At 39.2% G+C, this 60,278-nt stretch overlaps 8 protein-coding genes, 1 long non-coding RNA gene and 2 pseudogenes across 9 annotated transcripts; 7 read left to right on the top strand and 4 right to left on the bottom strand.

Moving 5' to 3' along the window:
- Positions 1-823: 823 nt before the first annotated feature.
- LOC139190792 (uncharacterized) lies at positions 824-1,423 on the top strand. The gene has a single exon (XM_070811270.1). It carries the CDS (start codon positions 824-826, stop codon positions 1,421-1,423), a length of 600 nt encoding a protein of 199 aa, XP_070667371.1.
- Positions 1,424-9,432: 8,009 nt separating this feature from the next.
- LOC103452843 (major strawberry allergen Fra a 1-3-like) lies at positions 9,433-10,295 on the top strand. Its single transcript, XM_008392378.4, has 2 exons — positions 9,433-9,708; positions 9,823-10,295. The coding sequence occupies exons 1-2, from the start codon at positions 9,525-9,527 to the stop codon at positions 10,116-10,118; spliced, it is 480 nt and encodes a 159-aa protein (XP_008390600.2). The 5' UTR covers positions 9,433-9,524; the 3' UTR covers positions 10,119-10,295.
- Positions 10,296-13,113: 2,818 nt separating this feature from the next.
- On the bottom strand, positions 13,114-13,907 carry LOC103452842 (major strawberry allergen Fra a 1-3). Its single transcript, XM_008392377.4, has one exon. The coding sequence runs from the start codon at positions 13,786-13,788 to the stop codon at positions 13,309-13,311; it is 480 nt and encodes a 159-aa protein (XP_008390599.2). The 5' UTR covers positions 13,789-13,907; the 3' UTR covers positions 13,114-13,308.
- A 3,581-nt stretch (positions 13,908-17,488) lies between these two features.
- LOC139190369 (major strawberry allergen Fra a 1-3-like) lies at positions 17,489-18,270 on the top strand. The gene has a single exon (XM_070810523.1). The coding sequence runs from the start codon at positions 17,575-17,577 to the stop codon at positions 18,052-18,054; it is 480 nt and encodes a 159-aa protein (XP_070666624.1). The 5' UTR covers positions 17,489-17,574; the 3' UTR covers positions 18,055-18,270.
- Positions 18,271-20,813: 2,543 nt separating this feature from the next.
- On the bottom strand, positions 20,814-21,589 carry LOC103452840 (major strawberry allergen Fra a 1-3-like). The gene has a single exon (XM_008392374.4). It carries the CDS (start codon positions 21,489-21,491, stop codon positions 21,012-21,014), a length of 480 nt encoding a protein of 159 aa, XP_008390596.2. The 5' UTR covers positions 21,492-21,589; the 3' UTR covers positions 20,814-21,011.
- Positions 21,590-24,150: 2,561 nt separating this feature from the next.
- Positions 24,151-26,724, top strand: LOC139190368 (uncharacterized). The gene is made up of 4 exons (XR_011574549.1): positions 24,151-24,452; positions 24,629-24,766; positions 25,374-25,431; positions 26,330-26,724. It is a non-coding gene; the product is annotated as an uncharacterized lncRNA (long non-coding RNA).
- A 1,307-nt stretch (positions 26,725-28,031) lies between these two features.
- On the top strand, positions 28,032-28,814 carry LOC103452844 (major strawberry allergen Fra a 1-3-like). The gene has a single exon (XM_008392379.4). It carries the CDS (start codon positions 28,120-28,122, stop codon positions 28,597-28,599), a length of 480 nt encoding a protein of 159 aa, XP_008390601.2. The 5' UTR covers positions 28,032-28,119; the 3' UTR covers positions 28,600-28,814.
- Positions 28,815-43,557: 14,743 nt separating this feature from the next.
- Positions 43,558-44,388, bottom strand: LOC103452839 (major strawberry allergen Fra a 1-3-like; annotated as a pseudogene).
- Positions 44,389-46,964: 2,576 nt separating this feature from the next.
- On the top strand, positions 46,965-47,770 carry LOC103452838 (major strawberry allergen Fra a 1-3-like). The gene has a single exon (XM_008392373.4). The coding sequence runs from the start codon at positions 47,061-47,063 to the stop codon at positions 47,538-47,540; it is 480 nt and encodes a 159-aa protein (XP_008390595.2). The 5' UTR covers positions 46,965-47,060; the 3' UTR covers positions 47,541-47,770.
- Positions 47,771-49,524: 1,754 nt separating this feature from the next.
- Positions 49,525-50,364, bottom strand: LOC103414590 (major strawberry allergen Fra a 1-3-like; annotated as a pseudogene).
- A 3,173-nt stretch (positions 50,365-53,537) lies between these two features.
- On the top strand, positions 53,538-54,377 carry LOC103430768 (major strawberry allergen Fra a 1-3). The gene has a single exon (XM_008368912.4). The coding sequence runs from the start codon at positions 53,714-53,716 to the stop codon at positions 54,191-54,193; it is 480 nt and encodes a 159-aa protein (XP_008367134.3). The 5' UTR covers positions 53,538-53,713; the 3' UTR covers positions 54,194-54,377.
- The last annotated feature ends 5,901 nt before the right edge of the window (positions 54,378-60,278 follow it).

The following is a 60,278-nucleotide window of genomic DNA, read 5'->3' as shown; positions in this document are numbered from 1 at the left end:
CGAATGGGTTGTCATGCCATTCGGCCTCAAGAACGCAGGCGCCACATACCAACGAGCAATGAACACCATATTTCATGATTTAATTGGAACCATCGTCGAAGTCTACATCGACGATGTTATAATTAAATCTAAATATCGGCAGACACATCTGGATGATCTCCGATAGGCTTTCCTCTGTATGCGTCAACACAACCTCAAAATGAATCCTGCCAAATGTGCCTTCGGTGTGTCGGCCGGTAATTTTCTCGGCTTCCTCGTGCATCACCGTGGGATTGACGTGGATGAAAATAAAGCACGTGCAATCATTAATGCTCCACCCCCGACGATGAAGAAACAACTACAGTCCTTACTCGGTAAGATAAATTTTCTCCGCCGATTTATAGCTAACTCGGCGGGTAAAATGAAAGCGTTCTCTACGCTTTTGAAACTTAAGGACTCAGATAAATTTGAGTGGAAAGATGAGCATTAGGCGGCGTTTATGCAAATCAAAGTCTTCCTCACGACACCATCTGTCTTTGTCTCATCCCGGCGCGGTAAGCCTCTCAAGCTATATATCTCGGCGGCTGAAGAATCCATCGGCTGCCTCCTCGCACAAGACAACGATGCCGGACTAGAACAGGCTATTTTCTACCTCAATCGAGATCTCAATCAACCGGAGATCAATTATTCCACCGTCGAGAAACTTTGTCTCGCCGTATTTTTCGTCGCCTCCAAGCTTCGGCATTACATGCTCCCATCGATCACATAAGTCATTACCCAGACCGACGTCATCCGCTACATGCTCACCCGACCAATTGTCAAAGGTCGAATTGGGAAGTGGACAATGGCGTTGTCCGAGTTTAGCTTGCAATACGTGCCCCAGAAAGCTGTCAAAGGCCAATCATTAGCTGATTTCCTCGCTCAACACAATTCCCCCTATGGTTTTGGGGGCACCGATATCGAAATCGACATGGTTCAAACACGCGATAACTACTGGACGATGTACTTTGACGGCTCAAGTACTTCATCCTTGGCTGGTGTCGAAATTGTCATTCAATCCTCAAACCACGATCGTTGGTATTTTTTGCTCAAGCTGGATTTTGAATGCACAAACAATCAAGCCGAATATGAAGCCCTCATCATCGGCCTTGGCATCCTTCATGACTTGCGGGCAACCCGTGCCCTCATCCTCGGCGACTTCGAACTTGTGATTAACCAACTTAATGGGTCTTTTCGATGCATGAGTTATACCCTGGCACCCTACCACATGGTTGCCAGCTATTTGACTGAATCTTTCGACGGTATTACATTTGAACATATTTCTCAGGTCCATAATACCGACGCAGACGAATTGGCTCAAATCGCCTCTGATGCACAACTTCTGAGGGGGCAAGCTAGGCCGAGAAATACCTGTGTTACGGCAACTATACCTGGCCTTGGTTAACTAGCAAGTCCTCCGACGTGACAACGTGATACGCACCAGAGTCATGTCCTTACCTTCATTGTTAGACCGACAAGACCTTATAGATGTTTGTGGGGTCGAGGCAATACCAAATGATTGGAGAAAGCCCATTATGCAGTATCTTGACAATCCCAATGGCAAACACAGTCGCAAGACAAGAGTTCACGCCAAAAACTATGTCACAAACCAAAACGAGTTATACCGAAAGGGTGAGGATGGTCTATTACTGCTATGCCTCGGCCCTCAAGAGAGCGCTCAAGCAATCACAGAAGTCCATGAAAGGGTTTACGGAGCTCATCAGTCCGGACGTAAAATGCGGTGGTTGCTTCGACGACACAGTTATTTTTGGCCAAGAATATTAAATGATTGTATAGAGTTCGCACGAGGGTGCATACAGTGTCAGATTCATGGTCCTATACAACGGGTCCCGGCCGAGTCATTACATTCGGTCACTAAACCATGGCCGTTTAGAGGATGGGCCATGGACGTAATCAGCAAAATCACCCCATCTTCCGGGGCTGCCAAGCACGCATGGATACTGGTAGCAACCAATTACTTCACTAAGTGGGTCGAAGCAAAATCGTATGCCGAGCTAACATCTAAAAAAGTTTACGACTTTGTGGAAGAACACATTGTGACCAGATTCGACGTACCAGAAACGATTATAACTGATAATGGCACAATCTTTACAGCCGAGAGGTTTAAAGAATATACGGCAAGTTTGAAAATTCAGCTTGAACAGTCTACACCATATTATCCACAAGCAAATGGGCAGGTCGAGGCAAGTAACAAAGTGTTGACCGGCATTCTCGAGAAAATAATAAAAGAGAGGCTTGGCATGTGGCATTTGAAGTTAAATGAGGCTTTATGGGCATATCGAACATCGCTCCGATCGGGGACTGGGACAACCCCGTATGCACTAACCTACAGACACGACGCAGTTACCAGTCGAGCTAAGCATAAATTCGTTACGAACAATTAAACAGAGTAGTCTGTTCAGCATCAAATATAATCAGTCGATAAGACAGGAGTTAGAAGACTTAGAAGAAGCACGGCTCGACGTTTATAACTTGCTGGTGGCACAAAAACAGATTGCTGAGCGAGCATACAATCAAAAGGTCCGATAGAAAACATTTGGCGAAGGAGAATTAGTTTGGCAAACGGTGTTGCCTGTAGGAATTAAAGACCCTAGGTTCGACAAATGGTCGTTGACTTGGGAAGGGCCTTTCATCATACATAAGGTTCTCGGCAAATGCGCATATCATCTTAGAGACCTGACTGGTTTAGTTCATAAATTGCCAATCAATGGGAAGTTTTTAAAGAAGTACTATCCGGTCACATGGGAAATGCGGGAATAGAAATTCATTTCATTAAGATCGGTAGAAGAATACACAAATTGAGTTGGTCGATCAGTTTACATTTAAATGAATTCAGGGCGAAGAAGGAAGAAGAGTGCCGAGAAAAGCCTTAAGCTCCAGCCACCGCACCTCGCCTATTATGACCTTAGCCTGCCGGTTCTTCTTGTCCATCTTCAACTGCTCGATTCGTTTTGCGCTCGCCGCATACTCAGTTAGACAATCTCTACCGCCCGACTCGAAGTCCTTCGCAATCTCGGAAGCAATAGCCGACCTTTGTTCTACCAATTCAGCTATTTGACGGTCGAGGTCGGCCAAAGCTTCCTCTTTCACCTTTAAAGCATCAATCTTCGGACGAAGAGCGTCTTGGACGGCCATGGCAGCTTTCAGATCTTGTTCAGCCCGAAGAGCGTTCTCAAGGACACTAAAAGTCTTCCGAACTCGCTCTAACGCAGACGACGCCTGAACGATGGCTTCGGCGCTCATTTGACCATCTGCGTCGAGGTCGTTTAGGAAAGCACCCAATAAATCGAGGCCTTTACGTTCAAGGACTTGCGACGCAGAGAGAGACAAAATTTCTTGCACCCGAACCAGAGCAGTTGAATCGGCGGGGTCAGTTGTAGGGGTCGAAGGGCCAGCCGCTCCAGAGGTACTTGACATGAGGGCTTTGAACTCGACTTCCCATGAAGCCTGCACATAAAAATCAGTTTAAGCTCAAGGAAATCACGAAAAATGTAGCAAGAAGGTTTTGTTTTTAAACCTGTCGGGAGGAGACTTCGGCCATGTCTTCAGGATCGCTGCTCGAACTTAAAAAACTTAATGGCCGAGCCTAGTATCTTAGATTGCATGTCAGTTCACACAGTCAATGGAGGTTATCTACGTTCGAGGGCCACGGAGGCGGCCAAGAAATATAGATAACACCCTTCGGCGCATAAATTTTTTGATGAAAATAGTGTACAGGCACTTGACATTTAGTATTTTCCTGGTTTAGAGTTCTATGGCAGAGAAATAACCAAGGAAAGGCAGTAGGGGGTACTTACAAAGGCCGAAGTGGCTTCCTGCGGAGGGATACTAAGGTCCTGGTCCTGCGGATGAACGGGCATTTCCGCCGTCGCTTCTGGCTCTCCTACATGTCATTTACCACGGTCGGCCGTAAAGGGGTCGACTTGGACAGCAGCCTCGGACATAGGAAGAGGCACCTGACATTTAGTATTTTCCTGGTTTAGAGTTCTATGGCAGAGAAATAACCAAGGAAAGGCGGTTGGGGGTACTTACGAAGGTCAAAGTGGCTTCCTGCGGAGAAATATTGAGGTCCTGATCCTGCGGATGAATGGGCGTTTCCACCGCCACTTCTAGCTCTCCGGCAGGTCGTTTGCCACGGTCGACTGTAGAAGGGTCGACTTGGACAGCCGCCTCGGACACAAGAGGAGGTTGACGGGGGGGTCGAAAGCGACTCGCCAGTGGAACCTCGTCGCTCCCGTCGCTCTCTTCCAGAACGAATGCCAAGGGTTTTGGATTTTCAAGATAAGTTCCTTCGGTCACAAGGACTGCCTCTTTCGAGACGGGTGCAGCCTCGACCGATGGAACAACAACTAGTTTACCGACTTTAGAAACAGGCCTTACTTGGACTATTTCTTCGGCCGGAACGGACCGCTTCTCAACCAAAGCTTGGGTGATGGGGGAGAAGGGGAAACACTGGGAGTCGTCGCCCCCGTAGTTTGACTGGAGATAATGTGAATCTCTTGTTCCCCTTTCTTCGCCAGCTTTTTGACTCGTTTGGTGGGTCGAGGAGCTTCGATGGCCGGCTCAACCTCTTGACGAGGCCGCTTGCTCAGTACGGCCTGCACATCGGTCTTAGCTCTCTTGGAAACAACCGATTTTTTCTCAGCCGCAGCCGCAGCGACAGCGACCACTTCCACCTTTTTCAATGGCCGACTGGCTGGAAAAGTAAAAGCAAATCAGCAAAGCCGATCAGTAGTTCAAAATTGAAGGAAAAAGGTAGAAATAAATTGTTACCTTGGGGTTGGGGGGCAGGAGCCTTCTTAGGTCGATCACCGAAGATTTTGTTCAAGACGGTTTCGATCGGAACACCAAAAAACTGTTGGGTATACTCTTCCCACCAATTGCCGAATGTGTCAGTGCAAAGGGGTTCTGGAGTGATCGGTCGAAGATGAAATTTTTGGAACCGCTCTTGGAACTCTCTTTTGGCGTCGTTGCATTCCTTCTCTGAAGAGCCAGGTTCGCGTCCGCGGCTTAAGACGGACCGTGAGGAGAGAAGGGGGACTGGGCAACCTTGAAGGTAGCCAAGCTGATGAGCGAGGAAGTTAGGATGATACACTTCCCAACTCGCTCGGCAACCCTCATAGTCGAGAGGCAGGTCGCGGGTAAGCACGAAAGACCCCTTAGGATTGATGAAGGTCGGCATCTTTGTCCGCGCCCCACGCTGATGTAGGAAGTCTGATCGACAAAGGGTATTCTCGACGATGGCAGATCAAGAACTTATCATTAGAAAGGTCATCAAGAGCGAAAAAGTATCTAAACACTTCTTCAGCTTAGTGAGGGGGGATTGGCCGAAAAGCCAGCTGAGGGCCGAACGCTTCCTTAGGCGAGAAATCGGCAATCGTTGGCCGAAGATGAGCAAAGTAGACTTGCAGCCAAAGTTGGAAAACCCAGAGGGGACCATTCTGCTGCGGATCGACCTTATTTAGGGTCGTTTCAGCCAAACAGCGTAGAAGATAGGCGAGAATGGCCGGGCTGAGTGCTAGAGTGTGACCGCTAGCTAGGGCTTCGGCCACTGGCATATTCTCGACCAGACACTTGTTAGATTTGGTACAACAGATAAATTTGTTGTACCAATAGAAGAGGAAAGCCTCGTGTTCTCCTTATCGCAGAGCTTCTTCTCCTCGGCCGGCAAAATAGAGATAGAGGGTGTTATAGTTGAAGAAGTTCTTGGAAAGCTTGTGAACCTCTTATTTTGAGGGTATTTGGCCTTCATCGCTTAGCGTCTCAAGGGCCCGTTTGTCGAAAAGTGCCTTCAAGTTAAGGTTCGACGGGTACCCAGAGAGGGCAGCGTCAATTGGGATTCCAGTCGGGGAAATCCCTAAGATGGCAGTGAGATCAAGGATGGTGGGCCCAATGGGGCCGAGAGGGAGGACCATGGTGTTGGTGGCCGAACACCAGAAGCATAAGGCCGCTAGGAGGAGCTCCTTGTCCAGGATGACCTCCATGGACGAGAGGTGAATGGCGTCGTAAATGCCGAGGACTTTCCATTGCTCGCCGAAGAGCTTTTCCATTCGTACAACCCAGGCTGCCCAGGTTGTAGTGGTCGAGGGCCAAGAGCCTTGAGGCCTTGCCACATCCCACTTCGACCATTCAAACCCTTGTAGCAAGGGTGACAGGCAGTGCTTCTAGAGAAGCCCAGTGATGGTTGATGGTACTGCCGCTTTAAAGAGAGGACCCAAGATTTGATGAGGGGTGCTCATGTCACTTTCGAACCGTATGGTTTTGATCGAACTTCGATCGATAATTTTCTGACATGGGTCGCATTCCTTGGAAAACTTGGAGATGAAGGAAGCCATTGCAAAGGGATGCGAGACGAAATGAGCTTTTCTGGGTTGGGAGATTTGAAGATGAAGATCCGAAGGAATGAGTGCACCAGAGAGCGATGGCAAGAATTTCAGAAAATTTGAAAGGGTAAAGTACAAATGAGAGAATTTTGGTATTTATAGAACGGTGGAAGGAAGGGCAATCGTTCAAAATTCAAAATGAAGGGTAAAATCGACTGAGAAATTCGCTAATCATTATGAACATTTAGAAAATCCAGTTGAGAAGACTGAGGGTTTCGTGTTTCGGGGGACGCACGATTACGTGTGGTGGCTAGGTTTATGGTGAAAGACGTTTTGGCGTCTGCACGATGCTGAATGATTCATAGATCGAGGCAGCATGGTTGTGTTCAGCAACGAGGTCATGATGATATGACGATTCAGGGAGCCGCACGCTTTAAACGTCATTATTGGGGATTAGCCGTATAAAAGGATGCCACGTGGTGTATTGGTTAGCAGGATCAAGATCGTGCAATCATGCTCAATAAATATGCCTCGAAAATAAGAGTATGTGGATTTTGAGTTTTAATTTCGCTTCTTCAAGGCCGGAGCTCGACCAGAGGATTCAGGCCGAGAACCTCAGAAGCGAGGGGACAATGTTTGGGCCCAAAATATTAGTTTGGGCTGAGTATAGAATTATTCTCGACCCATCATTTAGTTCTGGACCGGTTAGGTCGTGGGTTTCCAAACCTCGGTCGGTTAAACCATGCCGCAAAACGAGTCGAATCCTGGTGCAATGAGGAGTCTCGACAAGATTAATAAACCGGAAGTGAATCCGGCTTAATAAAGGACTAGGTTCACAATTATGGTGAAAATAGGACTGGTCGAGTTGGTATTTGATCAGGAGAAGAAGTCTTAATCCGGGTAGGGTTTTAACTCGACCTTGAAGGTATCCGGTGCTATAAATAGAGGAGGTTATACATCATTCAAGGCCTCTCCAATTCAACACACAACTGCCCTGCGCAAACTCTCTCAACAACTTTGAGATTTTTATTTTCTCTTTTCGCTGACACATCTTCCGTTGGTATCAACAGTACTGTGTAAGCAACCGGTGATATCTTAAGTCGGCATAGATAGCTCTGTCGCCGTAGAATTAGCCGATCTCGCAGCATCTTTCGTTGGCATCAACAGCACTGCGGCGAGGACGGTTGGTTACCTATCCAAGTCTCGGTCGAGAAGGATTTCTGAATCCTTATTGATTGAGGTCATCTCATTAGCCTTCTCGGCGAAGTGAGGTGTTACAGTTTACTGAGCTCGGCGCATTGCACGCCGAGTTATTTTATGATTGGATACTCTCAAGTGGGATTTAGAGTTCAGCATTCAGACGGCCGAACCACGTTCACTATTAAGACTTATATTCGCTTTAAGTATTTGTACCCTTACACTTTGGTGTTGATTCGGTGTGAGTTTACTCTGATGAATAACATCACTGTGACTGAATCCGACGATGACGATTCGTGAACTTCGTAAAAATAGTAGCCTTGTCTTCAGGTTCGAGAACCCAAGAGGCCGAGACGTGTTCCTTCCTCGGTCGCAATCGCAAGACGCAGAAGTCAGCCGCGCACCCAACGCATCATCAACAAATTTACTCCTCGGTCGAGCTTGGCCGACGAGTTGGCACGCCCCGCATTCATCGAAGGACGTAGTTAGCTTATAGATTACTCGGCCTGCGTGCCACGTAGGCTTGGTAGTTTTTAGGGTCAACACTACATAAGGAGGAAGAAGAATACAGTTATACGCAAGGTCCCAGACTCCAGTGGAGCAGCACGATCATTTTTTTTCTCTATGGAACGATCACATCGTGCGTTTTCGTTCTCTTTTCTCACGCTGAGGATTCATTTTTTTCTGGCACTTTTTGTGTCGCACAATGTGGCTTCAGCTTTTTTGTTTTTCTTTGTTCTTCTTTTTTGAACAAACATATTATCTACACAGGGTTGAGAAGTGAACTAAACCCCACAATGAGTTAACCATATGAATAATGTGGTTCAAGTTTGCTTTTGGTGATAATCGAACTTAATACATCTCACTTACAAATAAAGAAGAATATCATTATACCGTAATACTAAGGAACACATTTTTTTTTCTTATTTAGTTTTTTTTTTCTGTTAGTATCTAAAATATAAAGGAAAAAGATTATCTCCGGATCCCTTCCTCTTAATCTACTAAATCAGGGAATTCGTGCCATTGAAAATTGATCAAAAAATAAAATGTTTATTTTCTTTTTACAGAAATACCCTTAGAATTACGAGGACATAAATCTTATTCTTTCAAGACGGCGTTTTTGTATGCTGCACCGTATATTATACCAACTGATCATGAGATTTGTGTGTAGTCTTTCTCCCTACTTGTACTGCCTTTCTCTCCGCTTATTATTGTATTATCCAAATTATGATTTGTAAACATGTCATGATCAAACAGCCCACCGACATTTAAGGTTGTCTTTTATGTCGAAGTTAAATACTTGCATCTTCTTCCTTTTCTTGTATGATTAACCATGAATTAATTGGTGTTGTTAGTTAATATATAGTTGATATCGATTGTATGATCATCAAGAAAATCCAAGTGTATTCACTATTATTCTACCTGTTGGAAATGACGATAATATTGAGTTTGATTTTGGACAATTATGCATTTATGCATTGATTCTATAAATTATATTTGTGGCTTTCTTTGACTTAATACATTTATGCATTTTTTGTTTTATATTTTATGCATGTAATTAACTTTTTTTTTAACAAACCATATTATCTACACTAAGGGAATGAGGTAGGCTTAGCAATAATGTGGTCGAAATTTGCTTTTGGCGAAAATTGAACCTAAAACCTCTCACTTATAAGTGAAGAAGAATATTACTCGACTGTAAAACTAAATAACATATTTTATGCATGCAATTGAAAATTATATTTCATTTTCATTTCACATGGAAAACCTCCATTGTAAACTTCAAATTTTGTCCGAAATCCTTTACATATAGGGGGTTACTGTACACGTACCCTCCATCCCAAATCTATAAATACTACCCTCTGGTGATAAAATTTTCTCACATCAACATCAATCATCCTCTTTGCTTCCTTCTTTCATTCTTAATTTCCTTGCTCATTTTCTAAGCTCTTAAAAGTCATCATCATGGGTGTTTTCACATACGAAACCGAATACACCTCAGTCATCCCCCCTGCTAGGTTGTTCAATGCCCTTTTTCTTGATATTGACAACCTTATCCCGAAGATTGCTCCACAAGCAATCAAAACTGTTGAAATTCTTGAGGGGGATGGCGGTGTTGGAACCATCAAGAAAGTTAGTTTTGGTGAAGGTTTGTTTAATTTTCATCATCTTCTCCATTGACTTGTTAATTTTATCTATTTAATATATATATCAAAAACACTAGCTAGTATCTTAATTTCTAACTTATTTTTCCATTTGACAGGGAGTGAATACAACTATATAAAGCACAAGGTTGAGGGAATTGACAAAGATAACTTTGTGTATAGCTACAGTTTGATTGAAGGAGATGTCATTTCTGACAAACTTGAGAAAATCTCTTATGAGATTAAGTTGGTGGCATCTGGCACTGGTTCTAGTATCAAGAACATTAGCCATTACCACACTAAGGGAGATGTTGAGATCAAAGAAGAACATGTTAAGGCTGGCAAAGACAAGGCCCTTGGTCTATTCAAGCTTATTGAGAGCCACCTTCTGGCCAATCCTGATGCCTACAACTAAAACCATCTATTTGGCAACAAACTTGTGTCTTGTTTTCTCTGTTTATTCAAGTGTGTGGTTTTCAAATTTTCATCATACCAAAGCAATTCTCTGACTTGCAGTTCGGATATGATTAAAGAGCAATACTGTATTTAATTTTAATCTAAATAAATAATACATATACTACTTATATGTAAATTATTCGATGATATTTAGCCTTTGGAGTAGCTAGACTCTGCGATTAGTCTTTAATCAAGTAAAAGGTGTGCGAGTATTTGAATTTACGTGAATTGACAATTAATAAAATCAAGAAAAATTACAGAAAGCAATAATTAATAGAAAATGAGAAAACAAGTAATTTTTAAAAATATACATAAGTAAAAGAAAAAAGGACAGATAGCCTTCGACATTTCCACCGTTATGCATTTACCAGTACAAATTAGTTTACTAAGACGTTGACTGTGAAGGAAGTTGATACGAGGAGTAGCTAACTCATCCTTCTGCTGGATGAGCATTTGCAATGCGAGAGATGTGTAATCTCGGGGTTTGCGATGGCTAATTGGGAATGAAAAATCGGTAAAATTATGGGAAGACCCCTGAATTTCCCTCCCATCATCCATGTTTCGGATTTTCTCCCCAAGGCCGGCTAATTGTAGTCTGAAATTTGTAGCAGATTGGATTGAGCCCGTGTCCAAAACATGGAGGGTGGATCTTCTCAATTCTTTCCTTTCCCCGGTGGAGGTTGACCTTATTCGCTCTATTCCTCTGAGTCTACGTGATGTGGCTGATCAGTTCATTTGGCACCATGAGAAAAAGGCCATTTTTTCGGTGAAAACGGCGTACCACGTCACGAGGGAATGGGTTCGGCTGAGTGCTCAACATGGTTCATCTTCTTCATCCCCATATCCTTTTTCCGAATTGTGGTCCGAAGTTTGGCACGCAAATGTTACCCCAAAGGTGCGTGTCTCCTTTTGGCGTTTGTGCACTGAATCTCTCCCCACAAGGAGAAATTTGGGCTTGAAACATATTACGACGGATCTATTGTGCGTACTATGCAACTCCTTTGTGGAGTAAGTGTCCCACCTTATTAAGGATTGTCACTATGCTCGATGTGCTTGGTTGTTCTCCCCTCTTGGGCCCTTACCAACCTCCAGGATTCACCGTCCTTCAAAGCTTGGGTGTTGGACCTTCTTTCTAACCTACCCCCTTAAATACGTTGGAAGTCTTCATGATGATTTGTTGGGATATTTGGAACTCCCGCAACTACAAGCTTTGGAATGACCGCTGTGATTCTCCAGATTTAATGGTGACTAAGGTCCTCTCATGGTGGCAACAATTTGTGTCGGAAAACACCCCCTTGCTCAGGCCCCTGGCCAAAATCCTGGTCCTCCCAAATGGACAACGCCACCCTCAAGGCGTTTGAAACTCAATTTTGATGGTGCTTGGCGTGGGGAAACCTTTTGGGGGGTGTGAGTATCATTGTAAGAGACGACACTGGGATTTTTCGTGGCGGCTGCTTGCCTGAATTTTCCAAATGTGTCATCCCCTCTCCATGCGCGCGGAAGCCTTGGCAGCTAGGGAGTGTGTGGTTTGGGCGGTGACAAGGGGTTTTAAAAATCTAGTAATCGAAGGTGATTCTCTTCAGATTCTGAGAGCACTAGCAAATGATTTCCTAACTGTTCATCAATCAGGCATTTAGTGGAAGATACAAAGGCTTTTCTTCCCACAATCACTAAATATTTGTGTTCCCATATTCGTCACCAAGCCAACGGTGTTGCCCATCAACTTGCTCAGTTTAGCTTGTCAATTGGAACCCATTGCGAATGGTTATTACCCCACCAAACTTTATTTTGGATCTTCTGGTCCAGGATTGCTTGTAAATGGTCTTTCTATCTGCTTGTAATCTTTGATGTACTACCTCTGAGCTGTTTGGGCTCCTATCAATGAATGCCATCGTTACTTAAAAATAAAAATAAAATAAAATAAACTTATTCTAAGCCCTTGTAAGGTTTGGTTTTTTACGGTTATAAGATTTTGTCCTACTATTATAGCACACTTCTTCGCATCTGGCGAATTTTAAAGTCTAACACATGGGCAATACAAATTAAGCATGGGGCACATGTTTGGCCGTTAGGCTTTACATGTGAAACAACTTGCTCTGATATCATTAAGAAAGTTTAGATTTTACCATAAAACTAATTGACAATATAAAAAATAGCTCAACTTCTTGTAACCACAACAAAATTTGGTCCAATCACCGATACGAGACTTTACCTTCATATTCTCACCCACCAAATTGTTGAACTAATTATTCAGTCAAAATCTCCTTGCTTCCCTTCTGCCTACAATGCCTTTACAATGAGCTTTTTGCAGTAGTAGCCAACTGTTGATTCCTTATTGCGAGTCTTTTTAGGACTACGGACCTTCCTTTGTTGTCCGGTAAACTTCGCACATGAAAGGTTCATTTTATACTTCATAGTGACTTTATTGAATTAGAGGGAAATGGTCTATAGACTCGTGTAAGTCATGTGCATATATTTGATGAATTGTGAGTTGAACTTGTACGATCCATATTTGATAAAATTAGCGAATTGGTTTGATGAACTTGTACGATCCTAACATATATGGCGTGAGGCACACTAATTTAAAAATCAGAAATCAAATAAGCTAAGAAAATTCGAATGCAAGAAGCAAGAACCGCGGATGGAGGTGAGTCATGCCACATAAGGATGAGGAAAGACAAGCTCTTAAAATCGTCATCATGGGTGTGTTAACTCATGGGGTTATTTATGGTATGAATTACCAAATGGTTTACAAGGAAAACGAAATCAGAGATTTCCTTTCATCACTTTACGCTATATGTGGTAGAGATTCAAATGTTATTCAATTATTATGATTTGCGGGTAATTGAAATGTCGCTTCTCATGTGTTCAGTAAACTAAAGTAGTTAGGAAAGTGGAACATAACATTAGCAAGTACAAACTTGCATTAAGAAAGACTTGCAGGAATAATCAGGTCCATTAATTTTGAGTTTATTGCAAATGAAAGGAAATACAACATTCACTCTTCAATCAAAACCTTCAATTACGTACTAGCCAAACACTGTTTTGGAAGGGAAGAAAATATATAAAACGGATTAAAACCACACTAATATTTGACGGCAAAGATGACACGAGACTGAATAACACATGAATGCAGCACCAGACAATGTTTAGTTGTAGGCATCCTGGTGCTCCAAGAGGTAGTTCTCAATCAGCTTGAAGAGGTGGGAGGCCTTCTCTTTGCCAGCCTTAACATGCTCTTCCTTGATCTCAACATCTCCCTTGGTGTGATAGTGGCTGGTGCTCTTGATGATGCAACCGCTGCCGGAAGCCACCAACTTAGTCTCGTAACAGATTTTCTCAATTGTTTCGGAGATAGCATCTCCCTCAATCACACTGTACTTGTACACAAAGTTGTCCTTGTCAACTCCATCGATTCTGTGCTTGACATAGTTGTATGTGCTACCTTCACCGAAGTTGATCTTCTTAATGGTTCCAACTCCACCATCTCCTTCAAGGATCTCAGTGCTCTTCACTGCCTGAGGTGCAATCTTGGGGATAAGGTTGTCAGCATCAAGAACAAAGGCATTGTACAACCTAGCGGGGGGGATGACGGAGGTGAACTCGGATTCGTATGTGAAAACACCCATGATTCTAAGATGTGTTTGTGAAGTGGGAAAATAATCGACGAAGAGGAAGACTTAGATAAAAAGATGATGTATTGGGAGATTTTGAGTTGTGAAGAAGTGAGGAGGATGTATTGGTATTTATAGGCTGAGGCAGTGGATCAAAAGGTTTACGCAAGCTCCTAATTGTTTAATGGGTTTTATTCATCATGGACGTGGGAACCATTACTTTTGTACAAGGAAATTTTGTAATGTAATCAAGGAAAGGACAATCTGGAAATTGAATAAGAAATGGCCAATTACTCCACGAGGTGGACTAACCTCAATTTTTTCTTGTGCTTACCAATTAGTGCTTTAGAGATCACACACATCATTTTTTTAAAGATATATTTTTTCTATTAAATGTTAGTGGTGTGTAGAAAATATTAAAAAATTAAATGGATGTGGGAGAAGTAATTTGGGATGTGTAAATATAATCTCTCAAAATAAATTGGTGTTGAACTTGCATCCAAATGTTCGAACCTAATATCTCTTATGTACAAGTAAATAAGAATATCATTGCACCATAATACTAAGTAATTAATGTTTTGGAGGTCATATTCCCTCCCAACTTAACACTTTGTGTCTTTCGCTGTTATATTTACTGGACTTTTCAATAATTCAATTTTTGTTGACATATTATTGGAGTATAATCATATTCTCTATTAATACTTTTTGGACATTCACAACGAGCATAGTCACGGGCTGCAGACATAAGGATGGAATTTTTTACTAAATTACCATATTAACCGTATCATACCAAAGTTGTGCAAAAAAAATTGTATCATTGGTATGGTACGGTATTTGTACTGTACCATACATTTTGGTACGGTAATGATATTCAAAACTAATATCAATGGTATACCATACCGTACCACTACTATTAATATTATAATAATTATATCATTTATTTATTCATTTATATATAATTCGGTATTATTATCATTATATGTGCACTTTATATTTTTTTCCTAATCATTTATCCAATCATCTCACCATCTAACCTCTACTTTCCCAATAAAAAAAATCTAAGCTTTCTTGCGCTGCGACTCTTCATCTTTTCACTCATCTAGCCACCGACTTCATCTCTGTTGCTCCAGTTCCGCGACTCTCTCTCCAAAGTCCATCTCATCTCCTCCTTCATCAAATTGAGATGTCTTTCTCCCTGGCCTCATCTATCAAGTTAATTTTATACAATTTTAAAGAATGTAGAGATGGAATTTAGGAATCATTGTACTATTTTTTTAGGGATATTGGGTTCTTTCAGCAATTCTTCCATCTATTTAATGAATCTCTATAAAATTCTCAAAATTAAATAAAAAAGTTCTAGAAACCCAAAGGGAGTGGCCAAAACATGTTTTGGCCTTGAATTAGGTTGGAAAAAAATTCAAATTTTGGCCCAAAAGAACGGCCCAAAACAAATTGGTAATTACCATTACCATACTATGTCAACTAAACTATTTGACATGCCGAAATTCAATATACCAAAAGTTTAGCAAGGTAATGGTAATAGATTTTGTCATACTAAAAATTTGGTATGATAATTAATAAATGAATTTTGATACGGTAATCGTCCCAATACCATCCCTAAACATAAAAGGGCATCTGAAGAAGATAATAGAATAGGACTCTGTATTTGGATAATATTTGTTACAATTGAATATTCCAGTTTGGAGATGTGAAAAGCCAAATGACGGCCAATTAAAAGTCGACGCATTGCAGCCAATGTTGAATTGCAGGTCAAGTCATTCCTAAATTGAACTTCTGGAAGTGCATATACTGGTCGTGAGGCAGCAGGGACAACAATAGAATTGTACAGTACCAACTTGCATAAATTGGTTGATGATCTAGAGGCATTGCTGTTCACATCAGGTCAGACTCTCAATTGTTGTGGTCTATATATAGCACCTACAGCATTCCACTTCACTCCAAGTCAAAACCTGAATATTGTAGAAAAACAATTTTCTTCATATTTCCTTAGAACTCTTTGATCGCTTTCATAATGGCCAACCCCTGATGCCTACAACTAAATTAGAACTTGTTCATATTTGTGGTTTGTGTTCAAGTGTTTTGTTTTTGCTTCGTTTTGATTTATAGGAAAATAGTAATAAGACGTTCCAATTGGAATAAAATTAAAAAATATTAATATTTTTGTAATACTCTTCAAGAAATATTAATGAAAGTCTTGGTTTCAATTTGTAACTTGCAAATGTTGGCATGAATTACGATCAGCACGAACCTTTCAAAATTACTTTGAACAAGTTGGCCTCCTCAAAGTTTTGAGCTTCTTTTGAATAAAAAAGAAGTAAAACATCAATTTGAATTCTCCTCCTCCATCTTTAGTCGGAGGTGTATAGGAAGAAGTATAATATCGGTCAGAAAGTTCTTCAATGAGCAATTTTAATGTGACGTCAAATACCCATTTTAGTCAAAAGATAAGTTTTTTTTTTTTAATTTTTTTTTTACGTCTTGAAAGGAATAATCAAGTGACGGTGGGCCCAAACTTAAATTTGCATCAATTCTTTTGAGCAAACTACTTGTAAATCTTTTGAAAATATAAATAGTGAAAGACTGAAGTTCTGCCAAGAGTAAGAACTTGAAGTTCTTTCACTATTTATGAAAAGGCTCGTGTAGGTTAAGAGATTTAATGTCCTTTCTTTTCTTCTTCTTTAGATTTAAGCTATCTCCAATGCGTAAGAAAATTCATAGCCAAAAGTTATATTTGGCTGTAAATATAGCTAAATCATTTCTAATGCATTGAAAAAGTACTGTTATTTTTTATTGCAATATAAAGTCATGATATAACTTTAGAGTTAAGTGAGACCATTACCTTTAGTAGATGGAAAATACTAGAAATACCACATATTTGAACTACATTAGTGCATCATTTGGTGTGATAAATGAGAACAAACAAGCATGCATGTATATAATGGAACTAAACTTGTGGCATAGAGTCGATTATATAACGTACAAATACTAACTCGATTGGTTGTTTATCAATATTCAGGCTCATTCGAACAAGCCGGCTATAAATATTATGTCAAATTTTCAGAAACATTAATGTGACGATATTTTAAGGGGTGTGATATCCACACACCCCATTTTACTTCTCACACACCTTTTTAATTTTCAACCGTCGGATCAGATGAATTGAAAAAGATCAACGGACAGAAATTATTAAGGGGTGTGTGAGAAGTAAAATGAGATGTATGAATAGCACACCCCTATTTTAAACCAATCATGCGATCCCATTTGAATAAAACACTTGGGAACGAGTAACATTGTAGTTTCATGGCAGTCCTTATGTTGATCAAAGAGTTCAGATATGTAGATATGTAGTGAATCAAAAAGGGAACTTAGGTTTATTCTAGTCCATAAGGATATTATTGAGTCAGTAGTCAACAGACTTAGCACACCAGCTCTGCTGTAATATTCCGATCATCAAGTGTTAGAACATTTTCTATTAAAAAAATTTCCACATTATTAATTAGCACACCAGCTAGTTGTATTAAGTTGGAATTTACAAAATCAACTTCTAGAGGTGCCTTTCTTTGACTAAAATGTTCAAATTGGAAACAACCAATGGGAAACTAAATACTGTCCAAATTTCTCTATCAGTAGGGGTCCACATTACACTACATCCCCTCACCAATAACCTATAAATACCACCTCCATATCTTCCACCATCAAATACCTTCATTATCAATTTCTCTTTTCTTCCTTCACATTTCATTCTTATTTTGATCAGTTTCTAAGCTCTCACTCATCATCATGGGTATCTTCACATATGAAACTGAATTCGCCTCAGTCTGCGCTCCTGCTAGGTTGTACAATGCTCTTGTTCTTGATGCTGACAACCTCATCCCAAAGATTGCTCCACAAGCAATTAAAACTGCTGAAATTCTTGAGGGAGATGGAGGTGTTGGAACCATCAAGAAGATTAGCTTTGGTGAAGGAAGTGAATACAGCTATGTGAAGCACAAGGTTGATGGAATTGACAAAGATAACTTTGTCTACAATTACAGTTTGATTGAAGGAGATGTCATTTCTGACAAGATTGAGAAGATCTCTTATGAGACTAAGTTGGTGGCTTCCGGCAGCGGTTCCATCATCAAGAGCACTAGCCATTACCACACTAAGGGAGATGTTGAGATCAAAGAAGAGCATGTTAAGGCAGGGAAAGAAAGGGCCCATGGTTTGTTCAAGCTCATTGAGAACTACCTTGTGGCCAACCCTGATGCCTATAACTAAAACCATCAATCTAAATATGATTCTGCATGTTAAGAGTAGGGGAAACAAATTTTGTATCCTCTCCTCTCTTTTTTTTCTGTTTATTCAGCGGTGTGGCTTTCCATTTTTTATTTGCTCATACAGAAGCAGTTTTGGTTTGCAATTTGGAGTTATGATTCAAGTAAGATTGTATTTGATTTGAATCTCAATAAATGAAACAACATTCGATTACTTTTATACAGAGAACAATGATCTAATTCTTTTTAGGTAGTTTATGATTGAATATCATAATTCATAGATGTTAGGGTTATATTGGGTTTGAATGGTTGCGGGCCAAACAAGTTAGAAAATGGGCTTAGCAGTGGGCACCCCAACATAGTTGGTTCCAGGCTCGAAGCAGAACATGCCGAAAATTTGGCTTGGCCCGAGAAATGGAACACCCATGCTGTTAGCTTTGCAGTGAAAAAAGGAGGCCCTAAGTTTCCTCCCGTGATATGAGTTACCACTCCTTGATCGCTGATTCTAACCCAAACATCTGACTGCATTACTATTGAAATTGCATTATACATCCAAAATAGCCCTAAGAAGATATGATCACATTGTCTAACCAATTCTTTCTTGATATGTTTCTCAAAAAATCCGATTCATGCGGATTCTTCCCCCAACTAAAGAAGAGATCTTGGCGGAATTGGCGCATATGAAATTGAGCACAATTTTGCATAGCCCACCTTTTTTCTCGAGAAGAGATGGGAAACATGCTCAATTTCATTTTATTGAATAGTTGACCCATCTCCTTGTTGTTTGAAGAAACCGTCCGCTTCAATTGGTATTTTTTTCACAAAAAACAAACATGACATAGCAAATCCAATCTTTCACTAAGATTTTGAAAAGCAGTTGTTATCTACAACAAGGTGGGGCGTGGAGCAAACCCCGCAACATGTAACATGAGATGAGTTTGGTAACTCACTTATAGTATAAGAGACATAGGACTAAAGAGAAAGCCAAAAAATGATCCTTTGTGTATAATTTTGTATAATCTCGAATGTTATCAGTTTGGAGCTTGAGCCGAGATGAAGGCAGCCAAGCAGCAGCAGGAGCCCAGCAAAGCTGGGTGGACCCGAGTGAGGTGTCAACCAGCAGCCCTGGCAGGGAGAAGCCCAAACAAGTGGACTCGAGCTCAGTGTGCGTAGCAAGCACATGGGGCTGCAAGGTGCCGTTTTGCAGCATAGGCCGAAGAGCAGGCTCGATTCGGCGCAGTGGCACGATGCAGCTTCAGGCCGTGGCTCAACTGCGATTTTCTCTTCTTCGTTTTTTGTGATTTAGGTTTGTAAACCCTAGTTCGTGTTTCTATTTTTTTTTTCTTTGACTCACACAATTCAACATAACAATGTAGCATGTTATAACATAACTTGCATATTTAAAATTTGGGCATATCAATTTGTGTGCATGAACATGCTATATATATTGAACAGTATATGCAATATACAATATGTAAAATAGGGTCTTTTAGAGATAAGGATTAAATGAGGTGATTTTGCTACTATTTACAATATGTAAAATATGGGCTTTATTTTAATGCACCAAACATGTCACTTATAACAAAACCACATATTTTACTACTATTTACAACAATGCCATATTCATTGTTTGCAACGTAACCTCCACCATCAAAGTTTTGAAAATGTAACCGTAGATTCACTATCACCCATAAAACATAACATCCATCTTCATTTTCTACAAGATATCATCTTTTTTGTCTATATTTTATAACCAGTTCCATTGCCATACTTTTGAAAGCTCTCATAATGATATTGTGTGGAGAGAATGCACTAATTTACAACCAAAAATTGTCTTGGCAGAAACATGATTACTGTCCAATGCATACCATGTGTTTATTGAAAGGCCTATGTGGGGAATTTCATTGTTTGGTTCTGTTGGTCGATTAGGTACGTTGGTTATGTTTTGTAAATAACAATTAGGTACTAGTTTACGTCTGAAGTTTCCAAAATTTTGATTATGTGATTTCAATTAGGTACGTTATATTGTTTAGGTCCCATATATTCAGTACGATCAATTTAGTACGATTCATATGCTTTATATTTTAGGTCATTAGGCCTGGTATATTCGGTACGATCAATTTGGTATGATTTGTATTTTTTATATTTTAATTCATTAGGTCCGGTAGATTTGGTACGGTTTTTATTTTTCTTGTTTTAGTTCATTAGGTTTGGTAAATTTGAGATGGTCAATTTTGAGTGGTTTGTAATTTTTATGTTTTAGTCCATTAGGTTCGATAATTTTGCATTATTGATTCGTTAGGCATCAAACATTAATTATGATTTGCAAAACCTAATGCTTTTCAATTTTTTTATTTTTATGTTTGAACCCTTAAAATCATGTACCTAAGAGTAATATAGGCAAACTAAAAATACAATAAATGTCACTTAGTATTATGGTCTAGTGTTGTTCATCTTCACTTGTAAGTGAGATGTCTTATGTTCAATTTTCGCTCAAATGCGAATTTGAACCATATTATTTCTAACCCATGAGCGTATTTATGGTATGAATTACAAAATGGTTTACAAGGAAAACGAAATCAGGGTTTTCATTTCATCACTTTAGGCTATTATGAGGGAGAGATTCAAATGTTATTCAATTATTATGAGTTGCTGGTAATTGAAATGTCGCTTCTCATATGTTAAGTAAAGTAGTTAGGAAACTGGAACTTAACATTAGTAACTACAAATTTGCATTAAAAAAATAAAAATAAAATAAAAACCTTGCAGGAATAATCAGATCCATTAATTTTTAGTTTAAATACAACATTCACTCTGCAATCAAAACCTTCAATCACGTACAAGCCACACACTGTTTTAGAAGGGAAAAATATATATAAAAATGGATTAAAACCACACCAATATTTGATGGAAAAGATGACACGAGATTGAATAACACATGAATGCAGCAGCAGACAATGTTTAGTTGTAGGCATCCTGGTGCTCCAAGAGGTAGTTCTCAATCAGCTTGAAGAGGTGGGAGGCCTTCTCTTTGCCAGCCTTAACATGCTCTTCCTTGATCTCAACATCTCCCTTGGTGTGATAGTGGCTAGTGCTCTTGATGACGCAACCGCTACCGGAAGCCACCAACTTAGTCTCGTAACAAATTTTCTCAATTGTTTCGGAGATAGCATCTCCCTCAATCACACTGTATTTATACACAAAGTTGTCCTTGTCAACTCCATCGATTCTGTGCTTGACATAGTTGTATGTGCTACCTTCACCGAAGTTGATCTTCTTAATGGTTCCAACTCCGCCATCTCCTTCAAGGATCTCAGTGCTCTTCACTGCATGTGGTGCAATCTTGGGGATGAGGTTGTCAGCATCAAGAACAAAGGCATTGTACAACCTAGCGGGGGGGATGACGGAGGTGAACTCGGATTTGTATGTGAAAACTCCCATGATTCTGAGATGTGTTTGTGAAGTGGGAAAATAACCGACGAAGAGGAAGACTAAGAAAGAAAGATGATGTATTGGGAGATTTTGAGTTGTGAAGAAGTGAGGAGGATGTATTGGTATTTATAGGCTGAGGCAGAAGGTGGATCAAAAGGTATACGCAAGCTCCTAATTGTTTAATGGGTTTTATTCATCGTGGACGTGGGAACCATTACTTTTGTACAAGGAAAATTTGTAATGTAATCAAGAAAAGACCATCTGGAAATTGAATAAGAAATGGCCAATTACTCCACGAGGTGGACTAACCACAATTTTTTCTTGTGCTTACCAATTAGTTCTCTAGAGATCACACATCATTTTTTTAAAAACAAAGATATATTTTTATATTAAGGGATGTGGAAGATAAATGGATATTAAACTTGTCATCCACACGTGTAAATCTAAAATTTTTTATTTACAAGTAAAAAGAAATATCATTAGATCTTTAGAAGTCATATTCTCTTACAACTTAAAACTTTGTGTGCCTTGCGCTGTTATATTTACGGGAATTTTTAATACTTTTTGTTACGTATTGTTGGAGCATTTCTAATCATCCTCTCTATTAATACTTTATATACTTTCACAACGGGCATAGTCACGGGTTGCAGACATATGGGCATCTGAAGAAGATAATAGAGTAGGACTGTGTATTTGGATAATATTTGTTACAATCAAATAGGAAACTGTTATTAGTACTTCTAAAATCTCATAATACACTCTTATAAGTGTAATTTTCTTAATAATTATAAAAAGTTTGAAGTGAAAAATGAGATTTTTGGAGTGCCAATAATAATTCCTAGAATATTCCAATTTGGATGTGAAAAGCCAATGAAAAATAACGGCCAATCAAAAGCCGACGCATTGCAGCCAATGTTGAATTGCAGGTCAAGTCATTCCTAAATTGAACTTCTGGAAGTGCTTATACTAGTCGCAAGGCAGTACGGACAACAATAGAAATGTACAGTACCAACTTGCATAAACTGGTTGATACAAGCATAGCTATTCACATCAGCATTCCCTTTCACTCCAAGTCAAAACCTGAATATTGTAGATCAACAATTTTCTTCATATTTCCTTAGAACTCTTTGATCGTTTCCATAATGGCTAATCCTGATTCCTACAACTAAATTAAACTTGTTCATATTTGTGGTTTGTGTTCCAAATGTTTTGTTTTGGCTTCGTTTTGATTTATAAAAAAATAGTAATAAGACGTTTCAGTTGGAATAAAATTAAAAGATATTAATATTTTGTTATACTCTTCATGAAATATTATGAAAGTCTTGGTTCTGACCTGTAACTTGCAAATGGCACGAATTATGATCCACATGAACCTTTCAGAAATACTTTGAACAAGTTGTCCTCCTTAAAGTTTTGAGCTTCTTTTGAACAAAAAGAAAAAAAAACGTCAGTAAATTTGAATTCTCCTCCCTTGGGGCATCTTTAGTCGGAGGTGTATACGGAGATGTATAATATTGATCGAAAAATTCTTCAATGAGCAAATTTAAAGCCACGTCAAATACCATTTTAGTTAGAAGATAAGTTTATTTCTTTTTGGGTTTTTATCACAAATGGTCCATGAAATTGACCCACACCATCAAGATGGTTCCAAAAATTGAAAATTGATTAATGTAGCCCTTGTCACAAATCAATATGATCATTCCGCCACAATTCTTTTGTTACGTGCTTATGTGAGTTTAATAATTAATAAAAAAAAATTGTTTGAATACTTGTTTGCACAATAGAATTTTTTTTATATTATTTTTTTATAGTAGGACCTACTCCGAAGAGTGATCTATTCCATAAATTCTCAAAGGCACCTTAACCAAGGCCTAAGAGGGGGTTTGGAAATAGTTTTCAACCAATAATAGATGCACCTTGGTTATAACCTCATTATCTCAAGGCAAACCTCACCATTCTTTGAGTCACCAGACCACCAGGAAAGCGTCGAATAAGCTTTCCAAGATTAAGGTTGTGAGGAAGTTGATCGCCTAAATATTAACAGTGATGTCCCATAAGTCATTGCCAATTAGCCAAGCCATCATCAAAGGTGATCTCAATCCAGGTTTAATTCGGTGAAGGGTGTCGAAGTGCGTAAAGATAAGTGGAGGTAGAGGAATGTGGACTGAGATCGGAGATGATTGCAGGATTGGATTTTTGGGTTCACAACTTTTTATTACTATTAAATTATTAAACCTATATATATATATATTTTTTTTTTAATTTAATTAGACTTGTGTGATTCATTTATGTGTCACATTAGCACATAACAAAATTTTTGACAGAATTGTGATGTAAGGACTACATGGATTTGGTGTGACAGCCCGTCCCTAATTTTAAGAATTTTTAAAGTTTTAATAAAGGATTTTACAAAAATGCCCTTTGAGGCACGCACATCATTCGAGGTTAATCGTTGTGTCGGGCCATCTAAGATTTGTTTTCTTGACATATCCTCGTAGTACTCGTCGTTACGGACGCGTGGGCGCAGACGGTTCGTGATTTGGAGTTATATCGAAGAAGTTATTAACGTTTGAAATTTGGAATTTTAAGGAATTATAATTTTAGTAAAATATAGAAATTCTTTTATTAAAATTTGGATGGCCCAGATTAAAGGATTTTGAAATGGATGGCTGGGATGAGAAAAATGAAAGTTTTGTGTGGGTGTGTGCGTGGGAAGAACCAGAAAACAGAAAAGAGGAAGAGAGATTGGGCAAAAACTGCCCAATCGGAGAAGAAGGAGAGAGAGCGAATCAGAGGCAGAGAGGGGAAGAAACTGACCAATCGGAACAGGGAAAGGAGGAAGGGAGAGAGGGTGAGAAGCGGAGGAAAAGAGGAAATGGGTTGGGGAGAACCCGTGGGTCGTTTCGACCCGGCGGTGCCCACGCCCAAATTCGATGGATTTCGTCCAAATTTCCGACGAATTGAGTCAAGGTACCACTCCTAATCATCATCTAGGCCTTCCCTCTTTACGTTTCACCCCAAGAATCATTGAATTTCGTTGTGATTTCGCGAAGAACACCCCTACGGGTGCCGCGACCCTTTTGTTTAAATTCTCCAAATTTTGAAATGTTTTCTTTCAATTACTAACACCTTTAGCATTCCTTTAGGACCTAGAACAAAGCCCAAGAGGTAATTGAGGCGTTGGAACAAGTTTGAAGGTCGAATTGGAAACACCCAAATTCTAGGGTTCTTCACGGTTTTGGTGAAATTGAAGCACTTCCAGGCCAAATTGGCCTTGGTCTCAGGTATGAAAGTTGTTCTACTCATTGAGATCTTCAAATCTGCAAATTTTGGTAATTTTTTGAAATAGTTGAATTTTCCGGCGAGCCGGGGGCGGCCAACCGCCACCCGCGGCGGCGCGTGGCCAATGGCCCGCCAATGTCATTATTAGCTTGTGATTAAGGTTCTAGGTTCTGTTTTGATAATTGATGGACGTAAATTGAATAATTGAACCTAAGTTGGTTACGATTCGTGGTTAGATGAAAATGTGAATTGACGATCCGACCGTTGGATCATCATCAAACTTTGATACGTTGTAATACGTAATATTTGAGGATTATAGGAACTTACGGATTGGGAATCCGATTTACGGATCTTCTGGAATTGAAGTTGTAAGTTCATAAAATAGAATGTTAACCGTCACTTAGTTTTGGAAATTGACGAAGATCCGACCGTTGGATGGTAATGAAATTTTAGGATGTTGTCCTAGAGGTATATTGTGGACCTCTGGAAGTTACGGATTTGAAATCTGAATTGCAGATCATCCGGATCGAACTACGTAGTGACGTGTCTTATATAAGTTATGTATTCTATCGGCAGAATTTCTGAGGTTGGATTTGATTGTTGTTCTAGGCGCTAATCGTCATGACGCCTTGATGTACGGTGCTAGGGAGTTGTGGGCGAACTCCAGGTGAGTGGGCAGTTTTGTTTTCGTATTACCTATATACTATTGTTTTTCCCAGAAAAAATGCTTTTATGCGAAATTATGTTTTGAAAATGCCATGCATAGAATTATTTGGAAAATGTGAATTTCATATGAGTTATATGATTGATATATGATGCATACATGTTGCATGGTGCTGTGGAGGCACAGGCAAGTCAGGTGAGTTCGTTTATTCATTGAATTGTTGTTGTTGAGATGTTTGAGCTCATAATCTGCACCCTAGGTGTTAGTGCTTATATTATTCACCACACCGCACGCTCGCCTTGGATCCAAGTAGGTGGATGTCGTACAGACCATGTGAGGGTTCCGACATGCCAGTCGTACAGACCATTAGAGGGGTTCCGACTGGTGGGTGACCTTAGATATGCGCGCTGATGATATGATGAGAGAAGCACTAGAGCGTATTTTACACCTTTCATCGTATAGACTACCTTACGTAGTTCCGAGTGATGTGCAGAGTAGGGCCGTATAGGTCACTGTGGTGACTCCGGCTTAGTGAGATATTGAGCTATTGAATTAATCGTATAGGACCAACTGCAGGGTCTCCGATTGATTCCTTATTTCACCTGATTTATATTTTGATTTATGGCATGACATGTTTTTCTTGAAAAATGTTAAAGATTTGGGATTCAAGCTTTGAGATTTCATATGGTTATATATCTATATATATATATATATATATATATTTCTGAAAAGTGTTAAAGGTTTGAGATTTGAGCTTTTTGCTTATATATATGTTATATATATGCTATTTTCTGGGAAAGTATACAGGTTTTACGGTGAGGGGTTATAAATGTTTTAAATGAAAAGTCTTCGAAAAACTTTGTTTTACTGACCCACTCAATTTTGTTTTGCGCCCCTCCAGGTTCAAGTTAGCAGAGCTTTGGTGGCCACGAGGAATCCAACGGTGTTCTGACAGAATTCACAAAAGTAGGACTCACCCTCGGGTGTGTTATCTTAGTAATTGGAATTTTTTTTAAAGCTTCCGAACTGTGTAAATGGTTACGTCACTCTCACGTGACGGCCAGCACGCCCTCCTTCGGGACGGGGTGTGTCATTTGGGACACTTAAGGGACTACATTGATCGATTTTCAATTTCAGAGACCTTTTTGAGGTTGCAGGTCAATTTTAGGGACCATTTTGATGTCGCGGGTCAATTTCAAGGACCATTTATGAGAAGAAAAAAAGACTTATGGGACCCATTTATGTACTACATCAACACTTAACAGAATTTTTAATAGAATTATGATAGAAATACCACATTGATTTGCAATACCTATTTTCATGAACTATATTAATTGATTTTCAATTTCAAAAATAATTTGCCATAAAAACCCTTTCTTTATTATATCTTGAAAAGGGATAATCAAGTGATGGTGAGCCCAAATTTAAATTTGCATCTATTCTTCAGAGTAAAACTACATGTAAATCTTTTCAAAATGTAAATAGTGAAAGAACTTAAAGTTTTGCTATAAAACTAATTACTAATAGTATAATATTTGGATACTAACCGGGGAGTGTCCAATTTACTCGCTCTCTTAAGTGGCCCAACAAGATACAAACATGTGTCAATTTAAAATAATCTGATATACACACTATTTCTATAACCAAACATCTGACTCCATTTCTCTCATAGCTCTGTCATTCTTTCCTCTTCCATGATTGTTCATCTTCGAACCGACGCCGTTGTCGAAGAGAACGATTTTAGGTGGCGTCGCGAGAGAAAAGAGACTTTGGGGGTGGGCTTGTTGGAGAAGAATGAGGTTAGGATTTGGGAGAAGAAATGAGTCGGGTTGGATTCGCCGGGGAAAAGATATGATGTCTTTTTTTCCTCCTCCTTTAGATTTAAGCTATCTCCTATGCATCAGAAAATTCAGTCAAAAGTCATATAATTTCTAATGCATTGAAAGAGTACTGTTACTTTTTACTGCTATATGAAGTCCATATATACCTGTAGAGTTAAAAGTGAGATCATTACCTTTAGTAGATGGAAAATACTAGAGAGAGCACATATTTGACTACATTAAGGTATCATTTGATGTGACAAATAAGAACAAACAAGCATGCATGTGTACAATGGAACTAAATTCGTGGCATAGAGTCGATTAAATAACGTACAAAAATTAACTCGACTGGTTGCTTATCACTATTTAGGCTCATTCAAACAAACCGCTCAAATATTATGTCAAAGCTTAAATACATTAATGTGACGATATTCGCATTAAAACGCTAGGGAACGAGTAACATTGTAGTTTCATAGGAGTCCTTATGCTGATCAAAGAGTTCAGATAAGTAATGAATAAAAAAGGCAACTTAGATTTATTCGAGTCCATAAAGATATTATTGAATTAGTAGACAGCAGACCTAGCACACCAGCTCTGCTGTAATATTAAGTTGGAATATACAAAATAACCTTCTAGAGGTGCCTATCTTTGACTAAAATGTTCACATTGGAAACAACCACCAATGGGAAACTAAATACTGTCCAAATTTCTCTATCCATAGGGGTCCATATTACACAACAGCCCCTCACCAATAACCTATAAATACCACCTCCATATCTTCCACCATCAAATACCTTCCTTATCAATTTCTCTTTTCTTCCTTCACATTTCATTCTTATTTTGATTATTTTCTAAGCTCTCAATCATCACCATGGGTGTCTTCACATATGAAACTGAATTCGCCTCAGTCTGCACTCCTGCTAGGTTGTACAATGCTCTTGTTCTTGATGCTGACAACCTCATCCCAAAGATTGCTCCACAAGCAGTTAAAACTGCTGAAATTCTTGAGGGAGATGGAGGTGTTGGAACCATCAAGAAGATTAGCTTTGGTGAAGGAAGTGAATACAGCTATGTGAAGCACAAGGTTGATGGAATTGACAAAGATAACTTTGTCTACAAGTACAGTTTGATTGAAGGAGATGTCATTTCTGACAAGATTGAGAAGATCTCTTATGAGACTAAGTTGGTGGCTTCCGGCAGCGGTTCTGTCATCAAGAGCACCAGCCATTACCACACTAAGGGAGATGTTGAGATCAAAGAAGAGCATGTTAAGGCTGGGAAAGAAAGGGCCCATGGTTTGTTCAAGCTCATTGAGAACTACCTTGTGGCCAACCCTGATGCCTATAACTAAAACCATCGATCTATATATGATTCTGCATGCTAAGCAGTGGGGAAACAAATGTTGTGTCCTCTCCTTTTTTTTCTATTTATTCAGTGGTGTGGCTTTTGATTTTTTCTTTTGCTCATATAGAAGCAATTTTTATTCGCAATTTGGAGTTATGATTCAAGTGTAATATTGTATTTGATTTTAATCTTAATAAATGAAACAGCATTCGATTACTTTTATACTTAGTTTATGATAAGTTTACTTAGTTTATGATTGAATATCATATCAAATTCTTTTTACTTAGTTTATGATTGAATATCATATCAAATTCATAGATGTTCGGGTTATATTGGGTTTGAATGATTGCGGGCCAAATTAGTGAGAAATAGAGCTCAAAAATGAGCTTAGCCGTGGGCACCCCAACTTAGTCGGTTCCAGGCTGGAAGCAGAACAGGCCAAAAATTTGGCCTGGCCGGAGAAATGGAACACCCATGCTGCTGGCTTTGCAGTTAAAAAAGGGGGCCCTGCGCGGGCCTTGAGCCGAGAAGAAGGCAGCCCAGCAGGAGCTGAAGCCCAGCATAGCTGGGTTGACCCGAGCGAGGTGTCAGCAGCAGGCCTGGCAGGGAGAAGAAGCCCAAAAAAACTGGATTTAGGTTCAGTGAGTTTAGCAAGCCCATGGGGCTGCAGGGTGCCGTTTTGGAGCATAGGCTAGAGTGCAGGCTCGGCTCGACGTTGTGGCACGGATGGTGCATATTCAAGCCACGGCTCAGCTGCGATTTTCTCTTTTTTTTAATGTTTTTTGAGGAAATTATAACAATAGTCTTTCATCTTTAATATAATTGCAGTAGTGATTCATCAACTAAAAATTCATGACCACTAGTCCCTTAACTTATCAAAACATACAACTATGGTCATTTTCATCTTCGTTAGAAGTTCTGTGAAAAATGAGTCAAGTGATATGCATGTAAGGCTGAATCAAGAGACAAATATGTAAAACCAAATGAGAAAAATTGTAGCAATAGTCCCTTAACTTCAACTTAATTGGAGAAATGATACATACTTTAACCTAATTGGAACAGTGATCCCTCAACTTCAATCTAATTATAGCATAGTCCTTATAACTCATTTTAACGGAATTTTGATGGAGTTGATGAAAATGATCATAGCTGTATTTTTTGATGAGTTAAGGGACCAATGGTTATGGATTTTAGTTGAAGAACCATTACTCCAATTGAATTAAAGTTGAGGAACCCTTCCCACAATTTTCTCATTATTTTCTTCGATTTAGGGTTTTAAAACCCTAGTTCGTGTTTCTATTTTTTTTGTTTGTTTTCCTTTGACTCACACAATTCAACATAACAATGTAGCATATTATAACATAACTTGCATATTCGAAATTTGGACATATCAATTGTGTGTGCATGAACATGCTATATATATATATATTGAACAGTATATGCAATATACAATATGTAAAATAAGGCTTTTAGAGATAAAGGCTTTAATGAGATGATATTACTAATATTTACACTATGGATGGAAAATATGGGTTTTATTTTAATGCAACATAACATGTTACTTATAACAAAACCACAGATTTTACTGCTAAGAATGCCATATTCATTGTTTGCAATGTAACCTCCACCATCAAAGTTTTTAAAAATGTTGTAGACATCGAAATTTCGGTGAAATAAATGTTGACCAATAGTTACAATTTCAACGCTCACGTGTCACATAAATTTTACACGTAGCGTGTGACTAAATAAAAAATCAAAATAAATCAAAAAAGTCATCAAATAGGACACATGTCAACACCTGGCAGAAATGATTTATTTCATCTGCATATTATATTCAAAATTAGGCCTTGGAAAATTCTATAAATAGGAAGCCAATGCATTCATTTGGGAGGGGAATTCATAACCAATTCATATTACACCAAAACCTTGAAGCTCTGAAGCTCTGAAGCTCTGAAGCTCTGAAACTCCGAAGCTCTCAAGCATCCAGGTTCTCGAAGAATCAAGAAAGCCCTATTCGTTCTTCCAAGATCAAGCCCTGACGGCCCTTGGATCAACAATCATCTACCTTCAAAATTAAGCCCCGACGGCCCTTTGAAGAACTTCCACCAATTCAAGATCAAGCCCCAAAGGCCCTTGAAGAACTTCCACCAATTCAAGATCAAGCCCCGACGGCCCTTGAAGAAAGTGTTCATCGTTCATCATCCGTTCATCCTAAGATCAAGCCCCAACGGCCCCTTTGGATCAACAAACGTCGACAAATCCACACATCCAACCGTCCTTCAAGATCAAAGCCCAAAAGCCTTTGAAGGTCCGTTCATCACCGTTATTCAAGATCAAGCCCAAAAGCCCTTGAAGATCCGTCAATCATTGTTCTTCAAGATCAAGCCCAAAAGCCCTTGAAGATCCGTTCATCACCGTTATTCAAGATCAAGCCTCAACGGCCCTTGAAGAAACGCTCATCCTTAAGATCAAGCCCCAATGGCTCCTTGAAGATCCGCACAAATCCACCTTCAAGATCAAGCCAACGGCCATTGAAGAACGTTCATCCTTAGATCAAGCCCAACGGCCATTTGGATCAATCGCACATCCACAAATGAACACCTTACGGAGATCGAATCAGAGGATCAAATTAGAGAGAGATTGTAACCCAAAATCATCAAATACAAATATTATTTTGTGCACGTGTTCTTGTTTCTTTCGTTTCAGGAATTTTTCGTGTTCACAAATTTGGCACGCCCAGTGGGACCATATCTACCTCTTATCTCTTTCTTCGTTCAAGGAATCCAAACACGCCTCAAAGTCAATGGCATCAAGTAAGGGACAAGCTGTTCTCGCAACCACTAAGGGAAGGATCTTGAGCACTTCTGCCGCGAACGGACAATCCATTGGCGCCACAACCGCTCCTTAACATGCCACTTCAAAGTTGGTGCTGCTAAAGGAGCAAGGGGAGCATCAAAGGCGCGAGTTTGTCATCAACCTGACCTCGCTAGGGGCATGGAAGCATGCTGCTGAGGCACACAAGATGACATCCCAAAGTAGCCAACGACGCTCTTCGTTAGCATTCTGGATGTTTAAAGGAAAGTCATGTCTATTGGTTGTATAAGTCATGACCATCAGCGTTACCTCAATTGAAGAACAACTGGCTCAAATGAATGAAGCGATCGCAAGGCTAACACGGATTGTGGAAGAAAAAGACTTGCAAATCGCTGCACTCGTCAACCGACTGGAGCCACAGAACAGCGAGAACCTCGACCCAGAGGATGATCCACTAAAGAGAGGAGCTGGCGAAGAAGAGGAGCCTCCGGTGGAGGAGATCGATGTGAAGCCGGAGCCAGACCAAGCAGCGGCACTCATGGGATCTCTTTCTATCCAGCAGCTGCAAGAGATGATCACCAACACCATCAAAGCACAGTACAAAGGGAGCTCACATACATCATTGTTCTACTCGAAGCCCTACTTCAATAAGATTAATGCCCTGAAGATGCCATGACGGTCAACACAACTCCCATCAAAGTCTCTACATGAGGCAAGGCGATTCAAACCGAAGCTTTTCGTGATCAAGAGATGCGTAGACGCACTTTGAAGGAGCTTGAAGAGAAAACTTATCCATTCCCCGACTCTGATGTGGCTGCCATGTTAGAAGACTTGTTGGAAAAGAAGGTGATCAGTTTGCTTGAGTGTAGACGGCCAGAAGAGATGAATCATACCGATAGTCCAAGGTACTGTAAATTCCATCGTTTCATCAGTCATCCAACGGAAAAGTGTTTTGTACTGAAAGATCTCATCCTGAAGCTAGCACAACAAGGGAAAATCGAGCTTGACCTCGAAGACACGGTTGCGGCACACACTACTACTATCGTGTTTGGATCACTCGATCCTGTGCATCTCCGAAGCATGCATGACCATTCCCGTTAATGTTCAAGTCACACGGCACCTCCTACACAACCATCACTAGGGGTAAGCAACCAAGATGCATCTACTGGTGATAAGAAAGGGTGGACATCGACGACCTACAGAAAAATAAGGAAGCCAAGACCACAAGCCACAAGGCCAAAAGTGGAGCCTAAACCTGCCATTCGAACTTCAGTCTTCGAAAGGCTGAATCATTCAAAACCTAGAATTTCGGCACTTGATCGCATCAGTGGTCGAGGCCGAACTTCCGTCTTCAAAAGGCTTAAGACGCCAACACCGTAAAGATCTGTCTTTGAAAAGTTATCAAAACCCAAAAAACAAAGCGGCACAGCTAGATCTCCTCCGCAACGGTCGGCTTTGGACAGACTTGAAGAAACTAAGAAGCCTTCTAGAAACAGAAAGACAACGCCAAAGGGAGAAAAGCTCGACAACCTAGCAGGAAAAGACGATGTTCAAAGCTTGATTCCTTCAAGGATGAAGCGCCAAGCAACTTTGGAAGTCGACATAAAAGAACCACTGAAGGTAAGGAGGCGCACCATTATCTACACCGGCCAATCTTCATACTAACAAACCCAAAATGACATCACTACATAGGAGGCCCAAGAAGACAAAGAAGACGAAATCCTGGAAGAAGACGTCACTTCTGGCTCTGTCAACTTAAAATCTTCATCTCAATCGCTGGGAGCATGCTCCAAAACCATGCCAGTCAAACCGAGTGAAGTTGAAGGATAGACTCATGTCATTCCGAAGAAACTGCACACGAAGCATATGTCTTCTCCATAAGTGCACCAATCGAAAAGGGGGCAAAGCAGCTTTTGCCAATCTTCAAAGCGATGTGAAAGTGTTGAAGATGAGGAAATTTCGACACAAAGATTGACCATGCGCGATCACTTTTTCCTCAGAAAATTATTCAGCTACTCGGTCAAGGCTCCTTGCTATAAAGATTGCGATGAACGCCTCTCCAGGAAGCAACCATCTCTTCCACAAGTTCACCAATGGGAAAGAGGGCAAAACAGCTCTTGTCAAACTTCAGAACAATGTGAAAGTGTTGGAGATAATGAAACTTTGACATGAAGATCATCCATCCCCATCACGATGCATGACATCTTCCCAGAAGACTTCTTCAACTACTCAGTCAAGGCTCATTGCTATGAAGATTGCGAGGAACGACTCTCCCGGATTGCTTAACGAACTAACAAGGCTCATCGCTCGTACGAGCCTAAACTGCATGGCACTAAGCTCCTGGTCTGTAAGAGCATAAAAGGCAACACCAAAAGCTCCTTGCCGGCATGAGCGGAAACTGCAAATGGCACCAAACGCTCTTGGCCGGCAAGAGCATAAACTGCGTACGGCACCAAAAAAAAAAAGCATTTGAACTACGTTTTGACTTGATCTCTTTTTTTGGAAGGGACGTAGGTAGCTCGAGCATTCAATTTCGAGTTCAATCACATCAAAATAAAAAAAAAATGTTTGATTAAAGGTTTGATTGATGAAAGTCAATTTTATTACAATTTCTTTGTAAAAAAAATACAGTTTCTTAAAATATATATATATATATATATATATATATATATATATATATATGTAGCAGTTGCTATCATTTGCATTGCTGCTTGAGCTTCACGTGAAGAAGGCATAGCCTCTACGATGCTGTCTCTGTGAGGTCCAAAAGAATCAATCTTGCTTCTGCTCCTTTCCCATCCTTATTTAAAATCTTCTTCAACGCCTAACCCGAGAATCAGGCCCAGCATGAAGCCCATTCGAACCATAGCAGCTGAGGCACTGAAATGGGCCATAGAGTGCACGTCGAGTTGTCAAGACCTCTCATTCCTCTCTTGGACCCCACATCTGGAGCACAGTACCATTTTCATCCCCAACAGCTCACTTCCTCTTCAGCTTACAAACTCCCAAAAGCCCAAGTCCAATTCTCTCTTGGTTCGCATACACCTCAAGCCACAGGCCCTGTCATCATCTTCAATACCTCAGAGCTTCAAATTTTCTCCCTGCGACCCAAGCTCTATCTATCTCTCCTTCTACCTAACGCCAGCATCTCCACCTTCACCGTACCAAAGGGAAGGATGGATGACTCGGTCGAAGTGGGCCTAGCATTAGAGGTCTCATGCTTCAGCCCGTTCACACGTCACCCTCATGGTCAAATGGAGGAACAAGCTGCTGCTTCATCTTCGTTTTTAGCTCCCCGTCATTGATCGTCGAGTTGGGCTTGATGCTCGAATCAACCACGCTTATCTGGGACGTCAAGCTCCAGCACGTCAAGCTCTAACACCAAGACTCATCCCTTGCAGCATGCAACGCTCAGACTTTCTCCACAGCAGCAAGCAAAGGGTAGCCATCGTAACAGCGACAACGTCGCCACAACCGCTCCACAACTCAACAGGACAAAGCGACCGCGAGCTCCGTCTACGTCCTCACCCCTCGGAAACGAGACATTTGAACTCTTCATAGCGGGTACCATTTCGATGGAACGAGCCATAAATTATATGAAGGATGGTACTCCAAGGTTGCGATTCCGGAGCGAAGGCAAAGCTTTTGCTTCATGTAGGCTGTTGAGAATCCTTGCCTCTATCAACTCCTCCAAATACAGAACACTCCTACTCCATGGCTTCTGCTGCATCATCAGACTCGTCCTCGTTCTCCTCTGCATCATTCTCCCGTGACTGCAATACACAGTTCTCTCTGCCAGATTATTCACCGAGACCCATGAAGAAAGCTTGAGAGGTACTCTACTTCTTCCCTGCTCAGCCGATGGCAGCAACATGTCGATGCAGCACCAACCGTTGATCAATGCTAACGGCAGCAATAAGATGATCTCCCTCGACCCCAGATCAGATCTCATCGGAGCTCTAGTGATCTCCGGGTGATCTTGGGACAGCTTGCTCTTCATTCTCTAGCCTCCAACTTCATCACCATACTCATGACCTTCCCTGAGCAATAGGATCATCGGCAGTTGCTGCTTGTGCATCCGTCCGTGTCGTGCTCTGCATACTCCCTCTGCTCCATCTTCTGCCCATTGCCTGCACCATGTGGGGAATATATATATATATATAAGAGAATAAAAAAGAAAGGAGACAAACCAATCTGGAAAGAAGAAAAAAAAATGGTGGAACCTTGATGGACAGCACCATGCAAAAAAAAAAAAAAAAAAAAGAATAAAAAAAAAGTTATAAAGCTTTTGGTGCATCAGGCACCATCCAAAAGAAATAAATAAATAATAAAAAGAAGGAAAATGACAGCCATCATTTGTTTAGGGATGATGGCGTGCAGAAAGCAAAAAAAGGAGACATGCAAATTGGCAAAAAGAAGAAAAATAATGATGATGCCAAGCGCACCGACCAAAAAATATATATATACATTGAATGAAAGAAGCCTCATTTATTGATTTCTCTCAAAATTTACATAAATGTACATTTTACATGAAAAAAAAAAAAGCAAATAGGAGGAAGCCTTCATAAAGGTTGATCAGATGGCGCCTCAGTACTCGTCGGAGCTCCAGAAGGAGGAGGCACCAGAAGTTGATTATTTGCAGCCTTAACACTTGGTATAGCTCTAGAGGACGAAGACAGTAGATGCCTTTGGAGTAAAGTCACAAACGTCCGATGGTCACTTTGAATCCGACCTTCAGATTCCTATAGCTGGTCGAGCTTTCTTTTCATGCTCGTTGAGTAGCTATTGGCAAGCATGTGCATCTCTCTGTTTTCATGCTTAATCCCTCTAATCTCTTACTTAAGACTCGCCACCTCAGCCATCAGTGACTCGACTTGACGAGTTCGAGCAAGAAGGCGTTGGTCCATATTTGATACAGAGCCCGCACACTGAACATTGAAAGCCAGAGAGTCCTGAACAGCCAGCTCATCAAACCGCTTGGAAAGGATCCTATTGTCCTTAGGGGTGAGAAGATTTCTAGCTACCACCGTAGCGGTTATGTCATTCTTCATCATAGAGTCCCCAACTGTAAGAGGACCGGTGGCAGATAAGAAGGACGGGCACCATATGTTGTCTAGAGAAGATATATCAACATTTTCCCCAACATTCAAATCAAGACGACGATCAGAAGGGCAAGCCATTTGCAAAAATGATGAAAGAAGAAGAGGTCGTGTAAGTCGAATTCTTAGAAAATACAAAATGAGGGAAATTCCTAACAGGTAGCAACTCTCTAAATGTGTTTTTGAACACGATTCATGCCTCTATAAAAAGAAGAGGCAACATGGCCTGTTCAAAAATCGAAGAGGCAATGTGGTCGTTCAGAAACCAAAGAGGCCCTTATCCCCGAATTTCAAAAGCTGGGCCGTTTGTTCAGAGATCGAAGAGGCAACAAGGCCACCGATTCAAAGATCGAAAAGTCACCACTCTCCAAATTTCAAAAAAAAAAGACCGGCTTTTCAGGATTTGTCGCCATCCTTCACATGCAACCTCAACTTTGCGGAAATCATGCGCAACTTTGTCAAAGATTTCTGACAAAGTTGAAAACGCGTGAATCTGACTGTTTCAATTACCCAACGGTTGCCGACAAGAGTAAAGGAATAGTGCCACTACTGGCTGTTGGGAAATTCCTATATATGTCGACATTCACCGTCCATAGCAAGGCAGACCTGCAAAAATGCCCAACCATTCCTCATTTCCGAGAGTACACTCCCAGCAGAGCCTCTCGAAATACCCAGTTTTCTTCCTCTCCTAGAATACCTCTGCAAACAAATGATACCAAAGCAAAAGTATCTCATATCACCAGGGTAGAAAGCAAGAGTATCTCATATCATGCTTTCCCCCTGTCATTTCCTTTGTCTTTGTTCTTACCTGCAAAGACAAGGATAAAGAAAGCAATATGCCAGAACCTCCACTCAAACTCGGGTAAGGAATCGACTACCTGGAACCTTTGCCTGGTTGCTTACCTGGTATTGCTCTCGAGTACTCGTCTTCAGCTGCTGATGTACTTCCAAAGAAGATGCCACATTTGCCTGGATAACAGATAAGGCAAGTGAAAATGATACCTTGCAGCATGTGGTAACAACGTGCAGAAGAAACAAGCAGAGAAGAATGCAGCCCGCACAGTCAACTCAGCAGAAAGAGTCTGAGTTGAGGAACTCAAGAAGCTGCCATATCCGCCTGGAACCCCTTCCTGATTGCTTACCTAGCCGTGCTCTCGAATACTCATCTTCAACATCTTATGCTTCCTCTTCGTCTACCACATCTGCCTGGGGAACAGATAAGGGAAGTGAAAATGATACATTGAAGCATGTGGAGACAAGCACAACAAAGCACGTGCCAATTCACCATCCTTGAATCAAATCCTTAAAGATCAAGTCACCAACTGGAAGAAGAGCCCATCAATATTGAAGATCATACCGTTGACCAAACTGCTCAGGTGTAAATTAGAAAGATTGAACAAAGCAACAAGTCATCACCTTCACCTCGTGCCTGCTTGCCATGTGTTCGAGTCAACCTTCAAGAATCAAGCCTCAATGGCCCTTAAAGAAGCTTCCAGCCAAATTCAAGATCAAGCCTCGACGGTCCTTGAGGAAATCACAAGTCTGATTCAAGATCAAGCGTCCACCACCCTTGAATCAAATCCAGTTCAAGAATAAGCTGTGGAAAGTCAACAAGCGCAAAAACAAATACCTGCCAATTCATCCACTACCAAAGCCAAAGATCATCTACCACATGAAGCTCCTTGTGGTCCAATTTCAACCTTCAAGATCAAGCCTCAACGACCCTTGAAGAAATTTCAAACAAAATTCAAGATCAAGCCTCAACAGCCCTTGAAGAAATCTCAAGCCCAATTCAAGATCAAACCTCAACGGCCCTTGAAGAAATCTCAAGCCCAATTCAAAATTAAGCCTCAATGGCCCTTGAAGAAATCTTCTAATTCAAGATCAAGCCTCAACAGCCCTTGGATCAACATCTACACTAAGGGACTTCAAAACGTATCTCCTACACGTGATAAACACATGTATACGACGCGCCTTGAAGTGGGGGCATTTGTAGACATCGAAATTTCGGTGAAATAAATGTTGACCAATAGTTACAATTTCAACGCTCACGTGTCACATAAATTTTACACGTAGCGTGTGACTAAACGAAAAATCAAAATAAATCAAAAAAGTCATCAAATAGGACACATGTCAACACCTGGCAGAAGCGATTTATTTCATCTGCATATTATATTCAAAATTAGGCCTTGGAAAATTCTATAAATAGGAAGCCAATGCATTCATTTGGGAGGGGAATTCATAACCAATTCATATTACACCAAAACCTTAAAGCTCTAAAGCTCTGAAGCTCTGAAACTCCGAAGCTCTCAAGCATCCAGGTTCCCGAAGAATCAAGAAAGCCCTCTTCGTTCTTCCAAGATTAAGCCCCGACGGCCCTTGGATCAACAATCATCCACCTTCAAAATCAAGCCCTGACGGCCCTTTGAAGAACTTCCACCAATTCAAGATCAAGCCCCAAAGGCCCTTGAAGAACTTCCACCAATTCAAGATCAAGCCCCGACGGCCCTTGAAGAAAATGTTCATCGTTCATCATCCGTTCATCCTAAGATCAAGCCTCAACGGCCTCTTTGGATCAACAAACGTCAACAAATCCACACATCCAATCGTCCTTCAAGATCAAAGCCCAAAAGCCCTTGAAGGTCCGTTCATCACCGTTATTCAAGATCAAGCCCAAAAGCCCTTGAAGATCCGTCAATCATTGTTCTTCAAGATCAAGCTCAAAAGCCCTTGAAGATCCGTTCACTACTGTTATTCAAGATCAAGCCTCAACGGCCCTTGAAGAAACGCTCATCCTTAAGATCAAGCCCCAACGGCTCCTTGAAGATCCGCTCAAATCCACCTTCAAGATCAAGCCCACGGCCCTTGATGAACGTTCATCCTTAGATTAAGCCCAACGGCCCTTTGGATCAATCGCACATCCACAAATCAACACCTTACAGAGATCGAATCAGAGGATCAAATTAGAGAGAGATTGTAACCCAAAATCATCAAATACAAATATTATTTTGTGTTCTTGTTTCTTTCGTTTCAGGAATTTTTCGTGTTCACAAATGTAACGGTAGATTCACTATCACCCATAAACGTAATATCCATCTTCATTTTCTACAAGAACATCATCTTTTTTGTCTATAACGTACCTTTTTTTTTATTATAATTATTCAAATTTGAAATATTTTATAACCAGTTTCATTGCCATACTTTTGAAAGCTTTCATAATGATATTGTGTGGAGTGCACAGCATAGACATGATTACTTACCAATGCATACATGTGTTTACTGAAAGGCCTATGTGGGGAATTTCATTGTTTGGTTCTGTTGGTTGATTAGGTACGTTTGGTTATGTGTTGTAAATAACAATTAGGTACATACTAGTTTAGGTCCGAAGTTTCAGTAAGGTCTATTATGTTGTGATTTCAATTAGGTACATTATATAGTTGAAGTCCCATAAATTCGGTACAATCAATTTGGTACGATTCATATGTTTTATGTTTAGTTCATTAGGTCTGGTAAATTCGGTACGATCAATTTGGTACGGGTTCATATGTTATATGTTTTAGTTCATTAGGTTTGGTAGATTTGGTACGATTAATTTGGTATAGTTTGTATTTTTCATGTTTTAGTTCATTAGGTTTGGTAAATTTGGTGCGGTATGTTATTTTCATGTTTTAGTTCATTATGTCCGATAATTTTTGCATTATTGATTTGTTAGGTCTCAGACATTAGTTATGATATGCAAAACCTAATGCTTTTCAATTTCTTTTATGTTTGAACCCCAAAAATAATTGTACCAAAGAGTAATCTAGGCAAACTAAAAATACAATAAATGTCACTTAGTGTTACGGTCCAGTGGTATTCCTCTTCACTTCTAAGTGGGAGGTCTTAGGTTTGACTCTCGTCAATGACGAATTTGAACCGCATTATTGCTAGCCCATTGTGAGGCTTAGCCCGATCTCTCACCCCTTTAGTGTAGATAATATCGTTTGTTAAAAAAAACGCTAAATTCATGAAAAAAAAAACAATTAAGGCGAGGTTTGGTACTGCTCAAATTATTATAAAAGCACAGATAAAAAAATTTTGAGTCAAATTTGTGTTTGGTAAGTCTGTTTATTTACAAAGTCATGGTTCATTTTAAGCTGAAAAGTAGCAAAACGAAAAGAGGGACATAAACTTGACCCTTCTTGAAAGCAAAACGAGAAATACAAGAAAAAGAAGGAAGTAACATAGAGCCTAACCCCCTCTAAAAGGTATAAACTTGCAAAACAAGCTTTGAAACACCAAAAGAAATATGTTAGATATAAAAATAAAACCACACGTTAGGATAGCGGACCTATCCTGTATGGCATGATGTACACTAATTTAAAAATCGAAAATCAAATAAGCTAAGAAAATTTGAATGCAAGAAGCAAGAACCGCAGATGGAGGTGAGTCATGCCACATAAGGGTGAGGAAAAACAAGCTCTTAAATCATCATCATGGGTGTGTTAACTCAAGGGCGTATTTATGGTATGAACCAAATGGTTTACAAGGAAAACGAAATCAGAGTTTTCATGTCATCACTTTATGCTTTTATGTGGTAGAGATTAGGGTTGGGCACGGGCTGGACCTAATTTTGAAGGAACCGGAGTTTAAACGAAACGGGCCAGGTCGGGCCGAATACATCATATTTCATTACAGGAATTGAACTGAACCGAGCCCGTTTGAAACGGGTCGGGTCCACAGTTCCCAGTTGTTTTTTTTTTGTTTGGGAAAAAACAATTACAGCAGCACGAATTCAGTTTCAAACATTACATTCCAACCATTACACCGGCACAAATTCAAACATCGTTCGATAATAGCCTCTTGAAATCTTGAGGAGCCCAATATTCATCCTACAAAAATGTAAAGCTATTAGACATATATAATATATTGCAGCCATCTTCTGGTGCACAACTGCACATGTTCAACCTTAACAATTCTTGCGGATAAAGTTGGCTTTTGATAAAAGGAAGATCACTGCTGCAGATTATGTTGGTTATAGGAGATTATTGCAATTTACACATACTGTAAACCACAGATTGCAGCAATATTGCAACACTTGCACAGATTATTAAACAAAAGTTCATAAATAGCAACGGGTGTAAGTACAACTACAAGCTATAAGTATGTTACAGGTAGGGGTAGTGAAACTTTGTACCGAGCTGTTATAAGTGACGAATCACCAGCGGATATGTGTCCAACTTGGGATATGATATCTTTGTACCGAGCTGTTAAGGAGCACTCGTGACCATGAAAAAAAAAGTGATACAATTGAGGCAAGCTTAAATACAGTCAAGGAGCAAGTATGCAACAGACTGCAACCTCTTAAACACATGTACATAAAATATCAAAAAAGCTCTAACGTAAAAACAAGCCAACTTCCTAACTTACGAAAAAAAAACAGTGTCCTAATTTAATTATTTTCCAACACTCTCTTCAAAAACTTATTTTCCAACAATCGTACCCAAAATTCAATGAAACAAATAAATAAAAAACTCAGAAATATCTAGAATTATTCGATAATGGTATTGAAGTAGGCAGGTAATGGTGAGCTACTTGTTTGCAGACAAGGAAAGCAACTTGCATTCTATTTCCACAAAACAAAAAGGGAAATGGAGCAAGTTGAAAAGTTTCAACTTCAATTTACAACATCCATTATCCAAAATTAGTTACTGGATGATTAAGTAATACACCTGTTCAATTCCAACCACAGAAGGACCTCTATATAAATCGACCATGGCATACCAAACCCACAACTTATCCTTCCTTCTCCCTCTGCAATATTCATATACAAATTAAGCTTAGCCTATTGAGGTTCTAAAATCTGATCCGACCTACTTATTATATTTATAACAGAATGGCCAACACTATTGAAACTTCCTCATTGACTGAAAAGTGAAAAGCAAAACCTCATTTAAGGACCACAAAACAGAATCTGAATATGTAATACACAAAAGACATCCTGAAAATACAAGTGTTGTGCACAAGAAAACAGCAAGCGTCATACACACACAACACACACACATAGTCAAATCTGAAAACTAGAATAAGCATAATTTACATATATACAACCATCACAATGAAGCAGAGGAAAGCCCTCTCTTGCGAAGAGTGATCAGAGCGCATGGAGGGACAATCTAATGACCTCCAGTCTTACGAAACACAGAAATGGTACTTAGCGCTAAAACACATTGATTATTTGAAGCTTCTCAAGTCTTTCACCCAAATGTTCCGAGGACGACAAATAAAACCGAAAATAGAGAGAATGAGAAACAACAAGAGTTTCATCGGACTTGAGAAATCATCATAGATCTTGCCTTAATTCTAGGGAAAAGCCATACATAGAAATTATCCAAACAGATCCACAATTCCTTCACCCAAATGTTCATGCATTCACCAAATTACTCCCACCTAAAGATTTAGGCTCTAATCAAATCCTATTATTCATGCATTCATCAAATCCTCCGCATCAACAAAAATAAAATTCGGAGAAGTAGACTTACGGTAGCCGGCGAAGTAACGAATGTCGTCAAGGTCGGATGATGGCTGGATGGGTGGTGGTGGTGCCGTTGAGTAGGTTGCGGCGGCGGTGATGGGCGTTCTCTTGAATGTCGTCAGAGTAGGGGTTCGAGGGATGGTGGAGAGGTGGGATTTTGAGACTTTGAGAGCGAGACTGAAAATCTAAAACTAATTCTGGAACCCTAGGTTAGAAATTAATGGTTTAGATTGCATGATAAGTTATCATTCAATTTCGACTGTTGATTATAATTAGAAACGGGTCGGTCCGGGGCTCGTTTTTCTAAGGTTTAGGAACCGGCCCGCCCCGTAAAAAACAAAGGCCCGGCCCGGCCTGTACTCGCCCCGATCTGTGGTTCCTCTACTCATTTGCCCACCCCTAATAGAGATTCAAATGTTATTCAATTATTATGATTTGCTGGTAATTGAAATGTCGCTTCTCATGTGTTCAGTAAACTAAAAGAGTTAGGAAAGTGGATCATAACATTAGCAAATACAAATTTTCATTAAAAAAAAACTTGCAGGAATAATCAGATCCATTAATTTTGAGTTTATTACAAATGAAAGAAAATACAACAGTCACTCTTCAATCTAAACCTTCAATTACGTACAAGCCAAACATTGTTTTGGAAGGGAAAAATATATATAAAACGGATTAAAACCACGCCAATATTTGAAGGCAAGATGACACGAGACTGAATAACGCATGAATGCAGCAACAGACAATGTTTAGTTGTAGGCATCCTGGTGCTCCAAGAGGTAGTTTTCAATCAGCTTGAAGAGGTGGGAGGCCTTCTCTTTGCCAGCATTAACATGCTCCTCCTTGATCATAACATCTCCCTTAGTGTGGTAGTGGTTGATGCTCTTGATGACGCAACCATTGCCGGAAGCCACCAACTTAGTCTCGTAGCAGATTTTCTCAATTGTTTTGGATATAGCATCTCCCTCAATTACACTGTACTTGTACACAAGGTTGTCCTTGTCAACTCCATCAATTCTATGCTTCACATATCTGTATGTGCTACCTTCACCGAAGTTGATCTTCTTAATGGTTCCAACGCCGTCATCTCCTTCAAGGATCTCAAGTGCTCTTCACTGCCTGTGGTGCAATCTTGGGGATGAGGTTGTCAGCATCAAGAACAAAAACATTGTACAACCTAGTGGGGGGGGGGATGACGGAGGAGAACTCGGATTCGTATGTGAAAACACCCATGATTCTGAGATGTGTTTGTGAAGTGGGAAAATAATCGACGAAGAGGAAGTCTAAGAAAGAAAGATGATGTATTGGGAGATTTTGAGTTGTGAAGAAGTGAGGAAGATGTATTGGTATTTATAGGCTGAGGCAGAAGGTGGATCAAAAGGTTTACGCAAGCTCCTAATTGTTTAATGGGTTTTATTCATCGTGGACGTGGGAACCATTACTTTTGTACAAGGAAATTTTGTATCGTAATCAAGGAAAGAACCATCTGGACATAGAATAAGAAATGGCCAATTACTCCACGAGATGGACTAACCTCAATTTTTTCTTGTGCTTACCAATTAGTGCTTTAGAGATCACACATCATATTTTCTAAAACAAAGATATATTTTTACACTAAGGGGTGTAGAAAATAAATTGGTGTTAAATTTGTAATTCACACGTTCGAACCTAAGTTATCTTATTTACAATTAAAGAAGAATATTATTAGACCGTAACACTAAGTAATTAGTGTTTTAGAGATCATATTCTCCCCCAACTTAACACTTTGTGTCCTGTGCTGTTATATTTACTGGACTTTTCAATAATCCGACTTTTGTTGACGTATTGTTGGAGTATCTCTAATCATATTGTCTATTAATACTTTATGTACATTCACAACGGGCATAGTCACGGGTAGCGGACATAAGGGCATCTGAAGAAGATAATATAGTAGGACTGTGTATTTGGATAATATTTGTTACAATTGAATATTCCAAATTTGGAGATGTGAAAAGCCAATGAAAAATGACTGCCAATCAAAAGTCGACGCATTGCAGCCAATGTTGAATTGCAGGTCAAGTCATTCCTAAATTGAACCTCTGGAAGTGCATATACTAGTCGTGAGGCAGTAGGGACAACAATAGAACTGTACATTACGAACTTGCATAAACTGGTTGATAATCTACAGGCACAGCTATGTGGTTGTGGTGCGACAGCTAACTCAGGATCGTTACTTGGTCCTGTGGGCAATTTCCAGACCTGCGAATGGGGCTGCGCACCGGATTGCGTGACATGGTCTTCATGAACAATGCTTTGATTTTTGGACTGATGTAGGCCCTCCTTGGCTTGTTGATATTTTAATTTCGGAGTCTATAACTACTTAAATGTTCTGTTGTTGTCTTTGTTGGCTTGCTCGGTCTCTTTTCTTTCACTGGAATTTTTCCCAAGTGGCTTTTTCAAGTAAGGTTTTTCAGAGACCCTCCGTCGAAGCTTACCCTTTGGACTATTGTATGTTCTGGCGTTTTTCTCGCCCTTGGTTATAAAATGTCACTCTTTTAAAACATTTTAATAAATTAAAACTTGTTCATATTTGTGGTTTGTGTTCAAATGTTTTGTTTTGGCTTTGTTTTGATTAATAGAAAAATAGTAATAAAACGTTACAATTGGAATCAAATTAAAAGATATATTGATATTTTTGTAATATTGTTCATGAAATATTAATGAAAGTCTTGATTCCAACCTGTAATAGTGTTGGCACAAATTATGATCGGTATGAACCTTTCAGAAATACTTTGAACAAGTTGCCCTTCTTAAAGTTTTGAGCTTCTTTTGGTCGGAAAGTTTAGTGAGCAAATTTAAAGGGACATCAAAAGATAAGTTTGGTTTTTCCTCTTTTCTTTTTTTTTTTTTTCTGGAAGAGGGATAATAAAGTGATGGTGGGCTCAAATTTAAATTTGCATCTATTTTTTAAAGCAAAACTACTTGTAAATCTTTTGAAAATGTAAATGGTGAAAGAACTTGAAGTTCTGCTATAAAACTAATTAATAATAGGATAATACTTGGATACTCACCGGAAAATATTCAATTTATTCACTCTCTTAAGTGACCTAATAAGATACAAATATGTGCCAATTTTAAACAATTTGATATACACACTAGTCCTGTAACCAAACATCCTTAACTACGTAACCAAACATCTGACTCCCATTACTCTCATCTCGATGTCGTTCTCTCCTCTCCCATGACCGTTCATCTTCGAACAAATGTTGTTGTCGAAGAGAACGATTTCAGGTGGCGTCGTCGGAAAAGAGAGACTTTGGGGGGTGTGTTGGAGAAGAGTAGGGTTAGGATGGGCTCACTTGAGAAGAAATAAGCATGCATGTGTACAATGGAACTAAATTCGCGCCATAGAGTCGATTAAATAATGTACAAATATTAACTTGACTGGTTGCTTACTAATATTCGGGCTCTTTCAAATAAGTCCGCTCTTAATTAATATTATGTCGAAGTTTCAGAAACACTAATGTGACGACATTCTAAACCAATCATGCGACCCTATTTGAATAAAACACTTGGGAACGAGCAACATTGTAGTTTCATCGGAGTCCTTATGTTGATCAAAGAGTTCAGAACTTCAGATAAGAAATGAATCATAAAGGGAACTTAGATTTATTCTAGTCCAAAAAGATATTATTGAGTCAGTAGTCAACAGAATTAACACACCAGCTCTGCTGTAATATTCCGATCATCTCGTGTTAGAACATTCTATTAAAAAAATTCCACATTATTAATTAGCACACCAGCTAGTTGTATTAAGTTGGAATATACAAAATCAACTTCTAGAGGTGCCTTTCGTTGAATAAAATGTTCACAATGGGAAACTAAATACTGTCCAATTTTCTCTATCCATAGGGGTTCACATTACACAACAGCCCCTCACCAATAACCTATAAATACCACCTCCATATCTTCCACCATCAAATACCTTCATTATCAATTTCTCTTTTCTTCCTTCACATTTCATTCTTACTTTGATCAGTTTCTAAGCTCTCAATCATCACCATGGGTGTCTTCACATATGAAACTGAATTCGCCTCAGTCTGCGCTCCTGCTAGGTTGTACAATGCTCTTGTTCTTGATGCTGACAACCTTATCCCAAAGATTGCTCCACAAGCAGTTAAAACTGCTGAAATTCTTGAGGGAGATGGAGGTGTTGGAACCATCAAGAAGATAAGTTTTGGTGAAGGAAGTGAATACAGCTATGTGAAGCACAAGGTTGATGGAATTGACAAGGATAACTTTGTCTACAACTACAGTTTGATTGAAGGAGATGTCATTTCTGATAAGATTGAGAAGATCTCTTATGAGACTAAGTTGGTGGCTTCCGGCAGCGGTTCCATCATCAAAAGCACTAGCCACTACCACACCAATGGAGATATTGAGATTAAGGAAGAGCATGTTAAGGTTGGGAAAGAAAGGGCCCATGGTTTGTTCAAGCTCATTGAGAACTACCTTGTGGCCAACCCTGATGCCTATAACTAAAACCATAGATCTACATATGATTCTGCATGCTAAAAGTAGGGAAACAAATTTTCTGTCCTCTCCTTTTTTTTTTTTCTGTTTATTCAGCCGTGTGGCTTTCGTTTTTTTCTTTTGCTCATACAAAAGCAGTATTTATTTGCAATATGGAGTTATGATTCAAGTGTAATATTGTATTTGATTTTAATCTCAAAAAATGAAACAACATTCGATTACTTTTATACAAAGAACAATCACCTAATTCTTTTTAGTTAGTTTATGATTGAATATCATATCAAATTCATAGATATTCGGGTTATATTGTTTGCAACGTAACCACCACCATCAAAGTTTTAAAAATGTAACTGTAGATTCAATATCACCTATAAACGTAACATCAATCTTCATTTTCTACAAGAATGTCATCTTTTTTGTCTATAACGTACCATTTTTTTTATAATTATGCAAATTTGAAATATTGTATAACCAGTTCCATTACCATACTTTTGAAAGCTCTCATAATGATATTATGTGGAGAATGCACTAATTTACATCCAAAAATTGTCTTGGCAGAGACAACATTACCTTACAATGCATACCATGGGTTTATTGAAAGGCCTATGTGGGGAATTTCATTGTTTGGTTCTGTTGGTTGATCAGGTACGTTTGGTTATATTTTGTAAATAACAATTAGGTACGTTGTACTAGTTTAGGTCCGAAGTTTTGTAGGGTCTATTATGTTGTGACTTCAATTTGGTTCGTTATATAGTTTAGGTCCCATAAATTCGGTACGACCAATTTGGTACGGCTCATATGTTTTATGTTTTAGTTCATTAGGTCTGGTAAATTCGGTACGATCAATTTGGTATGGTTCATATTTTTTATGTTTTAGTTCATTAGATCTAGTATATTTGGTATAGTTTGTATTTTTCATGTTTTAGTTCATTAGGTTCAGTAGATTCGCTACAGTCAATTTGGTGCGTATGTAATTTTTATGTTTTAGTTCATTAGGTCCGATATTTTTACATTATTGATTCGTTTGGCCTCAGACATTAGTTATGATTTGAAAAACCTAATGCTTTTCTTCTTTTTTTTATATGTTTGAACCCCTAAAATAAATGGCACTTAGTATGATTGTCTAGCTAGTGGTATTTCTCTTCACTTGTAAGTGAGATCTCTTAGGTTCGATTCTCACCAAAGATAAATTTGAAGCACATTATTACTAGCTCAATGTGAGGCTTAGCTCGATCTCTTAACTCCTTACTGTAGATAATATCATTTGTCAATAAAAAACAATTAAGGTAAGGTTTGGTACTACTTAAATTATTTTAAAAGCATGGATAAAAATCGTTCGAGTAAAATTTGTGTTTGGTAAGTTTGCTTATTTACAAAGTCACGGGTCATTTTAAGCAGAAAAGTAGCAAAACGAGAGGGGGGAACATAAACATGATTCTTCTTGAAAACAAAACTAGAAATACAAGAAAAAGAGGGAAGTGATATAGGGCCTAACCCCCCAAAAAGGTATAAACCTGCAAAACAAGCTTTGAAACGCCAAAAGAAATAGGTGAAATATAAAAATAAAATCACACGTTAGGATAGCAGACCTAACATGTATGGCGTGATGTACATTAATTTAAAAATCGAAAATAAGATTAGCTAAGAAAATTCGTGTGCAAGAAGCAAGAGCCGCGGATGAAGATGAGTCATGACAGATGAGGCAAGCTCTTAAATCATCATCATGGGTATGTTTAACTCATGGGCGTATTTATGGTATGAATTACCAAATGGTTTACAAGGAAAACGAAATCAGAGTTTTCATTTCATCACTTTATGCTATTATGTGGTAGAGATTCAAATGTTATTCAATTATTATGATTTGCTGGTAATTGAAATGTCGCTTCTCATGTGTTAAGTAAACTAAAGCAGTTAGGAAAATGGAACTTAACATTAGTAACTACAATTTTGCATTAAAAAAAAAAAAAAAAAAAAAACAAGAACAACAACAACATGCATGAATAATCAGATCCGCTATTCAATCTTCAATCAAAACCTTCAATTACGTACAAGCCAAACTCTGTTTTGGAAGGGAAAAAGATATATAAAACGGATTAAAACCACAACAATATTTGATGGCAAAGATGACACGAGACTAAATAACACATGAATGTAGCAGCAGATAATGTTTAGTTGTAGGCATCCTGGTGCTCCAAGAGGTAGTTCTCAATCAGCTTGAAGAGGTGGGAGGCCTTCTCTTTGCCAACCTTAACATGCTCCTCCTTGATCTCAACATCTCCCTTAGTGTGGTAGTGGCTGGTACTCTTGATGACACAACCATTGCCGGAAGCCACCAACTTAGTCTCGTAGCAAATTTTCTCAATTGTTTCGGAGATAGCATCTCCCTCAATCACACTGTATTTGTACACAACGTTGTCCTTGTCAACTCCATCGATTCTGTGCTTGACATAGCTGTATGTGCTACCTTCGCCGAAGTTGATCTTCTTAATGGTTCCAACTCCGCCATCTCCTTCAAGGATTTCAGTGCTCTTCACTGCCTATGGTGCAATCTTGGGGATGAGGCTGTCAGCATCAAGAACAAAGGCATTGTACAACCTAATGGGGGGGGGGGGATGACGGAGGTGAACTCGGAATCGTATGTGAAAACACCTATGATTCTGAGATGTGTTTGTGAAGTGGGAAAATAATCGATGAAGAGGAAGACTAAGAAAGAAAGAAAGGATGTATTGGGAGATTTTGAGTTGTGAAGAAGTGAGGAGGATGTATTGGTAGTTATCGGCTGAGGCAGAAAGTGGATCAAAAGGTTTACGCAAGCTCTTAATTGTTTAATGGGTTTTATTCATCGTGGACGTGGGAACCATTACTTTTGTACAAGGAAATTTTGTAGTGTAATCAAGGAAAAGGACCATCTGGAAATTGAATAAGAAATGGAAAATTACTCCACGAGGTGGACTAACCTCAATCTTTTCTTGTGCTTACCGATTAGTGCTTTAGAGATCACGCATCATTTTTCTTAAAACCAAGATATATTTTTATATTAAAGAATACCACTAGACCGAAAAGTAATTAGTATTTTAGAGGTAATATTCTCTCCCAACTTAACACTTTGTGTTTTGCGTTGTTATATTTACTGGACTTTTCAATAATCCAATTTTTGTTGACGTATTGTTGGAGTATCTCTAATCATGTTGTCTATTAGTATACTTTATATACATCCACAACTGGCATAGTCACGGGCTGCGGACATAAGGGCATCTGAAGAAGATAATATATAGTAGGACTGTGTATTTGGATAATATTTGTTACAATTGAATATTTTGGAGATGTGAAAGCCAAATGACGGCCAATCAAAAGTCGACGCATTGCAGCCAATGTTGAATTGCAGGTCAAGTCATTCCTAAATTGAACTTCTGGAAGTGCATATAGTAGTCGTGAGGCCGTAGGGACAAAAGCAGAATTGTATACCAACTTGCATAAACTGGTTGATAATCTACCGGCACAGCTATGTGGATGTGGTGCGACGGCTAACTCAGGATCGTTACGCCATCTCTAATCGAACGGGGCAAATGGTCATGTTTAGCCCTATAGCCCTGTAAGAAATTATTTTTTAATGAACAGTGTCAAACTATATTTTATACAATCTCCAACCGAATGGGCCATAAGGCCATAAGCCAAAACATAGCTCTTTGACAAAAAAACTCATCTCCAACCAAAAGGGGGCTATTTTTTAGCCCCCTCAATGGTTGCAGGCCAAACAAATGAGAAATAGAGCCCAACAAGCTTTCCGATTTTCTGTCCGCTTTTTAGAATACTGGTTTGATAGATTCGGTACGATCAATTTGTTACTGTTAATATTTTTTATGTTTTAGTTCATTAGGTCATGTAGATTAGGTACAGTCAATTTGGTACGGTATGTATTTTTATGTTTTAGTTCATTAGGTCTGATAGATTTGGTACGGTCAATTTGGTACAATTTGAAATTTTTATGTTTTAGTTCATTAGGTTTGGTAAATTCGGTTTGATCAATTTGGTACGGTTTGTAATTTTTATGTTTTTGTTCATTAAGTCCGATAATTTTTGCGTTATTGATTCGTTAGGGCTCAGACATTAGTTGTGATTTGTAAAACCTGATGCTTTTCAATTTTATTTTATGTTTGAACACCTAAAACAATTGTACCTAATAGTAATATAGCCAAACTAAAAATACAATAAATGTCACTTACTATGGTTTAGTGGTATTCCCTCACTCGTAAGTGAGAGGTCTTAGGTTCAATTCTTGCCAAAAGCGAATTTTTACCACATTATTGCTAGCCCATTGTTAGGCTTAGCTCAATCCTCCACTCCTATAGTGTAGGTAATATCGTTTGTTAAAAAAAAAATCATAAAAAAAAAATTAAGGTAAGGTTTGGTACTACTTAAATTATTTTAAAAGTGGGGATGAAAAAAAAGTTTGAGTAAAATTTGTGTTTGATAAGTCTGCTTATTTGCAAAGTCACGGGTCATTTTAAGCGGGATGAAAAGAAGTTCGAGTAAAATTTGTGTTTGATAAGTCTGCTTATTTACAATGTCACATGTCATTTGAAGCTGAAAAGTAGCAAAAGCAAAACTTTTTTTTTTTTCAATATGGGACGTGACAAAATTACTTATAAACTCATGCAAAAGTCCTTCATTTCTCTGATGTGGGATTGATACGCTCAACACGCCCGCATTACGTGTAACGCATTTTCAAGCCTAAACTTGGACAGCACAAATGGGGAGATATGGAGCACATGTGGCCATTGAGCTTCAAATGCGGGACAACTTGCTCTGGTACCATGAAGAAACTTGAGGTTCCACAAAAAAAAAAAACAATTGGAAATATGGGGAATTGCCTAATTACTATAAGCACATGCAAGGTCCTATTTTTCATGATGTGAGATTGATACTCTCAACACTTTTTTGTATAGTATGTATGATATTCTATAGTATGCATTTATAAGAACTTACAATTATCAATAACATCATTTTATCTAACCCTACGTTTGAAATCTTTAACTGTAAAATTGTTGTAAAGGTGTTATGTATATGTAACAAAAAATTGGTTTGAAATCTTTAACCATTCAGTATAGGCTTTTCTTTTTGGTGCACCTTTCATTACTGGGGACCAAGGGAAGGCAACCTGAAAAAGAATGAAGTTGATCACTTCCTCTTAGATTTTCCGTTTTTCCAATTCAAATGGATTGTTCGTAGGTGAAATTTGAATTACAATAATACCGAGGTTAATTAGCTAGTACACAACTGGACATCAAATGGGTCGGTGTGTGATCCCTAATTGACCAAACCAACTTGTTTCAGAATATGGTTGTCCCTACTACTTCACAACTAGTATGCAGCTTCCAGAAGTTCAAATTAGGATATACACTTGTCTTGCATTTCAAAATAGGCTGCAATGGGTCAATGTCGTTTGCCCATCATTTTCGGTTGGGTTTTGATCACATCTACAAATTGAAATGGCTCAAGATATAGAATTATATAACAATTAAGGATGTGAATTAATCCAAGATAAAACAGCTATTATTAGTGTTTGATAAACGCTGAATTACCACATCACCATACATTGTCTCAGATAAACTAAATTATTGTTTAACCAGACAAAATTTCTATCAACTTGCTCATATCATATAGTCTTTCGGTATTTGACTGGAAAGGAAGAAGGAAGAAAGCCTATATACACAAATGTTCGAGTTAAATCTTCCTCTATAGGTCAAGTAAAATTGGAACGTTGATTATATAGAAAAAATTATCAAACAGAATTACAAAAGGTGTCAGTTTGTTTACTTGATGTGAGAGAATCATATCATTTCTAAAGTACTCATTGCATGCACATGGAAATTTTAACTTGTCCACATCGTGGATTAATTGGGTACCTTATTCAATTTCCATATGGTCCTTCCCTTGACTAAACTACAAAATCCCTTGTACAAAAATAATGGCTCCCACGTCACATTGAATAGAACCAATTAAACAATTAGGAACTTGCATAAACCTTTTGATTCACACACCTTCAGCCTGAGCCTATAAATACCATACCTCCTCCTCACTTCTTCACATCTCAAGAAACCTCCCAATACATCATCTTTCTTTCTTAGATCTTCCTCTTCATTAGTTATTCTTTTCTCACTTTCCATTCACTTCTCAGAATCATGGGTGTTTTCACATATGAATCCGAGTTCACCTCCGTCATCCCCCCTGCTAGGTTGTTCAATGCATTTGTTCTTGATGCTGACAACCTCATCCCCAAAATTGCACCACAGGCAGTGAAGAGCGCTGAGATCCTTGAAGGAGATGGTGGAGTTGGAACCATTAAGAAGATCAACTTCGGTGAAGGTAGCACATACAGCTACGTGAAGCACAGAATTGACGGGGTGGACAAGGACAACTTTGTCTACAAGTACAGTGTGATTGAAGGAGATGCTATCTCTGAGACAATTGAGAAGATCTCTTATGAGACTAAGTTGGTCGCTTCTGGCAGCGGTTCCGTCATCAAGAGCACCAGCCACTACCACACCAAGGGTGATGTTGAGATCAAAGAAGAGCATGTTAAGGCTGGCAAAGAGAAGGCCTCCCACCTCTTCAAGTTGATTGAGAACTACCTCTTGGAGCACCAAGACGCCTACAACTAAATTATATGGCATCAAAACTTATGTCAACAAACAACGGTTTTCATTTCCTTTTTTGTTTTTTAAACTTCTGAAACAGTGTTTTGGCTTGTAATTTGGCTTGTTATTGGAGCTTTTCATTGAAGAGTGAATATTGTATGTCTTTTTATATAAAAATAAGTAAAAAGAAAATAAGATTTGGATAATATATATATGTGTGCAAGTTTCCCTTTATCATGCACCATGGCATGACATGACACCGTATCAACTGACACATACAATGTTTTGTAATTGTGATCTAAAAATGTAATTTCTCTAACATTACTCTTAAATTAAAGTATCATATTTTATAGGGTTCTTTAGATATAGACCCATACAACTCGTAATTTTTAGATTAAAACCCACATATCTTTAAACATCCAATATAAACCCAAAATTCAAATATGTTGCCACAATAGAAAATAAATGACCTTTTACTTCATATAATTTACAACATATGCCATAACCCTTCTAACGGTTTTTTAGCCACTAATAATCATATGTATTTGAAATAAAGTAATATTTTTATATTTTGTAGGTAAACCATTACATATATATATATATTCGCCACATTATTATTAGGGTGTGTAACATAATTTACCTATATTTATATGTAATATATAGGTAAATTAATGTTGTAGGTAAATTAATTTGCATGTATTTTTTCATATCGCTATATTTTATACACTATCCATTAATATATCGTTAAAATATCAATATTATCGCGATAATATCGAAATACGATATTTTTAATGATTTTAATACATTATTTGGGATATATATCGCGAGATAAAACCCAAATTTGCATATGACAATGAAAATGAAAATATGCTAAAATAACACCAAGGGGATTCGAACCCCTCCCACTTTATTCCTTCAACACCTTAACCACCATATCACTTATGTTTTTGTGAACATGTGCTAAAATATTTATATATATGGTTTTGTTTTGAATTCTTTTTGCAAGAAACAAATTTGCACATGACAATGAATCTTTGACAATTTCTTTTGCACATGCAATGTATAAAGTGTAAAATATTGTAGTAAATCATTATATATAAATGATTATGGTGTGTTTAATCTTTTTTTCATTAATTACTACATATTTTCTACACTCATAGTGTTTGCCAGCTCGCTGTATAATCAACTTAAATAAGTTAAATCCATCATGTAATGCATTTCCTTCTAATTTTTTTTTATAAACTAATAGATAATTGACTAAATAAACATTCTCCAAAGTTTCAATAAAAATTTCCAAGTTTTTCTTACAATTTCCATGGTTTTTATTCAATTTTTATCGATATCGATAATATCTCGATATTTCCGTGTTTTTTTACTACCGATATTTCCGATATCATCGATATTTTATACCTTGCCTATATCTATATGTAAAATATAGGTAATTAACTTTGAATAAAATAACATTTCTATATGTTGCAGATAAATTATTTTACATGTAGTAATATATATAAGGCACATTTTATTATTATTATATATGTGCGTGTAAAATAATTTGCCTATATTTATATGTAAAATATTATTATTATATATGTGTGTGTAAAATAATTTACCTATATTTATATGTAAAATAACTTTGAGGCAAATAACATTTCTTTATGTTGTAGGTAAATTATTCTCCATATATTAGCACAACTATTAGGCACATTTATTTTTTTATTTTTTTTATTTTTTAAACAAGTATGATATTCATTAAAACAAATCAGAATTCGTACAAACTGAGAATAGTGTGCTAAATGGGCCTCAATAAACACCTTATCGGGGATTTCAACCCGGTCTAAGGTAAAGAGTGTCCGGCACAACGAAAGAACTATCCTCAAATGAACAATAGAAAACAAGATTACATTCCTTCCTCAAATAAGAGATATTGAATCAAATCCGAGGGCACCTCAAACCACAACACCTCCTGAAGACAATTGAGCCCCATCCGAGCAAGACGATGCGCAACTGAGTTAGCTTCCCTCTGAACATGTCCACACTCCATAAAAAGCAATTCCATAAGAAGACTTCTCAAATCATTAATAACAGGCCCCCAAACGGACACATCCTCTTCTAGCCCTGCCATAACAGCCAACGCTAGAGATTAATCTCCTTCCAAATTTATCTTTATATCAGACGGGTATCTACTCTTGAGCAGCCCTAATACCTGATAAGCTGCAAACAACTCCGTGTACAAAGTCGAAGCCGCCCCAACAACAGGCCCAACCACCGCCCCCAAACAACTACCCGTGTGATCTCTAATCACAACACCATATCCCCCCCCTCCCCCGAGATTCAGTTTTACTCCAAGCCCCATAAAAATTACACTTTAACCATCTCACCCCAGGTTTCCTCCATTTTTTAACCTCCCTAACCGACTTCCTATTCTGGGTTTTATGCCATTTATGATACTCATACAGCCAACCCTCAGTCCTTAAGATTATCGCATGTGGTGGCATTCGAGCCCTATTCCACAACACCTCATTTCTGTGTTTCCATAAGGCCCATACTAACATCAACCAAAGCATAAAACCAAAAACCGGGAGTTGTTGCGCATTCGTGACCATCTACTGCATAAAGGACATGCGCTCACATCCGCTATCCACCCTTATCCCCAAACTCTGAAACCACACCGCTCTCGACATGCTACAATCTCTAAAAATATGCTCCGTTGACTCTATTTGCAACCCACAGACCAAGCACACCTTGTCTTCTATCACTCTTCTTTTATGTAGATTCACGAGTGGGTAAAGAGTCCAAACAAGCACGCCAAGTACAAATATTCACCTTCCCCGGTACACTCGCATTCCAAATTTTCTTCCAATATTTCTCCCCCACTTCACCCAAAGTGGATGAAGATCCGTCTGCACCACTACCAGTATTAACAAGAATGCCCCGAGCCACCTGATAAGCACTCCTAACCGAGAACTTCCCATTGCGTTCAAAATTCCATATACGTCTATCCTCAACATCTCGTACGCTCAACCGTGTGTTTCGAATTAACTCCACTTCCTTATGAGAGAATAGAATGTTTAGCAGCGGGACATTCCATTGCCGCAGTACCCCCCCCCCCCAAAGAAGTTCAACCACTTTAGCCTCCATATCCTAATCCCTCGGAGGTGGAGTTAAAATACGAAAAAACGAATCCCTAGGAATCCAATTGTCTTTCCAAATTTGAATTCTCTGCCCATTACCCACTTGCCAACGGTGGCCTTTGTGAATCACTTGCCTTGAAGCTTACTCCTTCACACATACGAACTATTAGGAGTTACTAATGCTTCCATAAACCCTGACCTAGGAAAGTACCTGGCTTTAAAAATCTGGAAAACGAATGAATTCGGTTGCTGTAAGAATTGCCATGCTTGCTTAGCCAATATCGCCAAATTAAAAGCATAAAGATCTCTGAAGCCAAGTCCCCTCTCGTGCTTAGGCTTACACAGAATACGCCAATTAAGCCAATGTATTTTTCGCTTACCCGGATCACCGCTCCACCAAAACTTAGCTATCATCCTATTCAGCTTCTCACATAAAGATTTAGGAAGAAGAAAACATTGCATAGAATACATAGGCAGGGCCTGAGCCACCGTTTTGATTAATAACTCTCGCCCTCGCACTACTCAATAAGCCCCCCCCCCGGCAACTTTGTAATTTCTTCCACACTCTATCATTTACGTACGCAAAAGTTTCCTTCTTCGATTTCTGAATAAGCACCGGCAACCCCAGATATTTATCATGGAACTCCACCTTCTTCATACCCAGACAATTGGCTAATAATTGCTTATCAAAGGTAGTGAGATTCGGACTAAAGGAAACACAGCTCTTCTCAAAATTCACCGCTTGTCTCGATGCCATCTCATACAAACGTAATAACTTTATAATATATCTGCATTCACCAACGATACCACGAGCAAATAGAAAACTATCATCCGCGAAGAAAAGATGGTGAATACTAGGTGCCTTACGACACACTTTGATACCTTGCAGCTCCCCATTAAACTTCGCCTTCCTTAGTAACGCCGATAATCCCTCAGCACATATAACAAACAAGTAAGGAGATAGAGGGTCTCCCTGACGAATTCCGCACTTCGGATGCACATAGCCCATCGAATTCCCATTCACCTTAAATGAATAGGACACCGTTGTGACACACAACATAACCAAACAGATCCACCGCTCAGAGAACCCCATTCGGTACATCAATGCTTCAAGAAAACTCCATTCCACTCGATCGTAGGCCTTGCTAATATCAAGCTTTAGAGCCATTAGCCCATTGGACCTCGATAAATGCTTATGCATGTAGTGGGCAACCTCAGTGGCCACCAAATAATTATCTAAAATTAACCTACCCGGAATAAAAGCACTTTGAGTAGGAGAAATAATCCGTGGCAAGATAGTCTTTAACCTATTCGTAAGCATCTTCGCCAAAATCTTGTAAATGAAATTACTGAGACTGACTGGTCGAAGTTGTGTCATCATCGTGGCATCTTTAACTTTAGGAATGAGGGTGACATGCGTGTAGTTAATTTTACGTAACATTTGTCCCGACATCAACAAATGTCGAACACCATTGCACACATCAGTACCTACGACTCTCCAATGTTTTTGGTAAAACCTAGGAGTCATGCCATCAGGACCGGGAGCTTTCGTAGGATGCATATGAAAAACAGCAGCTTTGATCTCCTCATCTGAATATGGATGATCAAGCTTAGCATTCATTTCCTCCGTAACCGACGGAACAATATGGCATAAAATGTCTTCCAAGTTATGCACCCCATTAGACATAAATAACTTGGAAAAATAAGAAACTACAACTTCCTCTATACCAGCTCTGTCTTCATGCCATACCCCCGCATCATCCCTTAAGCCATGCAAAAAATTACGCTTTTGCCTCCGAGTTGCTTTCTAATGAAAATATTTGGTATTGCAGTCGCCAAGCTTAACCCAATTTTCTTTTGCCCGTTGACGCCAAAATTGCTCCTCTTGTTCAAGTAGCCTATTCAACCTCCCAACCAACTCTTTTTTTTTTTTTAGAGAATAGACTCTTCTGTAAACGGATGACCCAATAAAATTGTGAGTTTATCCTCAACTTCTCTTATCTTTATAGGTCCGGACCTAGCAAAGCTTCTCACCCAATTATTTAACTTCAATCGAGTCATCTTGATCTTCTTAGTGACCTGAAACATGGGGGACCCATTAACGTCACCTTCTCAACCCTCACGGACCACCTCTGAACATCCTTTTTGCAAATTCCAACACTCTTCATACCTAAACTATTTCTTGCCACGATCTAGAACTCGCCCCGTCCAATAAACCTGCACTGGAACATGATCCGACGTAGACTTGCTCAAATGCTTAACTGAGAACCGCGGAAACAAGTCAACCCATTTCTGATTACCCAAGGCATCATCCAATCTTACTTTAATTCCTCCCCCTTTTGTTGTAAACCAAGTAAATTTATTCCCCGAGTAACTGAGATCAATGAAATTACAAGATTCCACCACTGAGATGAACCCTTCCATTTGCCTGTCTAGCCTTACATTGCCTCCTTCCTGCTCGTGAGCTTGGAGAGTCTCATTAAAATCACCGAGACACAACCAAGGCCTTTACTCGTGGCTACAAAGAGAGTAAAGAAGCCTCCAAGACTTATATCGATCAGACACAGCAGGATATCCATAAAAAATGGTTAGACGCCAATAAGACACCTCCTTAGGGTCACCCACATCGAAATCAATATGATTCAAAGAATAAGATCTCAAAGACAAATTTATTTCATCCTTCCACAAAACACATAAACCACCAGATTTACCTCTATTGTCAACAGTAAAACTACGATCAAAATTCAACTTTAAACATAAATGGTCTATGTGACGAGCATTACTCTTTATCTCACACAAGAACACTACAGTGGGATCTTGGACATAAATTAAACGTTGGAGAGCATGAACTGCACGAAGGTTCCCAAGCCCCCGGCAGTTCCAACTTAAGCAACTCATTGATGACGGTGGGGTTGAACCACATCAACCTCCGCCGATGAACTAATAACCTCTTCTGTTTCCAACAACCTTCTACGTCC

Source organism: Malus domestica, chromosome 13 (genome assembly GCF_042453785.1).
Source record: "Malus domestica chromosome 13, GDT2T_hap1".
In the NCBI taxonomy this organism is placed as follows: domain Eukaryota; kingdom Viridiplantae; phylum Streptophyta; class Magnoliopsida; order Rosales; family Rosaceae; genus Malus; species Malus domestica.
The sequence above is the reverse complement of the archived record's forward strand: the minus strand, read 5'-3'. Positions and strand labels throughout refer to the sequence as shown.

What these genes read in the sequence shown, in the direction of transcription:
- LOC139190792 (XM_070811270.1), top strand. Translation starts at nt 824, where the DNA reads ATGGCGTTGTCCGAGTTTAGCTTGCAATACGTGCCCCAGAAAGCTGTC.
- LOC103452843 (XM_008392378.4), top strand. Translation starts at nt 9,525, where the DNA reads ATGGGTGTTTTCACATACGAAACCGAATACACCTCAGTCATCCCCCCT. An exon ending in GAAAGTTAGTTTTGGTGAAG is followed by an intron (nt 9,709 to 9,822) that starts GTTTGTTTAATT and finishes TCCATTTGACAG; the next exon opens with GGAGTGAATACAACTATATA.
- LOC103452842 (XM_008392377.4), bottom strand. Translation starts at nt 13,788, where the DNA reads ATGGGTGTTTTCACATACGAATCCGAGTTCACCTCCGTCATCCCCCCC.
- LOC139190369 (XM_070810523.1), top strand. Translation starts at nt 17,575, where the DNA reads ATGGGTATCTTCACATATGAAACTGAATTCGCCTCAGTCTGCGCTCCT.
- LOC103452840 (XM_008392374.4), bottom strand. Translation starts at nt 21,491, where the DNA reads ATGGGAGTTTTCACATACAAATCCGAGTTCACCTCCGTCATCCCCCCC.
- LOC103452844 (XM_008392379.4), top strand. Translation starts at nt 28,120, where the DNA reads ATGGGTGTCTTCACATATGAAACTGAATTCGCCTCAGTCTGCACTCCT.
- LOC103452838 (XM_008392373.4), top strand. Translation starts at nt 47,061, where the DNA reads ATGGGTGTCTTCACATATGAAACTGAATTCGCCTCAGTCTGCGCTCCT.
- LOC103430768 (XM_008368912.4), top strand. Translation starts at nt 53,714, where the DNA reads ATGGGTGTTTTCACATATGAATCCGAGTTCACCTCCGTCATCCCCCCT.